Source organism: Rattus norvegicus, chromosome 9 (genome assembly GCF_021556685.1).
Source record: "Rattus norvegicus strain SHRSP/BbbUtx chromosome 9, alternate assembly SHRSP_T2T, whole genome shotgun sequence".
In the NCBI taxonomy this organism is placed as follows: Eukaryota; Metazoa; Chordata; class Mammalia; order Rodentia; family Muridae; genus Rattus; species Rattus norvegicus.
In genome coordinates this window covers 48,382,111-48,454,199 of record NC_141542.1, presented here as the reverse complement: position 1 = coordinate 48,454,199, position 72,089 = coordinate 48,382,111, and the positions used below count along the sequence as shown (strand labels likewise).

At 41.8% G+C, this 72,089-nt stretch overlaps 2 protein-coding genes across 2 annotated transcripts; one reads left to right on the top strand and one right to left on the bottom strand.

Moving 5' to 3' along the window:
• Positions 1-32,345: 32,345 nt before the first annotated feature.
• On the bottom strand, positions 32,346-57,126 carry LOC102548289 (uncharacterized). Its single transcript, XM_087568154.1, has 3 exons — positions 56,367-57,126; positions 33,871-34,022; positions 32,346-32,645 (listed from the first exon to the last, which is right to left on the bottom strand). Exon 1 carries the CDS (start codon positions 57,037-57,039, stop codon positions 56,686-56,688), a length of 354 nt encoding a protein of 117 aa, XP_087424280.1. The 5' UTR covers positions 57,040-57,126; the 3' UTR covers positions 32,346-32,645; positions 33,871-34,022; positions 56,367-56,685.
• On the top strand, positions 57,033-64,967 carry Ptp4a1 (protein tyrosine phosphatase 4A1). Its single transcript, NM_031579.3, is given in 6 exon segments — positions 57,033-57,232; positions 59,882-60,502; positions 61,584-61,676; positions 61,938-62,068; positions 62,634-62,708; positions 63,267-64,967. Coding segments are annotated over 5 exon segments (522 nt in total). The 5' UTR covers positions 57,033-57,232; positions 59,882-60,397; the 3' UTR covers positions 63,385-64,967.
• Positions 64,968-72,089: the final 7,122 nt, after the last annotated feature.

Below are 72,089 nucleotides of genomic sequence, written 5' to 3'. Positions count from 1 at the left end.
AAGGGAAGAATGCCCACATATACGTGGAAATTGAACAATGCTCTACTCAATGATAACCTAGTCAAGGAAGAAATAAAGAAAGAAATTAAAAACTTTTTAGAATTTAATGAAAATGAAGGTACAACATACCCAAACTTATGGGACACAATGAAAGCTGTGCTAAGAGGAAAACTCATAGCGCTGAGTGCCTGCAGAAAGAAACAGGAAAGAGCCTATGTCAGCAGCTTGACAGCACACCTAAAAGCTCTAGAACAAAAAGAAGCAAATACACCCAGGAGGAGTAGAAGGCAGGAAATAATCAAACTCAGAGCAGAAATCAATCAAGTAGAAACAAAAAGGACCATAGAAAGAATCAACAGAACCAAAAGTTGGTTCTTTGAGAAAATCAACAAGATAGATAAACCCTTAGCCAGACTAACGAGAGGACACAGAGAGTGTGTCCAAATTAACAAAATCAGAAATGAAAAGGGAGACATAACTACAGATTCAGAGGAAATTCAAAAAATCATCAGATCTTACTATAAAAGCCTATATTCAACAAAACTTGAAAATCTACAGGAAATGGACAATTTCCTAGACAAATATCAGGTACCGAAGTTAAATCAGGAACAGATAAACCAGTTAAACAACCCCATAACTCCTAAGGAAATAGAAGCAGTCATTAAAGGTCTCCCAACCAAAAAGAGCCCAGGTCCAGATGGGTTTAGTGCAGAATTCTATCAAACCTTCATAGAAGACCTCATAGCAATATTATCCAAACTATTCCACAAAATTGAAACAGATGGATCACTCCCGAATTCCTTCTATGAAGCCACAATTACTCTTATACCTAAACCACACAAAGACCCAACAAAGAAAGAGAACTTCAGACCAATTTCCCTTATGAATATCGACGCAAAAATACTCAATAAAGTTCTGGCAAACCGAATCCAAGAGCACATCAAAACAATCATCCACCATGATCAAGTAGGCTTTATCCCAGGCATGCAGGGATGGTTTAATATACGGAAAACCATCAACATGATCCATTATATAAACAAACTGAAAGAACAAAACCACATGATCATCTCATTAGATGCTGAGAAAGCATTTGACAAAATTCAACACCCCTCCATGATAAAAGTCCTGGAAAGAATAGGAATTCAAGGCCCATACCTAAACATAGTAAAAGCCATATACAGCAAACCAGTTGCTAACATTAAACTAAATGGAGAGAAACTTGAAGCAATCCCACTAAAATCAGGGACTAGACAAGGCTGCCCACTTTCTCCCTACTTATTCAATATAGTTCTTGAAGTTCTAGCCAGAGCAATCAGACAACAAAAGGAGGTCAAGTGGATACAGATCGGAAAAGAAGAAGTCAAAATATCACTATTTGCAGATGATATGATAGTTTATTTAAGTGATCCCAAAAGTTCCACCAGAGAACTACTAAAGCTGATAAACAACTTCAGCAAAGTGGCTGGGTATAAAATTAACTCAAATAAATCAGTAGCCTTCCTCTACACAAAAGAGAAACAAGCCGAGAAAGAAATTAGGGAAACGACACCCTTCATAATAGACCCAAATAATATAAAGTACCTCGGTGTGACTTTAACCAAGCAAGGAAAAGATCTGTACAATAAGAACTTCAAGACACTGAAGAAAGAAACTGAAGAAGACCTCAGAAGATGGAAAGATCTCCCATATTCATGGATTGGCAGGATTAATATAGTAAAAATGGCCATTTTACCAAAAGCGATCTACAGATTCAATGCAATCCCCATCAAAATACCAATCCAATTCTTCAAAGAGTTAGACAGAACAATTTGCAAATTCATCTGGAATAACAAAAAACCCAGGATAGCTAAAACTATCCTCAACAATAAAAGGACTTCAGGGGGAATCACTATCCCTGAACTCAAGCAGTATTACAGAGCAATAGTGATAAAAACTGCATGGTATTGGTACAGAGACAGACAGATAGACCAATGGAATAGAATTGAAGACCCAGAAATGAACCCACACTCCTATGGTCACTTGATTTTTGACAAAGGAGGCAAAACCATCCAATGGAAAAAAGATAGCATTTTCAGCAAATGGTGCTGGTTCAACTGGAGGGCAACATGTAGAAGAATGCAGATTGATCCATGCTTATCACCCTGTACAAAGCTTAAGTCCAAGTGGATCAAGGACCTCCACATCAAATCTGATACACTCAAACTAATAGAAGAAAAACTAGGGAAGCATCTGGAACACATGGGCACTGGAAAAAATTTCCTAAACAAAACACCAATGGCTTATGCGCTAAGATCAAGAATCGACAAATGGGATCTCATAAAACTGCAAAGCTTCTGTAAGGCAAAGGACACGGTGGTTAGGACAAAACGGCAACCAACAGATTGGGAAAAGATCTTTACCAATCCTACAACAGATAGAGGCCTTATATCCAAAATTTACAAAGAACTCAAGAAGTTAAACCTCAGGGAGACAAATAACCCTATTAAAAATGGGGTTCAGAGCTAAACAAACAATTCACAGCTGAGGAATGCCGAATGGCTGAGAAACACCTAAAGAAATGTTCAACATCTTTAGTCATAAGGGAAATGCAAATCAAAACAACCCTGAGATTTCACCTCACACCAGTGAGAATGGCTAAGATCAAAAACTCAGGTGACAGCAGATGCTGGGGAGGATGTGGAGAAAGAGGAACACTCCTCCATTGTTGGTGGGATTGCAGACTGGTACAACCATTCTGGAAATCAGTCTGGAGGTTCCTCAGAAAATTGGACATTGAACTGCCTGAGGATCCAGCTATATCTCTCTTGGGTATATACCCGAAAGATGCCCCAAGATATAAAAAAGACACGTGCTCCACTATGTTCATCGCAGCCTTATTTATAATAGCCAGAAGCTGGAAAGAACCCAGATGCCCTTCAACAGAGGAATGGATACAGAAAATGTGGTACATCTACACAATGGAATATTACTCAGCTATCAAAAACAACGGCTTTATGAAATTCGTAGGCAAATGGTTGGAATTGGAAAATATCATCCTGAGTGAGCTAACCCAAACACAGAAAGACATACATGGTATGCACTCACTGATAAGTGGCTTTTAGCCCAAATGCTTGAATTACCCTAGATGCCTAGAACAAATGAAACTCAAGACGGATGATCAAAATGTGAATGCTTCACTCCTTCTCTAAAAGGGGCACAAGAATACCCTTGGCAGGGAATAGAGAGGCAAAGATTAAAACAGAGACTGAAGGAACTCCCATTCAGAGCCTGCCCCACATGTGGCCCATACATATACAGCCACCCAATTAGACAAGATGGATGAAGCAAAGAAGTGCAGACCGACAGAAGCCAGATGTAGATCTCTCCTGAGAGACACAGCCAGAATACAGCAAATACAGAGGCGAATGCCAGCAGCAAACCACTGAACTGAGAATAGGACCCCCGTTGAAGGAATCAGAGAAAGAACTGGAAGAGCTTGAAGGGGCTCGAGACCCCATATGTACAACAATGCCAAGCAACCAGAGCTTCCAGGGACTAAGCCACTACCTAAAGACTATACATGGACTGACCCTGGACTCTGACCTCATAGGTAGCAATGAATATCCTAGTAAGAGCACCAGTGGAAGGGGAAGCCCTGGGTCCTGTTAAGACTGAACCCCCAGTGAACTAGACTGTTGGGGGGAGGGCGGCAATGGGGGGAGGGTTGGGAGGGGAACACCCATAAGGAAGGGGAGGGGGGAGGGGGATGTTTGCCCGGAAACCAAAGAATTATTATTAAGTATTAAATAAATTAAAAAAAAACAAAAAAATAATAAAATACGAGTAAATACGAAAAAAAAAAATACTGGATGACAAATCTTCAGTAATGTCTTCCTAGTGTAGCCAATAAAGTTTCATCCAATCTAGGAAACCTTTATTGAAGGGTCTAAAAAAAAAAGAAAGAAAGAAAGAAAGAAAGAAAGAAAGGAAGGAAGGAAGGAAGGAAGGAAGGAAGGAAGGAAGGAAGGAAGAAAGTGAAGATAGGGATTCCCCCATGCACACCGGCTAGGTAGACTAGCAAAACTGGTAAGTACCAGGTAAAGCAGGAAAACCAGAAAACAAAATAGAAAGTGATGGGGAAAGACATCTGACATCAAATGCTGGCTTACGGGGTTGGGGATTTAGCTTAGTGGTAGAGCGCTTGCTTAGCAAGCACAAGGCCCTGGGTTCAGTCCCCAACTCTGAAAAAAAAATTTTAAAAAATGTTTGCTTACACATTCATTCTCTCTCTCTCTCTCTCTCTCTCTCTCTCTCTCTCTCTCTCTCTCTCACACACACACACACACACACACACACACACACACACACACACACACACACTACTATATATACAACCAGACAGACTGAATCTACAACACTCATGCAAATGCACATATAAGCATATGCAAACATACATAAACATACAAAACAAGAAAATTCAAGTGTTGAATCTTGACCCAAAAAAATTGACATAACTTTTATTGATACCAAACTTTCTGAAAAGTCATTTTAAAATAAATAGTATCTTCTATTTTTTGACAAGCAAGCAACTACAGTAGATAGCAGAACTGGTATTAACTAAAGATCACTAAAATAATATTGATGTAGCACTAAACACTTTTAAGGTGCTTTATTATTTTGCTTGTATGTATATGTCTATGGGTGGGTATGTTCATGTGAGAGCATGATCCAACATAGACATCAGATCCCCTGGAGATATGGTTACAGTAATTGTGAACTGCCCAACGTGGACGCTAAGAACTATATTCAGATCATCCTCTAGACCAATATATACTCTTCTGTCTCTTTGTCTCTTTGTCTCTCTGTCTCTGTCTTTGTCTCTCTCTTCCCTCCACCTCCCCCTCCTGCTCCTCCTCTCCCTCTCCCTCTCCCTCTTTTACTCCCTCTCTCCTCTCCTCTTGTACTTTTGAGACAGAATTTCTCTGTATGGCCCTGACTGCCCTGGAAGCAAACCAGGCTGGCTTCAAATTCAGAGATCTGCCTTCCTCTGCCTCCCAAATGCTGGGATTAAAGTGTACCACCACTACCCAGTCTGTCTCCAATATGCATTCTTAACTGATCTCTCCTTCTAACTCATAAACATTGTTATTTTTAATATGTTAATTTTAAAATGTAACATTTATTGGGCCGGAAAGATGGCTCAGTGTGCAAAGTAGTTGTGTTGAAAACAAGAGAAACTAAATTTGATCCCAAGAGTCCATGTTTACAAAACCCATCCATTATAAAGTGACTCCTAATAGTATTCTCTTAAACCAAAGATCAGTACCTTGCTCATCCATCATCAGAGAGGCCTCTTACTGCAGTACATGGGAACTAACAGAGAATCAGAGATGGTGGAAGACTCTTCAGAAACAGTTTCTTCCAGACACAACTGAACTGACGCCCTTATGGACTCAGTGACTGTGGTACCACCTAGCAGGCCCGCACAGGATCAAGCCAGACAAGATCCCAATACCTATCAGGAAGTGGACATGGCTCTCACTCCTGAACAAGAAGCTGTATACGACTGGTACCTGCTTGTAATGGAAAAGTTAGTTTTCTCCAGTGGATTCTCAGTACACATATTAGCCTCACTTCAGGTTAGACCCTGTACACAGAGTTCATCAATGCAAAATGAACTCACTGGTATTTTTGTACATTTTTTGGTCTCATATTGCTTTGTTTGGGCATTTTCTGTTTTATTGGTCTTTTTTCTTGGTGTGTGTGTGTGTGTGTGTGTGTGTGTGTGTGTGTGTGTGCGTGCATTTCTTGGTTTTGTTTTTGAGGAGAGGGTGGGTGAGCAGGGAAATAGGGAGGATTTAGGAGGATGTGGGAAAGGGAAAAGGTGTGAACAAAATATATTGTATGGAGATTTTTTTCAGTAAAATAAACAAACAAGAACCATGCACTGTGACACATTCTTAGAGGAATGGAGACCGGCTAGTCTCTGCCGTACTATTGGCCAACCAGCCTAACTTACTTGATGAACTGCAGGGCAGTGAAAGACTACCTCTCAATAAAGCAGCGGGTGGTGCCTGAGGAATGATACCTAAAGTTATCTTCCAGTGTCTACCTACAAGCCCACACATATACACACATACTTCAAACTTGCACACATGCAGGCATACATATACACATGCATATACACACAAAAACCTCATTAGTATATTAGCATTATTATTTTTAGAATAGAGCTATTACAAAATCAATTCATCTTACATTTTAACTAACAAATGAGTACTCTTGGTCTACAAAATTAATTTTTCAAGTAATATATCAACAGTAAATTCTGCTAAAGATATGGATGTTATGTTTCTTCAATTTGATATTCTGCTAGAACTATATCTAAATAGCCTAGAGTAAAATATACCCTTAACTCAAAAGTGAATCATCTTAAAACATAAATACATTATAAAACAGAATCTGCTTTAAAGTTCTTTTTAATGGTAGATTGACCTTTGGGGTCTTTGGGCAAAAAAGAAAGAAAGAAAAGAAGAAACATTATTGAATGTACTGTAACATAGGGAAATAAAATGCCTGCACATATATACAAAAGATTCTATCAAAAGTAAAATATGGAGCCAGGTGTAGTGTATGCCTTTAATTCCAACACTTGGGTAGCAGAGGAATGCAGAATACTGAGTTCAAGGTCAACATGGTCCAATAGCAAATTCCAGGCCAGTCAGGAATATATAGTGAGACTGTCTCCAAAAAAAAAAAAAAATGTTCTTTTAAAACAGTAAGGTATTTGGGTCCATCAAAATGATAAAGACCTGAATTCTATCCCTGAGACCCGTGGGGTAAAAGGAAAGAACTGTCTCCTATAACTTGTCCTCTGATGTCTACATGTTCCCTCATGATAGATAGATAGATAGATAGATAGATAGATAGATAGATAGATAGATAGATAGATAGATATGATAGATAGATAGATAGATAGATAGATAGATAGATAGATAGATAGATAGATAGATAGATAGATAGATAGATATGATAGATAGATAGATAGATAGATAGATAGATAGATAGATAGATAGATAGATAGATAGATAGATAGATAGATAGATAGGTAGGTAGGTAGGTAGGTAGGTAGGTAGGTAGGTAGGTGGGTAGGTAGGTAGATAGATAGGGCCAGCTAGCATCTTGTGGTAACTGTGGACTGGTTCCAATGCTTACAAAGATTACGTCTTACGATTTTCTTTCAGCAAGATGAAGGCTCAAGGAAGCACATTGTGGTGGCATGGATGAGAATGCCAATCCCTTACACCCCAGGCTCATATGGCTGAATACTTGGTTTCCATTTAGTGGAACTGTTTTGGAAAGATTAAAAGGTGTGGTCTTGTTAGAAGAGGTGTGTCACTAGGGTTGTGCTTTAAGGTTTCAAAGACCCACACCTTTCCCAATGTGCCTCCTTGCCCCCTAATTACCTAACAAAATATGAGGCCTCTCTGTTACTGCCTCGATTCCTTTGTTCTACCATCAAGGAATCGAACCCTATGAAACCATAAGGCCAAATAAACATTTTCTTTTAGAATTTGCCTTGGTCATAGTTTGTTTGTCACAGCAAGAGAAAAATAACTAAGGCAATTGTATGGTTCCAACTTGAGTCCAAAGTGAAAGGACCAGTCCAAGGTTGAAAGCTTGCAGAAGTGTACAGGCAGAAGTTTAAGCCCAGCTTATGGAAAGAGTAAGTTTTCCATTCTTTGACTTTTTGCTTGATTTTGGCTTTCAGAGGACTGGGTGCTTGTTGCCCACGTTGGCAAGAATGTTCTTTTTATTCAATCAATTGATTCAAGCCATCATCCCTTTTAGAAACACCCTCACAGTCATGATCAGAAATAATGTTTTCCCAGATGTTAGGGCATCTCAGGCCAAACTTGCTGAGGAAATGTCACTGTCAAAAAGCTGAGATGTCACCAAGACCAAGACCTGTCAGATCCATGTCAGAGATGGGTCCTCTGAAGTCTCTCTCCAGTTCTAGTCATTATTACCTACACAATAAGATGCTGGGTCATTTTCTCATAACATTTCAAAACAGAATGCTACAGGGGAGGGGGGCAAAGAAATGTCTTTATAATCAAACCCTCCAGTGGGAAGACAAATATGTGAAATAGTCCTTTTCAATTGACTTTAAGACCATTATTACTAAATATAAATAAGAGGAGACACAGAGTTAAAAAGCATCTTCACCCATCATAAAAAAAAATCAAGAAACCACTGGGCAGGTACAGGGCTGTCTTCTTAATTGCAGTATGTGAGTGTCTGATGAATTTCTCAAGGACCATATGCTAGTGTGAGCCCAGAGTATGCTCGACATATGTCTTACTGCCATTCTGTTTCAACTACAAATTAGTGCGTTATGGCGTATCATCTCCACTGGATTCTTCCTCTTTTCTCTAACTCATTTTTTTTCTAGGGAGGCAAATTCAAACTTCCTGTGATACCTGTTTTGTAAATGTGGCCATGTACTGAACTCTCCCAAAACAGGACTCACCCACTGAGTACAGAGGCTAATAAGTTCAAAGAGCTCACAGTAAACGTGGGTGCCAGCAACCCCTCCTCTCAGCAGCTGTTAGATGAGCCTGTGTTGCCTTTAATTTATTATCCTAGGACAAGTTAATTGCATTGTTTCCACAAACTAGAACATGTTGTTCATAGTAACTACATGCTAATTCCTTTGAAAACTACAGTAATTACACAGTGACGGTGCATCTCCCAACACTTGTACGAGCAGCTGATACATGTTTAAAGCTGTGTGTGACCTAAACATCAAGGCAAACACTTCTGGCAGGGTTGATGTTCTGTTCTTACTCTGTTTCTTAAGACATTTCTTGTGTAAGGCTAGTGATTTTGCACATAATTTTGGCGCAGCCAGAGGGATCGCAGCAGCAGCCTTGACATTTAAAGCAGCTACACAGAGAGGGTAACAAACCTTCTCCAGGCACAGAACAATGTGTACTTCTGGGAAAAAAAAAAAGGTGTCAATGAATGGTTGCCAAGTAAATACACACCTGTATAAAGTTCAGCAAACACACAGATATAATGGTTTGTGTTTTCTACACAAACACAGCTTAAACCACACTTGAGGCTAAGGGCTTCTGAGAAATTATTGCACTGTTTGAATGTTTAGAGTTTCATAGGTTTCAGGAGTTAGCCTCATGAAACCAAGAAAGAAGTATCATTTTTGCCTGAAGTATTAATTTGACTTTGAGCTTCCCATATTATGGAATACTCTGTTTGGGGTTATGTTCAACCAGAATAAACAAGCTTGGTGGTCTTTCTTGACATTTCCCCAGTGTCTTGGGGGCTGCTCCACTTGCCAAGCCCCTTCATCAACCTCCCTAGTCTGATAAGGATATTGATATATTTCTTCTCTCACTTTCCCCTGAATGTCTGGTTTTAGTTAGTCACTCCAGCAGAAATGGATGCCAAGAAAGCAAGGTCACAAGGGCACCCATGGATTTAAAGTGAAATGGAAAGACACTGATCACAGAACCTCTCACGTGTCTGAAATGTAAAAGCATAGAACAAAATGAGCACAGATTTCTTACTCAATTTTCACAAAATCCATGCAGAAGTCTGGCTACATTTACAAGCCTCAGCGCACACTGTCTTCCTCTTTCTCCAAGTTCTTCGTTTGGGTGGGGGTGTGGGGGAGGGGGGCTCTCTTATTGGACCTGACTGTTGGGGGTTGGAACTTCTGCAGCAGGATCCAGCATTTCAGCCTAACAATTTTGTTTCGGTATTTAATCTAGGTGTGAAGCCAGATAGGTCACCCCCTGACATTGATTCGTGGTGTGCACAGGATCTTGTGTCTTTCCTGTTGAGGAAAGCAACTCCTGGCCCTGAGAAGGGAGCCTCCTCCTCTCTTGACCTTGCCCACACTGGCCATGGGGCTGTCACCCACTTCTTCCTGCCCTCTGTGTTTGTGAAGCAATCTGGCTTGTTGGCCTGACATGCCAGAGCCCCATGAATAATCACTGTTTCAGATTCAAGTTCAGTCCTTCGATGAGTCATTTCCAAGTGGTCCCTGGAATGATTTCTCAGGTTTTATAACATATGACTTTACAAAGTGAAAACTGCTTCTCAGAGTTAGGTTTAATCTCCAATAGAAACGAGTCTGTATACCTGAGGTACTCATGGACCAGGAAGACAGCAGGAATCTCTAAGTCCTCCATCCGGGTAGGCAGAATGCATGTGTCTGTGTCTGTGTCTGTGTCTGTGTCCGTGTCCGTGTCCGTGTATACATGTACAGATATTTACAGTGAGGAGCAACTATGTCAAAGAAGAGAAACGGTGAAGCATGTCTCTGTCACTCCGTGGTTGAAATTTCTAATTGCAATTATATAATTGAGTTTTAAAGGCTGCAAGGACTGGCATCCTGCCAACTACTGAATGGCCTATGATCCAATTTCTCAAGAGACATAGATTTAGAGAATTTAAAAATTACTCTATTCCACTTTTAGAGAGGGGAAAAAACCCTCAAACAAAGACTTGTATTTTGCTTTTTCTCTATGGCCTCTTACCGTTCTGCAGGTTTCAGGGTTTTACATTTACATTCATTCTTTGACAATTTCATACATGTACATGTCCTGCTCATCTCCCTCGCTCTAATTATCACTTACGTTTACTGAGTGCTTACAATGTTCTTGCTTTGATTTTCTGGTTTACATGGGTTATGTAATTCCATCACGCATTCGTCAAAATATATTAATTTAATCTCTATTTTGTTTTTACGTATACCTCAGAGAAGCTGAGCACGTGTCTCAACATCCCACTTAGCAAGTAGTGGAGATCCTCCCTACCTAAAGCTGGTACGCTAAACATCTCTCTATAACCTCTATCCTCAAAGAGCCTAATGGCAAGGTCAGGCTGAGAGGCAACGTACAGGAGAGGGGAGATGCCCAATCAGTAAAGTCCTCGCCTCACAAACACGAGGATCTGAGTTTAATCCCCAACACCCACAAAAAGGGGAAAAAAACTCATAAAAGCAAAACAAAACCAAGCAAAACCCACTAGCTCAGTTTTTAACGTGAGAGTTAATGAGACAGACAGAAGGATCCTTGAAGGTGGCTGGCAAGTCGAGCCCAGCTGAATTAAGGTGTTCCACAGTAAGACAAGGATATGGCAGCAGGCAGCTGGGCAGGTATCTTGGCTGTGGATTATTTAATTCCTAAATCTGAAGCCCATTGTTGTCTGGAGAGGAATATTCCTCATCCCCCTTCAGGATAACAAAACAAAGCAAAAACACCACTCTGCAAGCCCAAGAAACGACATTTTATTGCTTGAAAACCTCAACAAGTGATATATTTATTTACATTTTAAATGTTATTCCCCTTCCCAGTTTTCCCTCTGCAAACCCCCTATCCTATTCCCCTCCCCACACTGTTTCTATGAGGGGGCTCCCACTCCCACCTTACCACCTTCGCATTCCCCTACAATGGGGCATCGAGCCTTCACAGGACCAAGGACCTCCCTTCCCACTGATGCCAGATAAGGCCATCCTCTGCTACATATGTAGCTGGAGCCTTGGGACCCTCCATGTATACTCTTTGGTTAGTGGTTTAGTCCCTGGGAGCTCTGGCAGGTCTGGTTGGTTGATATTGTTGTTCTTTTTATGGGGTTACAAATCCCTTCAGCTCCTTCAGTCCTTCCCCTAACTCCTCCATTGTGCTCAGTCCACCAAACCCAGACACTACTGCTGATGCCAAGAAGTTCACGCTGACAGGAGCCCTGGGATAGCTGTCCCCTGAGAGGCTCTGCCAGAGCCTGAACAATACAGGTGCAGATGCTTGCAGCCATTTACATTCTTAAATTGTTTTTATCATATTATTATTCATTCTACATCCCACTCATGGCCCCTCCTCCCAGTCACCCCTTCCAACAATCCTTGCCCCATTTGCCTCCTCCCCCTCTCTGCCCAGAGGAGGTTGGGGCCCCCCTGGGTTTCCTCCCCACCCTGGCACATCAAGTCTCCACAAGGCTAGACGAATTCCCTCTCACTGAGGCCAGACAAGGCAACCCAGCTAGAAGAGCACATCCCACAGACAGGCAACAGCTTTTGGGCTAGCCCCGGCTCCAGTTATTCAGGACCTACATGAAGACCAAGCTGCACATCTGCTACAAGTAAGGTAGATAGGTTATTAACTGAGCTTTCTTCCTGCTGTCGGGTAGTCACAATAGACACGGCGAGGAGTTCTGGCACTAACTTTTTGCTTCGTTTCCATACTGGCAGTGGGCCCAGTCGTCAGCCATCTTCTTTTCTGCCCTTCCCATCCAAAGTACCTGACTCTGCCCACATTTTGAATCTCCCTGCTGGTAGCTGGTTTGTTTGTTTGTTTGTGTTTGTTTTTTTTCTTGCTGCATCAATAGATCTCCCCTCATCCCTTCCAAGCATGACAAAGAGGAGGCAAGGGATAGTGTCCCTGTGCTTGTCTTAGCTCTTTAAAAGGAAACCAACCATGCCTTCCTTTATTGTCAGGGACACATGCGGTGTCTCTTCACGGGAGCTGTGCCCAATGCTAACCCAAATGAGACACTTAGCATTTGTTTAACGTTTCAGGCTCATCGGGGAGCCGAGGAGAAGTGAGTGGTGCCCACAGTCTTTGCAGAAGTGCTTGACAGAACAGACCCATGAGAAATGGTCAAATACAACCTCTGGAAGGGTTCTGAGGGGGAAAAAATTAAGTTTTGATTAAGTATTGACTTTTCTCTGGCAAAGAGAATGGGCTTCTGTCTCCCTGCTTTGCTGATAAAACTTTTTTTTTAAAATCCAATTTATTCTCAGACCATTTTCTATCTTTGTTTGCTAGCCTAGTTATGTTACAGATGGCTAAACTAGTAGAGGTATTTTCAGAGAAGTGATATAATTGAAAGTCATCAGAAATAATCCGGATACGCCTTGCTTCATTTTTTCCTCAAATAAGGCAAACAGCCACATAACTAGTTGAAACTACCACTGCATATATACCGTGACTTGGGCACAGCATATATATTTGATCTAGGAACTGTGTTTGCCCAAAAATATTTCTATGAACTTCTCAGAGTGGTTGCCTCTCTTCAAAGCAGAGCCCAAGGCACCAGTTCACATGTTCTACTTTAGAAGTTTCTCTGGAATACAAAAGAAGCTAGCTCGAAGGAAGAAGAACAAGAAAAGGAAGTGAGAGAGTAGCTGCAAAAGCATACTGCAAAGACAGTCTTCCAACACTGCTCCTGCAGGACATCCAGAATGAGACAACCAAGACACCACAGAGCCTTGGTTTACCAGTGCCAGAAAACTCCATGAGGGAGTGACCATTTCTGCTATTCATAACACTGCCCAACAAGTACCTGAATTCTTCAACATTTTTAAAAATTGTATGTGCATGTGTGTATGTGGGGTACGTGTGTCTGTGTGGTGTGTGTGTGGGGGGGGGTATGTGTATGTGTGTGTGGTATATGGTATGTGTGCATGTGTGTATAGGTATATGTGTATGTGGATGTATGTGTGTGTATAATGTGTATGGTATGTGTGGTGTGTGGTATGTGTGCATGTGTATGTGTAGATATGTGTATGCATATGTATGTGTAGATGTATGTATGTGTATGTGTGTATGTGTGTGGTATGTGTGCATGTGTATGTGTAGATGTATGTATGTGTGTGTGTATGGTATGTAGTGTGTGTGTCTGTGCGTGTGTGTATGGTATGTTGTGTGTGGGTATGCGTGTGTGTGGTATGGGATGTGTGCATATGTGCCTGTGGCATGTGATATGTGTGGTATATGTGCATGTGTGTATGGTCTGTGTGTATGGTGTTTGTGTGTGTGGTATGTAGTGTGTGTCTGTGTATGGTGTTTGTGTGTGTGTATATGTGTGTGGTATGGGGTGTGTGCATATGTGCCTGTGGTATGTGATGTGTGTGGTATGTGTGCATGTGTGTATGGTCTGTGTGTATGATGTTTGTGTGTGTGGTATGTAGTGTGTGTCTGTGTATGGTGTTTGTGTGTGTGTGTGTGTGTGTGTGTGTGTGTGGTATGGGGTGTGTGCACATGTGCCTGTGTGATGTGTGTGGTACGTGTGCATGTGTATATGGTATGTGTGTGTGGTGTTTGTGTGTATGTGTGAGTTTGTGTGTGTGTGTGAGTTTGTGTGTGTGTGTGAGTTTGTGTGTGTGTGTGTTATGGAGTGTGTGCATATGTGCCTATGGTATGTGGTATGTGTACATGTATGTGTGTGGTGTGGTGTATACAGGCAAGCAAGTACCACAGTGCAATAATAGAAGCCATAGAGCAACTCTCATGAGTCGGCTCTCTCATGCTTTCTGCACTCTGAGAGTCAAGTTCAGATCCTCTGATCCACAGGGCCCTATGCAAGAGTCTCTACTCCCCAAACCCCATCCCATACCTTTTTCTCATTCTTTAAGGTTAAACAGAATACACATTGGTTTCTTGCCACCACATAATTCACATGAATGATGCATTGCTCATGCGGCCTAGAGGATTGATAATTTCTCCATTCACTAAAACTGAACTGTAAATTTTCCCATAACACATGACACTGTCAGGATATTATTTACCAATATGAGAATCAAAACATAAATTGTTTGAGCTTTTCATGATACCTAAGAGACTAGAGACAAAGCAACTCAGGTCTCTCTGCTCGGTGGTAAAGCAGAGACACACACAGAAGCATTGTTTATAGTGAACTGGATTCTAGTCTCCCTTCTGTGAGAACTTAATCAATTCACACAGTTGTTCAAAGGTACAGACAGTCACTCTATGAGCAAGTCTATATATCTTACTCTACAATTTAGAGTAGCTTAAAATAAAAAGAAAATCATCTTCTTTATTTTTTTTAAATCATATTTGAAGAGATTAGATCAGGACATTAAAGCTGTAAAAACTCCATATAATTCTTAAACTGCTTTTTTTTTTTTTGCAAAAAGAAAACTTCCTAGAAACAAGTCACAAAGAGAGGTGTGGAGGTGACTGTAGAACAGAAGTAGGAAGAAGAATTTTCAGTTAATTGCCTCTCAAACCTCTAAAATGTTATCCACAGACACTACTGAAAGGACACGTGACATGAACTGCTGAGGTAAATAATAAGGAAGGTAAATGATTCACTAATCTACAGCTGTGCATGTATGTCTTTCTATGTAAAATAATGAAATCTAACAGACGCTTTTTAGGTAATGCATAAGAATGTATCGGGATATACAGAAGAGGACAAAAGGCAAAGAAAATCCAAGAAACGGTTCAAAGTCATAAGGCCAGCCCGTTTCAGCAGCTAAAGGGACTGTTAAAGAGAACCTGGAGACACAGCTCCATGCTTAAGAGCACCCAGAGTTAGTTCCTAGCCCCCAAGCAGCTCACAGCTACTTGAAACTTAAGCTGCAGGGGATCCGATTCCCTCTCTGGTGCCCATAGGTGGCTGCATTCACACTACACACACTCAGACAGACACACAGACACACAGACACACACACACACACACACACACACACACACACACACACACACACATATTTTAAAAAGTTTTAAGTGTTTTTGGACTGGCCCAGTGCAATCCCACACCCTGGGAGAGCGATAGCTACAGCAGTTTACTTATGCCATGGTTTATGGCTTATAGTTTTAGCTTGACAGTATGAAAATTTATACAGAAGGAAAATACTCCCTTCTAAAAAATATTAAGGGGCTGGGGGGAGTTTTCACAGTGGAACAAAGATTCAAAAGTACCTAAGTTCAATACTGGAGAGAAGGAATGAACTCCTAGAACTTGCCCTCTGAACTCTGCATGCATTCTCATACATGATGATGATGATGATGATGATGATGATGATGATGATGATGATATCTATTTGAATTTAAAAACCAGACAAGCAAAGAACCTTCTATATGTAATATTATCCCAGTCCTGTTATTCAAACTTACATTTGTACGTTTATAAAAATAAATAAAAATTTTCCTTCATGTTAATATGTATCTTTTTGGTTTATTATTTTACACCACTGTATGCATACAAACACACACATATATCTTTAGTTGGTGTGGGGAGGGAGACCTAAACCCAGGGACCTACGCATGCCAGCCTGGCCTTGAATATCTTCTTAAATGTATAATCTATAGCTTTTAAATTTCATTCTAAAAAAAGATGCGATGATAAACTTAGCCTCTAGGATAAATATTAACCATAACCCTCTTCAGCTATGGTAACTACATGCATTTGATACATTACAGTCGTAAAACTTTAGAGCTAGGAGACGTCATAGAGGATCCTCTCCCAGGCCTCTATTTTTACAGGTGTAGAAATGGAGCAACAAACAGGTAAGAGGACCAGGCCAAGGTCCGGATGAATCAGCTGCAGACCACGTGGCCAGGTGAAGTCCCAGTTCCATCCTCCCTCCAGTCTTCAGCCGACCTCCTCTAGGAGAACAAAACCTCCGTTATACAGAAATCCCCTCACCCGGCCCCACCCCGCTTTGGAACTCGGGCGTGTCGGGATTGGAAGAAAGCAGTAGCACCGATGAAGGATATTCGAGGCGTAAATAACAATATAATAAGACATGAGCTAAATATTGATTTGGGGAAGATTTTTTTTTGAAGTGTTGAAAGAAACAAAACCAGCAACTATGTGGATACGCTAAAGGTTAGGGGCAGAGGCAATTGGGGAGCAGCAAAAGCCACCTCTGCTTCGTCCGATGCTGGGCAGTCTGTAGGGCAACTGCTCTCCATCACAGTGTGTTTTGACAGGCTGTGCTTGAGTTCCACCTTTTCTGCACTTTAGCCTGTTTATGTGCCATGGAGACCCAAGCAATTTGCATAAATACCTCATGATTTCATAGGGACTGTCCCCGGGAAAAGAAAAAAAAATTTACAAATGAATCCAAGTAACCTCTCAGAAAGTTCTGGTTGCCAGCTTGTCTGTTGTTTGGCTATTTTTTTCCTTTTTAAAATTATTTGTAAATACTTAAGGACGACTCAGTTTAAAATTTTGTTCTTTTCTCTCATGTTTCACTCTCTGAAAGGTCATGTCCAGCCTCCAAGTTTAATGAGGCCCCAGGATGGGCCGGGCACTAGAAATAAGTATACTTTCTTCCTCCAAGAAGTGGGTGGAGAAATGAGTTTATGATACAATGGTGTGTGCTTGGCTCTAGGAGAGATCAGAATGGTGCTCTGGTATCTGAGACCCAGCTCATTTTTGTCACAATATCTGTTTCTATATTCCGTCCCTCTCTGCAAGATCTTTAACCTACAAGATGAACCCCAGTGAAGCCTCACAATTTGCAATCCCAAATTCTGGTCAACTTTATCTAAGCAATTGTTTTTAACATACAAAGTTCAACGTCAAGAAGAACTTACTATAAAGTTTTCATATACATCCTTGCAAAGACTAGAGTATGAGAAACACTCTTGATTTGTTGTTGCTTTTCCAGGCAGAGAATTAACTTCAAAAGGCAGACTATGTAAGACCAGGTATATGTCTCCCCTTACAATGAGCCTCCATTCTGTTTGTGGACAATGGTGTATGTGCACCCTGAAGCTTTGTTACACGGTTTCGCAACCTCTCCCTGACCCAAAGATAAAAGTGTGACATTGTCCACCTAATGAGATTTTATGGAAATAAGCTAATCAGTTCTGGAAAGTTCTTAACTTATATAAATATTAAATTGCTTAAGACATTTCAACTGCACGCCCTGTTAGCTACTACTGAACCATTCCTTGCACAGCTCGAGTAGTGGTCCTGTTTAGCAATTAACCTTGCTGCTAACAGCAACGCCCTTGCACGTAATAAAGTGAGTCGGTTCCAAACCAGACATGACGCATCACACAAGAACTTGGGGGTAGGAAACATTTTTTAATTGAGCATCGGTTCTAAGTATAATTTCTCTAACAAATATTGTGAAGTTAAAGCTTTATCTCAAACTGCTTTTTTGAAAACAAACATCCAGAGCACCCCGTCCAAAGGAGGGGCAGATCTAACATTTCAGTGTGGATTGATATAAGCCAATCACGATAATCTCAACTTCTCAGTAAAATGAACAACTTACACTGGGATAGTAGAGCAACTCTGGTCAAATGGGCTAGTTCTGATGTGGCCTTAGGAAGTGTACTACCAGGAAAGGTGACGGAACTGCCCTCCTGGGCGGCAGCCATCTTGCAGCAATGGAGGGTGAACCCGGAGGGATCCCACCGCTCTGTGTCCTTAATGATAGGGCTGAGTCACTCTCAGAACAGGACCACCTCCAGCCTTGTTTACAGGTTTACCATTTTTATTTGTGTTTCCTTTTTACTATTCATTGCCAAAAATATCCTCAGTGACATTTAGGTTCCAACTAATTTTAAATGTGTGTAAACAAGTAGGAAAACCACCAGGCACGTACTTTCCTATCTGCAAACTCAGAAAAATCATTAGAAAGTAAAAGAAAGAGCATAGCTGGGCCTGGTGGCAAGCAAGCCTTGTTGCCCCAGAAATGGCAGGAATTGGTTACAGATTCAAGACCTGCCATGGGCTTCAGAAAAATAATCTGTTTAAATAAAAATACATTATAGTTTTGAGCCTCACTGATAAATTCAAAAATCATAAAATAATAATTTGTGCTTCAAAAAGAGCTCCAAAATATAGTTGGCATCTGTACTCTGACATGAGTGCAGGCAGACTCTAATGATTCTTTTTTTAGTGTCCCGGCAATGATTTAAAATTCTCAAAGCTATCCTATGAGAGTTTACTGGAGGGTAAAGGCACTTGCTGTGAAAGCTTGGGGATCTGAAGTCCATTTCCAGAGTTTATAGTAAAAGAGAGAGCCTGCTCCACGAAGCTGTCCTCTGCATTTCTAAATGTGTGCCGTGGCATGTGCACCCACACCCACATATCATGCACCCGCCCACAACAATAAGTAACATTTTACAAAAAGGTAACTGTTACTAGAAATTGTTCATTAATATCAATTGTGTGCAGGGCACTGCAATATATATCTAGTAATGTGTTTTTTACCTGGTTCTCACAAGAAGTGTGTGAGTTTATCATAATAATTATCAGTAAAGTATCAAATCACTTCTTACTAAGTAAATTATTGAGGTTTTAACACAACTTTCTCACTTTTGATTTGGAAAAACATTATAACTTACTCCTTTGAAGTGTTGCTGCAAAGAATAAATGAGATCATGCCTGTGAAGTGTTAATGTGTAAAAGTAACTTTTATTCACCTGATATAATTGTCATCTCAGAGGCTCACTGCTGAATAAGCTCACCCTTTCGAGCTTTTCTCTGAACTCTTGGCTGGCTGGTTAAACTCATCTGTTCTTGCTCAAACTCCTCGCCAAGCTGACTGATTCAGTCTGGCTTCTCTCAGCTTCTCCCTGAATTGGTCTGCTTGGCCTCAAAATGACTTTGGCAATGTGTTCTGCATCTTCTGGCTCTTTGTGCTCTGGCTACTGCCTCTGCTGTACAAACTGAAAGGAACGGAATTCAACTCCACTGCACGGCCTCCTGCTCTAACTGACTGAACAGAACTGATTGACTGAACTCAGAGACCTACCTGCCTCAGTCTCCTGAGTGCTGAGATTCAAGGCATGTACACCCAGGCCTGGACCTGGTGGTAAAAAGCGTAGGCTTTTCTTTAACTGAAACTTGCTCTATACCTGAGATCTGCTTGCCCTTCTCCTGGCTCTATATATTGTCCAGCTGAATGATACAGATCTAGAAGTTCTTCGGATGTGAACCTTTGCCAGAGCAGCCATGTTGTTGGATTAAAATCACTCTACATTAATGTATTACTAGACTTGATTCCAAAAGAAATCATAGTACCAAAAGATTAAGACAAGTAAAAAGATTAAGACAACACACACACACACACACACACACACACACACACACACACGTATATTTCCAGAGGGCACTGGATCCTATTACAGATGGTTATGAACCACCATGTGGTTGCTAGGAATTGAACTCAGGACCTCTGGAAGAGCAGTCAGTGCTCTTAACTGCTAAGCCCCATGAGAGGCGTTTTCTTAGTGACTGGTATATGGGTGCCCAGCTTGCTATAAGTGCTGCCACCCTGGGCAGGTGCTCCTGGGTTGTATAAGAAAGCACTCTGAGCAAGGCATGGGAAACAAGGTAACAAAGGGTGCACTTCCATGGTCTCTGCTTCAGTTCCTGCCTCTAGGTTCCTGTTTTGGGTTCTGTTTGGACTTACCTCAAGGGATGATAGAAGTGTGTAAGCCAAATAAACCTTTTCTCCACAAGTTGCTTTTGGGTGTGGTGGGTTAATCACAGCAGTAGAAAGATGATGAAGACAACCATTTTCACTCTTATGGACTTACCTTTTGGACCCTGGTCCTGTTCTTACTCAGTATTTACAAAGGATCAAAGACACAGAGCAAAGTTATAAAGAGCTGTATCTCTCCGTCCCTCCTTCTTACCTTATGCCTCATCACTTTAAGACACTTTTTCTACAAATGATCACAAAACTGAAAATCTCATAATAAAACACCAACTCATCGAAGTTCATGTCATTAATCCCTCCGCACTCCCAGTGTTACTTGTGGCTAAATGAAGAAAAAGTTGGAAAAAGTAAAAAAAATATCGCTTATCTTAATCATACTATGAATGGCATCGATACATTTCCAGAAGTACTTTGCTTTATTTTAAAGATTTATTTATTTATTTATTTCATGTATTTGATTACATTGTTGCTGTCTTCAGACACACCAGAAGAGGGCATCGGATCCTGCTACAGATGGCTGTGAGCCACCATGTGGTTGCTGGGAATTAAACTCGGGACCTTTGAAAGAGCAGCCAGTGCTCCTAACCACTGAGCCATCTCTCCAGCCCCCCGGAAGGCTTTTAAAATGTTAGAAATTGTGGACAAAATACCAATCTTCAGTGTGACACTTAAAAGTTCACTGTCCAGCTGTCACATTCACGCATCTTCCTTTGCTTCAAGAAAACAAAGAACTAGGCAGGCATGCAGTGACTAAAACCCTTCAGGGTCTCACAGACTCAAGGATCTGACAAAACAAAACTGAAGGAAAACAGCCTGCAGGAGCAGGCAGGCCTGTTATCCCAACAACTTGGAGCCTGAGGCAGGAGGATTCCAAATTAAAGCCTGCCTGAACTACAGAGTGAGTTTAAGGCCAATCTGGTTAACTCAGTGAGATCCTGTATTTAAAAGGTAAAAGGGCAGGGGATGGGGGGGACAAAACTTGGTGGCAGAGCATGTGTGAGGCCCCACTACAGTTCCCAAAACACCACATTAAAATAAATAAATAATAAGTAATCCTTGAGGGGTGGAGAGTAGGAAGTCTGGGAAGAAGACAAGGGAGAGAGGGAAGAAGGGAAGTTGAGGAGACCTGGCACATGATGAGTTACAGAAATCACCCTCACTCCCGTGTGATAGTAGAAAAATGTTGGTTAACTAGCAATAATAGTTTTCAAAGTACTTAGAAGCAATGCCCTAAGCTGCCTTAAAATATATCATTAGAAGAAAAAGATCACAAGGTTTCGGTGACTTCTTCTCGATGAGGTTGTGTTTTCCACTTGTTCTTACTGGTCCTAAGACAACTTTTGTCCCTTCAGTATCAGCTGTAAAATCTAAACCGTCCTGAGGATAGCAAGGCGAGTCCCAGGGAAGTTTAAACTTGTCGCAACCCTCAATAAGCAGAAAGCTGAAAATAAAGACTTTAATCTGTCTACCAGCCAGTTGTATAACCCTGTCAGTAATTCTATGAATCCGACTATGAAAAAGATCAGCAAAAGTTAAAGTCTTCGTTGCATAAGTAGATACCCACATGGCGTCCTTTGCCAGCAAGGCCAGGTGAAATAAAGAACTCCATTGTTTCCTTAGGTTGACCTAGCAACTTGGGAAGGGTTTCTTTCTGCTAATTTAGTAGATGGGAGAGCATAGAGTGAAAACAGCTGTTTTAAAGTAGAAGCACTTCAGAATAGAACTTAAGTGCCCTGAAGCTGGGGTGACCTGAGTTTGAATCCTGGCTCTGAGCTCTCAGCAAATCAAATTAACCCTGTAGGACTCAGTCTCCCCATTGTAAGACAAGGGTGGTGGTAACAATCAAACTTAGACTACTACTTGGCATTCAGCATCCACTCTCCCTCCTTCATTAGCAACAAAGTTCTTAAATTGAACTGGACATGAGAATGACTATGGGAAAACGCAGGACTAGATGGAGTCTTCTGTCTGAGTCCAGCATATGAGGGTAAAACTTGCTCTCTTCCTCTTCTCTCTAGACTATAGAACGATGGCCAGAGCTCAACAGCCTCCTTTGTCTCTAAGATAGCTCTGGGAAGGAATGCCACAGGTGCCAGGGGAACTGAGAGAGCAGGAATTGCTGCTTATCCTTTGGCATCAACCCTGAACTGACTCCTGGACTCCTTAAATGGGAAAGATAAAGAAACTGACCAAGGCTGTCAGGTGCAAGAATTGAACTCCCTCTCGGTCTACTAATCCTCACTGGTAACACAGCCATCAGAGAAAGGCTTTGAGAGGAAAACAGATCCTGTGCCAGCTACACAGCACGTATGCAATAGATGATTCTTGTCACTAGTAGTATGGCATTATTAGTTGAGATAGTTACAGGAATAAGATACTACTTCCTTTGCGGACTAGTGGCATTAAATAATTATGAAGGCAAAGACTCTGTCCCAGAAAGCAATTCCAAGTGTGCCTTAGTTAGGGTTGCTGTGATGAAACACCATGACCAAAGGAATGTGGGGAGGAGAGGGTTTCTTTGGCTTACACTTCCAGGTAATAGTGCATCACTGAGGGAACTCAGTGCTGTAACTCAAGCAGGGCAGGAACCTGGAGCCAGGAACTGATGCAGAGGCCATGGAGGGGTGCGGCTTCCTGGCTTGCTCCTGGTGCAATCACTAGGAAAATACCCTATGGCTGCATATTATGGAGGCATTTTCTCAATTGAGGTTCCCTCCTTTCAAACGACTCTAGCTTGTGTCAAGTTGACATAGAACCATCCAGCACAAGGTGTAAGAATAAATTACCCACAGTAAAAGAAAGAGGTTAGATGGACCTGGAATAGCTCCTAATCTCCATGGTAACCACATGCTTCTTGCACCAAGTGTTGCCAAGTGTTCTCAGTGTGAAAGATGTGAATGGTAATGAGAAATGTAAAATAGAAAATAAGGGGTGTGTGCGTGTGTGAAGGAGAGAGAGAGAGAGAGAGAGAGAGAGAGAGAGAGAGAGAGAGAGAGATCCTTTAAGTTCACTCTCTTAATGCTGATTTCAATTAACAAGAATAGAACTATAGATATACTAAAGAGTTCTAGAAAGAGGAATACACCAAAAGCAATGTGGGGAGCTGAAAGCTCAAACCAAAGAACCTTATTACATGTGTTCTATAAATTCAACATTTCTCACCAGCCTCCTGTCAGGAGTCATCTAAAGCGGATAACGCACCCAGATGGTGGGAGAACATGCCTTTAATCCCAGTACTCTCAATGCAGAGGTCAAAGGACTGAGTTCCAGGACAGCCAGGACTACAGAGAGAAACCCTGATAACTCTTGTTATCAAACACGCCAGCGGTTCTGTAAACACCAGGAGAGGAAAATACACAAACATTGACAACATGTACAAATCACCTGTCAGTTCAGCACAGTTTCTGCTGCCTGCTGAGTTCATGTTGAGTAAGGTCAGGTCAGATTTTGAATTTTGAAAATACTTCCCCTTCTCACAGTTGTTTGGATTTCACAATGGCAGTTAAGGCTGTGGGACTACGCTGTGTTCTTTCTCACTAGGGGAGAGCACTGCGAAGAGTGAGCTCGCTTATTGACTTACCAGAACTGTCTTTCCATTAACAGGGGGGAGTATCTGCACGTGCCAGCTCTGTCCTGCACACTTGGCACACACTTACTTCCTGCTATGGGGCATAATTACACTCCACCATAGGATTCAGCTCAACTGAAAATGTAGGCCATGGAAGTGAAATACGGGTCAGTCTGCTAAAATCCAAGTTCGCCATTAAGTAATTGCAGGTCTGAGAGTCCTTGATCAATGCTGAGACTAGAGTTAATTTCTAAATGTTATACTTAACTTGAAAACGAATGAGAAAATCAGGGGCATGCTTTAACTGGATCATCCGCTCCTGAAAAGTCAGGTGTCAGTACATCATTGAGGAATAACTAGTTCAAGCTCAAGACCTCTGTGATCGCAGTTCATTAAGACAAATGGACTGGAAGTAGATATTCAACAAAGTGGACATTTCTTCCTTTTGTTCTGTAAGCTTGTGGGATGAATTAATTCTAATCCACCAGAGATTTGTTTCAGAGTCTCCACCTTTGAGTCCAACACGTTTTGAAGCAACAGATAAACCTGCAAGTTTCTTTCATAGATATCAGAAAAAATTACCCACCATTTCTCTTCCATTCTTATGCTTTGATATTGAAGCAATTATTCCCTGCCCTCTTATGTATGTCGTCATCATCTTCTTCTTCTTCTCCTCCTCCTTCTTCTTCTTCTCCTCCGTCTTCTACTTCTGATTCTTCTTCTACAACTTCTTCTACTTCTTCCTCTTCCTCCTTATTCTTATTCTTTCTTCTTTCTTCTTCTGATTCTACTTCTCCTCCTCCCCATCTTCTTCCTCTTCTCTTCCTCCTCCTCCTTTTCTTCTTTTTCTTCTTCTTCTTCTTCTTCTTATTATTATTATTATTATTATTATTATTATTATTATTATTACATTCAGTCTTTGTTTCATAATACATCTGGAAGAGCTTTCCTATTTGATTTACGTGATTTTTATCTGTAAATGTTCAGACCGTTGGCCTCAGGCTCAGGGAGAATTATCAATTACTACTTCTAATAACTAAGGAACATAGTAAAGCATGGACACTGAAGTTGTATATCTGAAAACAATACCTGAGGGCCTGTGTCCTGGGCTCATTATTGCCAATATGTTTTGGGACAAAGTTTCTATTCCTTCTGAATGACTGCCTTGTGCTTATACAGAGGATCATCTAATTGGATCCTGTTTCATAGGAATGAATACACGCTCACACACACACTCACACACACACACATACTAACATGTGCACGAATACGCACACATACATACCATAACAAGGGGTGGATGCACACATGGAAGTCAGAGAACAACTTTTAGAACTCAGTTCTTTCCTTCCACTGTGGGTGTGGGTTCTGGGGACTGATTTTAGGCCACGTAGCAATTCCTGCTAAAGCCTTCTCAACAACTCAATAATCAGTTTTAAAATTCTAGCAAGAAAAGAGTAAAACTGCAAGGGAGCCTTAGTGCTACACAGAAACTATATCTAGATTGCTGTATTCTAACATAAAATGAGTCTGCATCGTTTTTGTTGTTTTATTGTTTTTTTAAGTTTGAAGAAAATTTGTTGGAGTTTAAAAGAGGAACCCCAGGTACACCAGAGGAGGAAAAGGAAGAAATTTTAACAGCTATGCCATTTGAGTTACGCTGGCATGTTCAGCCACTTGGCAGACAAGCAGCCACATGGCAACAAGATGAGCTTGAGAAAGAAGCCAAAACTCCAGGGAAAGCGTACTTGGACTCTGGTCAACATCCGGAACAAAGAAAAAGCAAAGGCTGGGGCCCTGTAACAACTCACAACAGCACCTTATCAGAAGCAGCAGCAGTTGCCTTTAATCCCAGAACTCTGGAGGCAGAGGCAAGCAGATCTCTGAGTTCAAGGCCACCTAGGACTACAAATTAAGTTTCAAGCCACCCAGGGCTATATAGCGAGACCCTGTCTCAAAACAAACAAATACACACACACACACACACACACACACACACAGAGAGAGAGAGAGAGAGAGACAGAGACAGAGACAGAGACATAGAGGCAGAGAGAGAGAGAGACAGAGACAGAGAGACAGAGACAGAGAGACGGACAGAGACAAACAGAGATAGAGACAGAGGGAATCCAGTTCATTCATTCATTTCATTCAACTTTATCCCTGATGTAATTATTTCACAAGCTCCCGTGTTACCAGGAAGAGGCTAAATCCTATTGGGCAGGATTCAGCAAAGTAGCTAATTATATCAAAATGAATGTAAACAAAAAGTAGATAATCCCCTTAAAGCACAAATGATGGCTGGATAGTTGCTATTAGGCAGTATACAAAAGAACGGGCTAGCATGGGGTGGAAGCAAAGAAGATACATTTAGCTGGACCTGTAAAATCAGAACGAGGTGGAGGAGGGAGGGAGTCTCTATTTCTTGACATATGCATATTAAGCAGTAAACACATTCAAGACACTTCTCTTGGCCTCAAGCGTTTATTAACAATTGCAATTGAACTTTACTTTCTCTCCTATGTTTTATTTGAGTGTGGATGTCTCTGTCTCTCCAGAAGCAGGACGGATACTTTTGTTTTAAACATTCAGTTGTCCTTTGTTTCATATCGCATGCTCTCTCATACAACCCAGGACCACCTGATCAGGGATAGCCCAATTCTACCACCTCCCAGTAGACCTCTCTATCACTGGGTTAAAGCACTGATTGGATCAGAATCTAACTGACCCTGAAACTTCCTTCCCAGGCACACACTCAGTGTGTGCTTTACATGATTATCCAAACTCAGAAAACAAAAAAAATAAACCATGCTCTCCCTCATATGAAGGCCCTAGCCTATAATGTATGTATACATGTGTCTTAGGTTTCTATTGCTGCTTGGGCAGGAAAGGGTATATTTTGTCATAAGTAACAATTCATCACTGAGTGACATTAAAACAGGAACTCAAAACAGGAATCTGGAGGCAGGAACTGAAGCAGAGACCTCAACAGTGACCAGTGACCCCTGTTAGGCTTGCTCTATCTGCTAGACCTGAGGGGGTGGGGTGGAGGGAGACAATTCTAGGACTGTCTAATTAAAGGGAGCTGTAATTAGAACTGGCCAGCCTCTCCCCATTGGAATTTCAGAGAGCAACAACTCACTGGCTTTCGTGGTCCCTTTTATGGGGAACTGTTAAGACTGACAGAGAACAGCTGTCAAGATAATTGGCTGTTAGCACCTGGCCAGAAGAGTTGGGGACTCCGGGTCTCAAGGCTGCTTATGAGGTAGATATGTGCAAGAATACATTACGTACAAAGGGGGTCATCAAAGCACCTGGAAAATATTTCCATAATGCAAAGGAGCAATCGAATATCACAGGTTCAGGAATTTAACAAGGCAAACGGGTAGGCATATATCATGGCATCACCAGTTTCAGGTTAAGTTGAAAAAAAAACAGGCTTTGCAGGATCCATTGGGCTTAGGAAACAAATTTACTCTCGTGAGGTATAGAGACTTAGTACAGTGTGGCTCCTGTTTCGGTTACACACGTGTGTCTACATGCTTTCTTACACAACTCAGGACCACCTAGCCAGGGATAGCAGTAACCACAATACACCAGACCCTTCCACCTCAATCATTCGTCAAGAAAATATACTACAGGCTTGCCTAGAGGCTGATCAGAGTGGGTGTTTTCTCAATTGAGAGTCCTTCTCCCTCACCCACTCTAGCTTGTGTCAAAACTATTTTTTTCCTTCTAGTTCCAACTCCATCAGAGTTGTTTTAATGAACATTTAAATGGACAAATGCAGTTGAAGGTCTGGGTGGATTGTGCAATGGTGAAGAGCACAGCTGCTCTCTTGCAGAGAACCACGGTCCAGTTGCCAGCACTCACACTGGCTGATTCCCAACCATCGTAGCTCTGTCTCCAGGGAACGCAGTACCCTCTTCAGTACCTCATGCATACATGCACAGACACTCAACACGTGATCATATAGAATTCAAAAAGTAAAATTAAATCGTTTTTAAAACGTAATTGATAGTGCAGGTGTCAAACCCTAAGGGAACTTCTGTTGTGCCAAGATGGCCATCCCAACGGCATAGCATTGGAACTGAGCAGGGGTAACTAGCTATGTGTTTTCATTAGTGACTTAATTAGAAAAAAAATGTCATTTTAGTTAATGAAAGGACCACATGTGCTTTACTAATCCTCTGGGTTCTTCTCATTCCAATCACATAGACAGTTGAGACCAACCACTACAATGGTCAATGCTGCTCCTATGATAAGGAGGAAGTAAAATGAACAGGAAGTAGAAAGTAGGAAGAAGCGTTTTCTCACTGAGGTAGACAGTGACTCCGGGAGCTGCATATTGCTCTAAATTACTCTTATTTGTGTCAGTTAAGAGCACAAAGGCTGTACTGGCTCATCTATCTCCTGCTGGTTGTTCTGCTGTCAAAACTATAATGTGGTCTGCAAAGTAAAAGATCCTGTGCAGTGGGCCCATCACAGTTACCATGGGATACGGTTTAAACGCAGAAGTAATTAGATGGTTTTCTTTGTTAAAGAGAATCACTTTCAAGGATCATCGGAAAACAATTATAAAGTAAATGCCCTGGGTGTTTTTTTTTTTTTGTTTTTGTTTTTGTTTTTATGTTTAAGAGCATTCTTGAGGGGGTTGGGGATTTAGCTCAGTGGTAGAGCGCTTGCCTAGCAAACGCAAGGCCCTGGGTTCAGTCCCCAGCTCCGAAAAAAAGAAAAAAGAAAAAAAAAAAAAGAGCATTCTTGAATATTGTCCACAATGTATGAGTATGAATTAAATTGCCCAAAGACAGAAAAATAATTTGTCTCTGCAGTAAACCTAATTAAAGATAGTGTATTTATTTAGAGCAATGTATTCCAGAATTTTTCTGTGATCACTCACTCTTAGAAAAATAATATCTTCCCATGAATCCCATGTTTCCTAGATACAATTTTTAAAACAGTAGAAATAAAGTGTGTGTGTGTGTGTGTGTGTATATATATATATATATATATATATATATATATATATATATATATAAAGTACAAACACAAGATATCTCAGTGAGGAACAAGGGCACTTGCCACCAAGCCTGGTGTTCAACACCAACCTGTGTTCAACCCCAAAGACTCACATCATAGAAAGAGAGAATTAGGTTGGGGATTTAGCTCAGTGGTAGAGCGCTTGCCTAGCAAGCGCAAGGCCCTGGGTTCGGTCCCCAGCTCCGAAAAAAAGAAAAGAAAAAAAAAAAGAAAGAGAGAATTAACTCTACAACTTTGTCCTCTGACCTTTACATGCACAACATGACCTCTGTACACCCAATTTGCATGTACAGAAAGCAGAAGAATGAGTCAAATTAAATGGAAACCCTCAAATGGACTTGCTGCATGGATTATAACATAGGTCAAAGCCTCTGGGCTTATTAGTGATGCCCGGCTTTGTGAAATAATTGTTCGTTTCACAGGTAAGAACACAGACTTCCTGTAGTTGTTGTAGCACATGTCTCCCCTACAGAACAGGAGCGTCAGCCTTTCTAATACTTTGAGTTAATCAGTGTTGGCAACCAGACTTGGTAATGTGTAAGAGTGGCACTGGTTTTGAAAACATGAGGAGTCAAGAAGAGCAGCTGAGGCTTTGCACTGTGAGAGGCCAGGGAAGGCCATTGGGGAAGGTGCAGCTTCAGTTGCAGTCGACAGCCCAGGACTGAAGTGGTCGTGCAAAAGAGTTGAGGCTTGGCACCATGAAAAGTTTCAGCGGTAGACCCCAGTGTACTGGAGAAGCCAGAACCATGGATGATCACCAAGAACTGCAGTAGCAGTGGAGTGGATCGACCTAAGCTTGAAGTGCTAAGAGGGCAGAGCTGGAGAAGTGATGCCAGCCCTTTGGAGACGCATATGTGGGTCCCAGACACTGAAACAAGAAGCTGCAACATTGAAGTTGCCTTGGAGATCCCAAGACGTTGTAGATGCCAGAGCCATAGGTTATCTCCTGAGGAAAGCTGTTAACAGGGAGTGGAACCAGCCCAGGAAAAAGAAGTTTGTTGCAGTCAACAAACATAAAAAAGGAATTCGAGATCTGAAAACTGCTTTGATATCAAACATGGAGATGCAGAATTTGGAGTTTGCCCAGTTGGTTTCCTGTCTTGATTCAGGGGATTACAGTTAAGTGATTGGGTGGATCTCAGAAGAGACTTTGACCTTTGGACTTTTAACACTGTAGAGACTGCTACAGACTATGGGGACTTTGGAACTTGAACTAAATGTACTTTTTTTTATTATGCTATGGCTAGATATAGCCCCCATAGATTTATTTGTTTGAACAAACCTATGCGGGCCAGACATTGGAATGTAATGGTTTGAATATGCTTGGCCCAAGGAGTGGTACTATTTCAAGGTGTGGCCTTGTTGGAGTAGGTGTGTCACTCTGGGCATGGGCTTTAAGACCCTCATCCTAGCTGCCTAGAACTTGGTCTTCCACTAGCAGCCTTCAGATGAAGATTTAGAACTCTCAGCTCCCCCTGCACCATGCCTGCCTAGATGCTACCATGTTCCCACCTTGATGATAATGGACTGAACCTTTGAACCTATATGCCAGCCCCAATTAAATGTTGTCCTTTATAAGACTTGCCTTGATCATGGTGTCTGTTCACAGCATTAAAACCCTAACTAAAACACATAGTCTGCCAACAAGAGACACGTTGTGGTTTGCCCTGAAGTTATCTGTATTTTGATGCTAATTCCACTGCCCCAAGGACTGCTGCCTACTCATGTACTCAGGACTCAGGTGACTTCACCAGAACCTTCTCCCCATTGAATTTGTAAAATGCAGGTGAGGTACAGGTAGAGGATAGAAGGAGGCCTGTCATTGGATGAGAGGAAGGATGGGCGGGAGAGAAGTTTGAAGGAAAAGGAGAAGACTGGAACAGAAAGGAGGTAGAAACAGGAGGGACTGGGAGAGAAGCCATGGCAGGACAATATGGCAGGTGATGTTAAGATTCCACACTGTACCTTTACAGGTTGTTACGAATGTTCTTAAGGGATGGATGTGTATTGGGCTTTGTATGTTTAGGTGGGCATTTATATCTTATCAATTGGGCCAAAGGTTATTGTGTTATGTGTTCTTTCATGTGTAGATTTAAGTGTAATGGAGTGTGGGGTGGCTGGTCTGGGCCGCCACAGAGTTGAGATGTGTGTTTCTGGGATGGAAACCTGCCCTGGGAACTAGATAGGTAGAGAGATTACTGCCAGGCTCAGAGAGAGGCCTTCGGCAGTGTGATATGGGATGGAGCAAAGCAGGTGAGAGGCTTTGCTGACTGAGAATTAAGATATCCAACAGATATCTTTGGTCACTGCGGTGTAGACCTAGTGGGGATAAAAGACAGTGTTTTTATTTTTTAGATTTTTGCAACAGAGACAAAGTAAGGCAAGGTGGGTAGATAAACTGGAGAGATCTGTGGACTTCAGCATCAGGGACAGAACTTGCCCCAGAACCTCAGAAATAAAATAGAGAGAAATTGAGGAAGATACCCATTGTCAACATCTGGCCTCGATGTTTACAGGTGTCTGCACAGACATGCATCTAATCACGTCTATCACACACACACATACACCAGAGAGACAGAGAGAGACAGAGAGACAGAGACAAAGAGAGACAGAGAGAAGCAGAGAGAAACAGCATTTCTGAAAGGGTGCTTTTAGACATCCTATACCAGATTATTCGATGCTACTAAAGGAAGATCTTGGGACCCTACTTTAAAACCTCTAAATGAGAACTTGAGATGTGGATTGAAACTCTGCCCTGATGGTAAGTTCTGGTGAGGTCTATAGATATGGTGCTGGCCATTTACAACCTCTGGATCCATCTACCCCTCTAGACTGGGCCTGGACACTGAAGCTAAATCTGCAGACACTGCCATTACCACAAGCACTCTGGTGAGTCTCTTCCAATAAGGAAAACTACAGAGAGACTGGAAAACACCAGGAAGGAGACAGAACAGGCCAGTTTCCTATGCTTTGCCTACTCTCCAAGGATACACCACCCAGCTGCCCATCTCTACTCCCCAAGTTCTGCTTGTTTCTAACAGCTGGTTCTGGGGGCCATGTCTTTCCATCTCTGCCAGCATGATGGTACTCAGAGCACCGTCGTCATCTAAGTCTGGATTCCTGCTGCAGTGGGCTCTGTCCTAAGGAAGCAGCCTTTTCAGGTGGCTGCCTTCCCTCCCCACCCCCACCCCTGCCCCGTGCCTTCCACTCCAGCTTCACAGCCTCACAGTGGCTAGGTCCATACACCCTCTTCTCCCCTTGCTCTGTGTACAGAACTGCTTCCTTCCATGCCTCTCTTTGTATGAGTGAGTGTCCCTGTGCCCTTTCATGTATAACCAACCCTCCCAGTGAATCCTGTGTTGGGATAATTGGTCACACACACACACACACACACACACACACACACACACGCACACCTGACAAAAACGAACATTTTGAGCGCTAGTGGCTTGTGGGATTAGGGATACATTTCCCCATGATCTCCCTTTGTTATCACTTGCTCAAATTGGTACCCAAGAGTAAAGTCATATAGTCACTGACTATGTTTTATTTCATTCAATGTTTTTCTAAAAGCTCCCAGTTCCAAATGACCTTGTAACAAAGTTTACATTTTTATCGTTGAAAATAACGGATGAAGAAAGAGGAGGTAGGAAAAAAAAAAACTGAGAAAATGAAGAATTCCATGGTCTTTTAGATAAAAAGACTAATCACATATTTTTCAGGAAGGATCCACGTATGAGTCTTTGAACAAAGAAAATAATTTCTCAAAAGAGTTTTACTCATCTTAAATAATTCCATGGGATATAGTGCATGAAGTATCTGGAAGAGAAAAGTAAGTGAGCTTTAGCATTATATATGAGAATGCCCAGGCTGTTATTCTTAGGCCCATCCCGAAAGTGACTTCTACCTCTGTTAGGATGTGGCTGCGACTTGAGGTATTTGTTTCCACCCAAGCTTCATCTTCCTGCCTCTCTTCTTTGACTCCGCCTCTTCTCTCTGCATAGCCTCGTTGAATATTCAAATGCCCAGAACAGCCTCACAGTGGGGACTCAACACATGCTGGACTGGCACACATCGCCCTTCTTCTAGTAAGCCTTCCTCGGGATGAGTCTGTTCTGAATGTCTGCACTGCTTTCTATATACATTTTACATCCAACGTGGCTTATGCACAAGCTTTCCTTTTAGAGAATAGACTCTCTGAGGGCACACTGTGTGTCTTACGTACCCTATCTTCACACTCTCCTAATCAATGAATAGTCCTCCATTTCATGAGTCATTCCTTCTTCTGTTATATTGTAGCCATATCCAATATTCCTACAAATATAGAGGCTATAAGCATCTAAAATGCCTTATATGATCTATACGGTGTTATGAAATCTTTTTGCTTTGCCTTGATCTGCATATACAGACTGTATGACAGCCTGACTGACACAAACTTAGAGAGGACCTGCTGTAGCTCAAGATTCCTGGTGCTTCTCTTCCGGTTCTTGATCTTACACACTTGGGCATGACAGTGGTGGAATATCTCACGGAAAACAGGGCCCAGAGAAAAGGAAAGGGGAGGGGAAAATTCAGCCTTCCACAACCTGCCCCCAGTGATTACTTCCCGCCACCTAAAACCCACCTCCTAAAGTTTCCACAACCCCCAAAACTTACTGCCAGAAGCCCAGCATGAAGGATGTCTACTTTGATTCCCAGCACTCGGGAGGCAGGGGCAGGTGGAGACCCCGTTTTAGTTAGTATAGTTTTAGCTTGTAACCGGTTCTGGAATAAGGCATTTAACTCATGAGGCTGCAGGCACATTGCACCTTCAAGCTAACCACTGCATAATATTGCCCACACATTAGGCATGTACCTTTTAATTACCTTGGGGATAGTTTTTACCTTTCACTAAGAAAACCGAGGCTCTATGGATCGCGCTAACCTTCTCAAGGTCACATAATGAGACAGGGGTTATTGTATCCGGGAGCCTGACAGGTGCTCTTTTCACGGACACCGGCTGGGTCTCTCGGGAAGTTGCTGATGATGACAGCGATGAGCTCACCTGACAGACTGCTCTTTCTCCCTCTTCGGAGACTCACTTCCACACCAGGAAGAACCCGGAGCAGTGACTCACAGTTCCCGGCATCAGTGCCAGAGTGTGTGCTGCCGTTCTGACCGTGAGTGTGATGATCATGCCAGGGAGTCAGATGTCTGCTGGATTTAGAAAAGGGCCGAAGGTCATAAAGGGAAACAACAAACCTAAGGGCTGCCGGGAGTTCTGTAGCTCTTGCAGCATCTCTTCCCCACCCTTCTTCCCAGCAGAGGAAGCTACCAGAGGAGGAAGGACAGCAAGGAGAGGTAGGGATGGCTTACTCCCCTCCCCTTCCTCTCACCCCAAAAACATCATGTTACTGGCACTCTCTACAGAGGCCTAAACTATGACTTATAATAAAAAAAAATTAACAACTTTATAGAGCGTTCATAAACTTCAGACAGATATCGAGTTTTTCTAGAGTTTAAATGACAGTCGTAAGCTCTGTGGTTTTTACAGGTCTGTAATCACAGCTAACAAAACCGAGATGGGATTTTAAGTTCAAGGGCAACCTGGGCAACTTAGTGAGACCCTGTCTCAAAATGCAAAATGAGAAGAAGGCTGGAGACCTGTGGGAGAGTACTTGCCTAGCATGGTGAGGTCCTGGGTTGAATTCTTAGGACTATCTCACATGTTTCTTGATACCATATGATGCAGAAGAGACATCTGATTACAAGGCAAACATTGGATTAGAGCAAAGGTTTAAATGAAGGTTTCCTCCATCAGTTAAAGATAATATTGTTGTCCAAACTTTTACGCCAAGGTACTGGCCACATTGCCGCATGCCTTTCCCTACTGTGCTGCCTCCTCCCTCACCCCTCTACCACCTTTTTGTTAACAATCCAAGTGTCCCTCTCTTTCCTAACTCTCCTCCCTCTGTAGAGAAGCATTCTGACCATTCGATAAACTGATTTGTTTGCTATAGCTATTATTAAGCTCAACTTGAACAGCTTACCCTGTTTGCATGATATTTAAAAAAATCAGAAAGTGACATTTTTAATGGGCCAAGCCAGATGTGGTCCATTCTGTTGCTTCTTGAGGGGCTCTAAGAGCAGAGTATATGTCAGTTCTTCTGAGAAATGTCGCACCAACCTGCGTCTTCCGTCAGGAAAACTTATGATTATTAGGAGTTGGCAGGAGCTATCAAAGGCCCAAAAACCAATCGACAGTTAAGTACCAAGCCAGGCATCATGGCTCTCACACCTATAAACCTAGTACTTAAGAGACTGAGACAAGAGAATTGCTGCAAGTTCCAGACCAATCTGGCCTACATCGTGAGATGAAAAGAAAATGGAAAAGTGAACATTAACCAGTAAGTCGGTATTTCACTATTAGAGAAATGGAACGTTTTTCTATCATAAACGACTATGTAATCGGCAGTTCGCCATTATTGTGGTACTTTTATAAAAGTGTGAGCAATGTTTTATTTTTTTTTTTTTGATAAAAAAGAAATAGCATCTTGAAGATTGGGTACCACAAAGATAAAAATATGGATTCCAAATAAAAAGAAAGAAAGAAAGAAAGAAAGAAAGGAAGGAAGGAAGGAAGGAAGGAAGGAAGAAAGAGAAAGAAAGATTAGTACAAACAAACTGGCAGAGAGAAGTCCAACTGGATCCATTCGAAATGATGTAACCATGAAACACAATCATTAAAGCAGCCACGAGGTTAATTACTTAACACCGTTTGTCATCTACTGGAGTCAGCACATTATCCCAAGGTGAAGAAAGGGTAGCAGTGGAGCCTTGTCAGAGGAGAGCCGTGGGACACAGCTACAGACAAAGCCGGCCTGAGAAACAGGCCCAGGAGCTCCACACTGAACTCACAGGATGATACTGGAAGGCATCCAGAAAAGGTGTGCCTTCGTTCCTTTTCCAAGCCCGTAGTTTAACTGCCGAGTCCACGATGCTCCGGGTAACCTGGACCCCTCTGGCACCTGGACACTAATGTCCCCTTGCTAAAGCCCTACACCTGCCGCCAAGCTTGACCAATTGAGCTGGATCACTAGGAGGCCCATTGTGGAAGGGGGTAACTGACTCCCACAAATCATCCTCTCGTTTCACATGCCAATGGGCACTCATTCATAGGTGTGGGAGGGCACACACACACACACACACACACACACACACACACACACAGAGGCAGGCAGGCATGCCACACATGTGCATACGTAATTAATTAAAGATATCACAGCCTAATTCCTCAAATTTGTAGATATTTAAAAAAAATCCTTGAGTGGAACTGGAACCACTCTTGGTGGCCATGTGCCTATAATCCCAGCACTTGGGGATCCAAGGGATCTTTAAATCAAGTCCAGCTTGTGCTGCATTGTAAGCCTCTCTCTCCAAAACAAATTCTCTGGGGGCAGGGGGAGGGGAATAAAATAATGTAAAATAGATTTTATTTTCTTTTAAGGATGAAATTATAGTTTCTTATTAATTAATAATTAGTGTTTGTATGCCTGATATGTGCCCCCTACATCCTGTGGATCGGGGAAGTGTCAAAGCATTAGCAGAAGGAATCACCAACACTATCCCTATAGAACCATGGACCCAGAGGAACAGATACTGTGGCTCCTGTCTGTAATAGAGTGCTCAGGAGGCAGAGAAGGAAGGATCACAATGTGAGACCGTGGAAGGAAAAAAGAGAAAGGCAAGAGAGGGAGGGTATATGGGAGAAGACAGAGGGAGAAGAAAAGAAGCATCAAAATAAGTGTCATCATTTTCTGCTTTAAAGGACATTATAGATGAAAGGAAGATGTGGAAATATATATTTCATCACTCATAGGTTCTTTTTTTTTTTTTTTTGGTTCTTTTTTTTTTTTTTTTTCGGAGCTGGGGACCGAACCCAGGGCCTTGCGCTTCCTAGGCAAGCGCTCTACCACTGAGCTAAATCCCCAACCCCCACTCATAGGTTCTTAACCTCAGTCATGCTGGGCTTTTCAAGGAATGGTGCCTAGGAAACTACGCGATGTGTTGTTTCTTCCTAGATATGAGCTCTTTACTATTTTCAGTTACTGTGGGGTTGATAGACTGGAGTGCATAGTTTACAGATTGGAAGATAGAATACCTGAGCGTTGTGTTCTAACACTGGGTTCAAACTTTAAATGACCTTGTACAGGTGGGAGACCTGTCCTCAAGAGAGTGAAGGGCAGCTGCGCTGGGAAACACGTTGGGAATCCCAGTTCGATTTTCTAACACACAAACTGTAGTGAACTGTTGAGCAAGCGTTTTAAATGAAGACATCACGTCCAGTGAGAGTTGGATGCCCATCAGTAGAACAATCTTATCGAGGTGCTACCACAGCGCAAGTGGAAATACAGAGGCACAATGCCTTTCTGTGATGCTTTGCAGTCTCTTCTAAACCAAGGAGGGCTCAGAGCTGGGAGAAAGTGGTCTTCACAGCGTGTCTGGCCCTGAGCTTCTGTATCTGAAAGAGTTCTCTACAGAATGCAAGTAAATAACCTAGGAGCCACTCTAACACACACATTCTCAAAAGTAGTTCTGGTGTAAGTAAACACACCCAGTACTTATAAAACATTTTTATATACAGTTGGGTGTGGTGGAACGTGCCCTTAATCCCAGAACTGAGCAGGCAAAGGCAGATGGATATCTATTTGTCCAAGGCTAGCCTGGTCTATATATCAGTTCTAAGCCAGCCAAGGATGAAGATAAATAGACATGGTTCCTGTGAATAAGTAGGGGCAGCTGATTTTTAGAACAATAATGTGACTTTCTTATTGTCTTAAATGGTAAGGAAATTAAGTTTACAACTAATGTTTTCAATTGTGTATATGCCATCGTTTCCTCACAGTTGAAATTGTAAGGTAAACTGAATGTGAATACAAATAAAAATAGAATTTTTTTAAAATATAAGTCCTAGAGCAACCCCAAAACATAATAGCCTCACACAAATTAGTCATGACTGTGCCCACGTGTATCAAAGTTCAGGAAGCTGACAGCCTCTCAGAACATTTGGACTAGTTAAAAGTCAATAGCCATGTTTATTTGGGGCATAGGTCACATTTCAGCTCTGTTTTACTGGTACTTGAGAGCCAGTCACAAAGGTTTAAGGATATCTTGTTAATGTCACAAGGGATGGATTATGGGAAAGGATTGGATTAAAATTATCATGTCAAAAAATACTTGATCCCACGAACCTCCTACAAAATGAATCCTGCCCGTTTCATCTATAATTTAACTCGGACTTAGAGGTGAAGGATTTAGTGTCTTCTCTTCGACATCAGTGTTAACTGAATTTTAATCCCGAGGATGATAAATGCTCAGAAGAGATTCCCACTTTATAGAAAGGGAACCACACTGCGAGAAAAACCAAACCTGATTATCATTTACAGTTTGTGATTTTTCAATACAGTCAACCTTCCATATAAAGATACCGCACCCAAAGATTCAGCCAATAGAGGATATAAAAGTGGGAGATAATGGAACTGGACTGAAATGTAAAGGCATTTTCCTATCAGTATTCCCTAACTCCTCAGCACAGCAACTATTTACAAAGCATTTGCCTTTGATTAAGCATGCTAAAACGTACCTAGCCTGCATAGGACGGTCTCTGAAGGTTTTACACAAATACACCATTTTAATGAGCCTTGAACGTCCAGACTCTGATATTTGATGGAATTCTAGATAAAGTTCCCCTCAGAAAACAAGCAATGTTTATATAACCACTTGACAGTCATAGCATCTGAAAGCTTTGTTGTAACCTGCAATTCACCCGAAACTACCCAAGACATCCAAGTGTGGCATACATGTCCATGGGTTCTAGTTATTAGGATGCACTTCCATGGCTTTCATTTTTTCCTCTGCAATGCTTTTTGAAATGTTTTTTGGATCTAACAAACTAGTATTTTGGGTTGACTAATGCCTAGTGTTTTATTTGGTGGTGACAAGGATGGCCATGGTGAAGACAATGATTCCCAGGTTCTGTACAATTAGACTGGAATCCTGGAAATGGGATTTTGACGTACTGTTTTCAGTGATCTCCAGGGGAAAGTCACTGTCATAGAGGACCTCCCACCTCCAAAGAAAAGAACCCATTGGCTGGGCTCCAAAGCTAATCCCCTTCAACATGAGGACTTGAAACCTGATGGAGTTCACTTGTTTATTCAGTGAAGGTGAAGGTTGATTCACTTTGCTGAAATGCATTAATACCTCTCTCTTTGGATGAAAGCCCCGAGGGAATAGGGATCCTCCATACTTATTGTTTAGAAAGGAGGAAGGGACAATGACTGACCACCTTGGCCTTCCTGCACTTTGAAGACACTTCAGGAGTCAAGAATCTGGACAGTGAGCAGCGAGGGAGAGGTTGGGACAGCCCTGGCACAGGGATACAGGCAGGCCCAGACAAGGATGTAATGAGGGAAAAGCAGAAATGATGTCACAGGCAAATTTCACTTCCACCAGAACTAGCCTTACTCAGCTAAGAGAGATCACCAGAACAGAGATATGAATTATCTCTGGAATAAATTTGCAAAACAGTAGGGGAACTTTTAAGTTTGCTGACAGATACACATGCAAATTTCCAAGCACTTAATCGTCACCTTTCAAGTTTCTTGGCATCCGAGCTGGGATTTTCACCAGTCAGGAACAACAGATTGTTCTGAAGAGGGTGTTTCCCAGGTTTCCGGTCAGAGGGCATAAGAGGAACACTCATCCAAGAGGCTGTTCCTGCAGATCCTCTAGTTCCAAGGTTTCAAGAAATTGATTCAAAACCCCTCAAATACTGTTAATTGGTTTCAAGTCTCCATGACAAAAAAAGGACACACACACACACACACACACACACACACACACACACACTGAGCTGAATAGTTTAGAAACTGAATTATAAAAGGTGGGTGTCAGATACTCCATTAAAATGCAATAGAAATTAAATTAAACCTTTGATTGTAGAAATTTAGTGATGAAATTTAAGGGTAGTGTTGTAAAACAGCAAACGATCAATGGGATTTTGAAAGTTGGTCCAGACAGATAAAGTACTTGCAGAAACTGAGAAACAACGTCAGGTAAGAAATGAAGAGCCGATGGGGTGGCACCCAGCTTTGAACCCAGCAGAAGGAGCAGTCATTCGAGGCTATTCTCAGTTTCCCAGTGAGAGACCAGCCTGGGTTACATGAGACTGTCTACAAAATACAATTAAAAAAATAAAAGATGGAGACCATATTTGGAACGTAGCTCAACAATATTATTTTTACAGAGCATGAAGGTATGCTAAAGAATATCTCCCTCCGACAATAATTCAAAAACGTCTGCTATCCAGAATTGCCTGAGAAGCCAAATACACCAGTTTCTTGAGCACCTCTATCAGAGCTGTGGGCTCAGACATGTGAAGATGTTATTTTTCCCCATAACAAGTTCTGTGGGAAGCTAGTGTCCCTACCATGTGACTGTCTGTGTGAGAACAGATTTAGAGGGCTGAACTTATTCCAGCAGGTAGAACCTGTTTAAAATTAAAGGACACATGAGATTCACAACAAAGCAAGGAAGGGAATCAATGAATACCATGACCCACTACCTAACTTGAGGGATCTCATGTCACAGTGCCGTTGTAACCACCTATGCATCCTCTTGGAATTAACTCCTTTTCTAACCACAGCTCTGGCAATCGCTCGTTCTCATGTTTGATCTCTGCTCTGCTCTGTGATTTGCTAGGATCAAGAACCGAGAAATCTCAAAGACAACAGTCAAAGGACATGATTAGGGCAATTTCTAAAGAAATTCAAGGGCTCGAATATGTATGTGAAGGCACGTTCAAACACATTAGCAATCACAGGGACACAGCTTTTATAGGTGCTGGTGGTAAACAGGCGAGGCATTGTATAATGTCAAGTGTTGGAGGGGGAAGATACAGAACAGTCACGCCTGTTGGATTTCTTGTTCAAATCGATGTAGCTATACACTGTTCTCCTGTTCTCCTTGGGTTCAATCCTCAGCAGTTCATCAAAAAAAAAAAAAAAATGTTTCACAGACATTGAATCTGTGTTTGCTCAATGTGACTCCCAGGGATTTTTCTTTGGGGGGGGGTGGGCTGTTTATTTGTTTTGTCTTGTCTTGTCACCTGGCTGTCCTGGAACTCCCTATGTAAAGCAGGCTACCCTCAAACTCACAGAGAACCTCCATGACAAAAAAAGGACACACATACACACACACACACACACACACACACACACACACACACACACACTGAGCTAAATAGTTTAGAAATTATAAAAGATGGGTGTCAGATACTCCATTAAAATGTAATAGAAATTAAATTAAACGTTCGATTGTAGAAATTTAGTGATGAAATTTAAGGATAGTGTTGTAAAACAGCAAACGATCAATAGGATTTTGAAAGTTGGTCCAGACAGATAAAGTACTTGCAGAAAGTGAGAAACAGCAGCGTTATCTCTGACTCCCCAGTGCTGGATTAAAGGTGTGCATCTCCAGGCACAGCTTTTTCCATTTCTTGCAGATGACAGTAAAAGCTAGAGACATCTTACATTCAGGACCAGTGAGTGGATGAGTACAGTGTGCTTGGCCTTTCTCCTTGATCTATCAGCCAGTGAGCAGCTGGAAGCAGGAAACATGGCACTTAGATAAACATGGGACATTTTTTTTTTTAAAATCCCATCATAGATCTAAAATACCCAGGTATGGTGGCACACACCTTGAATCTCAGCACTTGGAAGACAAAGGCAAACTCTCTGGGAATTTGAAGCCAGCCCGGTATACATAGCAAGTTCTAGGACAGCCAGAGACTCTGTCTCAAAAACAGACAAACAGGCCTCCTATCACAATACCGCTTACGTGACTTCAAAAACACGTATTCCAAGTCCAGTAAGAGTCAAAGTATTAAGCAAGGGAAGATTTGAAATGGGTGTATACAAAAGAACAAAACACAAACCAATCATCAGAGGATGAACAAGTGTGCCACGCCCTAAGTGCGGGAAAATTCACCCGAGTCTACAACATTTAGAAAAAATCTATAGCACAGATTTAACACAGTAATGAGATTAATGTGTTAATCTTTAACACAGTAGTGGGAGTCACAGCAACTCCCTTCTGCCTCCTGTTTCTGTCACCTTTTCTTGTCAGTATTCCCTAAATCATCAGCATGGCAACTATTTACATTTGTTTTCAATTAAGCATCCTAAGTACTTAAAAGTCAGTTTTCTTCTGACGACTTTCCAGGTTTGCAATCCTTTTGCAAATCGTTACTTTGTACGGTGTGTTCTAGTCCAGGGTGCAAAGGAACCTCCTGACAGTGACGATCTATCTAATATCAGGATGTGTTTTTCTAGCCTCCTCTTATATGGCACCTTTCCTTCTAGCCTCCTCTTATATGGCACCTTTCCCTTTAACTCCAGTCAGGTAATGTCTCAAGTCAAATACGTGGTGGTTGTTTCCTGTTGCTTGGACATGCTAGCACTCCTTACCAAATTCTCAGTGGGGTTGAGGATGACCATGATGCTCCAGAGTCTACCTCCTTGGGTTCAACCCTCAGCAGTTCATCAAACCATACGCAGCAGTACGTGCCTACCATCCTAGCACTGGGGAAATGAAGGCAGGAGAATTGGGAGTTTGATGTTACTCTTGTCTACACAGGAAGCTAGAGACCAGCTTAAGCTAGAGGTCCTGCCTTGAAATAAATTAATGAGAGAACTTGTCCTGGCTGGTTTTGTGTGTCAACTTAACACAACCTGGAGTTATCACAGAGAAAGGAGCCTCAGTTGTGGAAATGCCTCCATGAGACTCAGCTGTGAGGCATTTTCTCAACTAGTGATCAAGGTGGGAGGACCCATTGTGGGTGGTACCATCCCTGGGCTGGTGGTCTTGGGTTCTATAAGAAAGCAAGCTGAGCAAGCCAGGGGAAGCAAGCCAGTAAGTAACATCCCTCCATGGCCTCTGCATCAGCTCCTGCTTCCTGCCCTGCTTGAGTTCCAGTCCTGACTTCCTCTGGTGATGAACTGCAATGTGGAAGTAAGCTGAATAAAGCCTTTCCTCCCCAACTTGGTCATGGTGTTTGTGCAGCAATAAAAACCCTGACTAAGACAGAACCGTTCATATGCGGTGATATTTAGTCTCCATTATCCCAAGAGCATCTTTGCATATAAAGTACAAGTTTCACATCTCAGAGAATCCCTCAGTCTCTTTTCTGACCACTGGGATGTTGAAAGTACATGAGATTCTTACTGGCAGACAGCTCTGCCCCCTTTTTTCTCTACAATACTGTGTTTACCTCTTGGAATTTATTACAGGGCAGAACTGCCATGTTAAAGTAACTGGGTCCTTGTTACAGTCTAATCTTCCCACTGGAAATCAACTCTTTGTGATAAGCGGTCTTATCTCCTATAGTCACCATGTACTTCATACTGTGAGCAGGACCTGCCAGCGACAGTCATAGCTGCCCATCCAACAAAGGCACCCATTCAGAAGGCTGGTTTGGACCTCAGAGCTCGAGAAAGGCATTACACATTGTGCCTATTCACTGGATTGGCTCACCAGCAAGAGCCCAAGATTTAGGGAGGAAACAAAACAAAACAAAACAAAACTTCCCGAATAGAAGTCAGGCAAGTCGAGCAAGGGCTGCTGGAAAAGGAGGTTAATAATAACATTCTCCTGCCTGGCTCTAGCTGCTTCTCACACCGCTCAGACTTCTCAACAAAGCAGGCTTCTTCCAAATACTCGAGCAAGGTAGATCCCAATCCACTCTTGATGTTCTTAGGCTCCTGCGGTCATTTGTTCTCCAGTTTTTAGATGACTAAGTCATTTACATATATAAATAAGTATAGAGTTTAAACTTCTTTGTATTTCAAATATCTAGATCTAGTCTCTTCTTCCCTACTAAACTTCCTGTAACCCCCCTACCCCGCCCAAACACCACTAACACCATGCCTTTGCAATACCCTGTGTTTCACAAAGATGACTCTACTAGGTATTTAACACACTAACACACTTCAGTGGTAGGGTATTGACATTGTTTCTGTCTCAGGAACAATGTCAATAGCCTTATTATAAAGTTTTTTGTTTTTGTTTTTGTTTTTTTAGTTTTTTTCAAAGAATTACTGGTAGTTTAGATTTATGTTGCAAGGATAATACAAAGGATTACCATATACTTTTCACCTAGATTCCCCAGATAGCAGCTTCCTGCCACACGTTTTAGGCATCTCTATTTATGTATCATATACTATGGTGTTCACGTAGCCAGTTGCAAGTAAGTTACAGGCTGTGTTCTGAACCCGTTGGTGTCCTGAAAAGGCCATAATCTTCCAAGGAAATAAGAACATTGGTGTAGAGCTGCAGTAGAGCTTTTAGAGTCGAGCATTACTATAATTCTGCCCACTCGTCCACAGTGGTGAGTCTCCTCAATTTCCCAGGTAATGTTTTTATAGAAAAAGATAATCATGCATCAAGGTAAAAATAGCAGTTCAGTGTTCTGTTGGTCTGGCTGTTTTGAGACTGAGCTTATGTAGACTATGATGGCTTCAAACTTCCAATGTAGCCCAGGGTGACCTTGAACTCCTGATCCTGTGTCTACCTGCCAAATTCTGGGATTACCCATGCCTGGCTCAATAATTCAGTATTCACTCTCTATTATTTTGATGTTTCTTAATAGTACAAGCTAATTGCAATGTCTTTTTAAGTTTTTCTTTCTGGTGCATTTTCATGATTAGAGTTATGCTATACATATTGCTAGGAATGCCCCTGAAATGATTTTTTCCCTCCATGTTCAGAAGGCATTTTATGATTTTTTTCTCATTACTGAAATACTGGCTTTGGCTCTTTTCTTAAGATTGTAACTACCAGGGGTTGGGGATTTAGCTCAGTGGTAGAGCGCTTGCCTAGGAAGCGCAAGGCCCTGGGTTCGGTCCCCAGCTCCGGAAAAAAAAAAAAAAAAAAAAAAAGATTGTAACTACCAAATCTTGATTCTCTGACATAATTATTTTACTTTGCCATTACTAATTGTCTCTGGGATAGTACTGTAGGATTATATAAATATCCAGCTGGTCATGAATTTGAGGCCAGCCTGGTCAACACATCAAGTTCTAGGACATCCAGGGCTTCACAAAGAGACCCTGTCTTTGGAGTAAAAAAAATTGTAATAAAGAATAAGGCTGAGTATGATTGTGCCCACCTTTAATCTTAGCAGTCAAGAGGAAGAGGCTGGTAGATCTTGGTGAATTTGAGGTTAATGAGAGAAACATAGTGAAACCCTGTATCAAAAAAAAAAAAAAAGGAAAAGAAAAGAAAAAGAATGAAAGAAGGAAGGAAGGAAGGAAGCCTTCAAAACACAAAATTAAAACACTGGCTCAGCCAGATGCAGTGCTATGAGCCCACATTTCCAGCTGCTCTGATGACTGTAGGTTAGGCATGGTGACACGGATCTTTGATTTCATCATTTCAGAGGCTTAGGGATCTCTGGGAAATCCTTGACAACTTGGTTTACCTGTGAGTTCCAGGCCAGTTGGGTTACACAGTGAAGACTGTCTCCAACACAGAACAAACAAACAACATTTAAAAGGCTAAGACAGCCTAACAATGTCTTAGCCCAGAAGTTTAAGACAAGAACGAACCCTCACCCGATCTCTGGAAACAAACAGATGACTACAGGGATAAAGTGATCGTGATGGCTATTCTTGGTAGTCAACTTGATTATATCTGGAATTAATGAAAATCTAAAATGAGAGGGCACATCTGCTTGGAGTTTTTGCTTACTGTGACATGGGGAGATGCACTTCTAATCCAGATCTTGAGGCAGGCAGACACATCTTTAATCTGGATCTTGACTACCTCTAATCTGGGTCACATCTTCTTCTGGCAGCCTATCTGACGACGTGGAAGAAGGAAGCTTTTGCTCTGTGCCTTCTTGCTATCAGCTTGTTAGCAAGTCCATTCCTTCACTAGGATCCCAGCACCTCTACTGAAGACCAGTTGAAACCTCCAGCCTTGTGGATGGACTAAGGGGATTCTGGATTCATGAATTTTCCATTTATAGCAAGCCATTGGATTAGCCAGACCATATAGCCTGTAAATTATTCAAATAAATCCCCTTTCTATATGTTGAGATTCATTCTGTAAGTTCTGCTTCTCTATTCTCTGACTAACATAGTGATGATGGTTTTGATTTAGAAGATTTAGAAGATACTTCTTGCAAAATGACTTCTCTGAGCTGGACATAGTAGCCCATGGGTTTTACCTCAGTACTCAGTAGAGGGAGGCGAGCAAATCTATAATTCAGAGGCCAGCCTGGGCTATGTCTCAAGTTCTAGGCTACATAATGTAACAAGGTCTTAAAGGAAAACAAAACAAAACAAACAAACAAAAAAAAACCCGCACCACCAACAGCAACAACAAAAAAGCCAATGTTCTCTGTCTCCACCATTAAAGACATTGAGATGAATCTTAGAATGGGACTCAATGAGTTTCATTCTAAGGAACTGATGGCTGAGCCCAATTTCTTAAATACTAAGCCCCTGTATCTCAATGCCTTCCTTCCTTCATTTAATATAATAGCCACATATATTTCCTTCTTAACGTCCCTCAAAGGGGCTCCAAGTGTGTCTCAGTGGCAGAGTAGTTGCTTGGCACATGTGCAGCCTTGGGTTAGATGCCCAGCAATAAAAACCGTTAGCAGCTGTCTGTCTTTGTGACATCCCTCTACAGGACAGTCTCAGTTGCCTGTCTCAGTTTCAGATTTCTGTGAAATGTGGCCATTTTTGGGGGGCTTTGTGTTTTTTGTTTGTGTTTTTTTGTTTTTGTTTTTCCCATCTAATGGAAGAAGTTTAGAAATGGTTTGCTGAGTCATAAGATGTCAAAATCTTTCATCCAAGTACTTGGGAGGCAGAGGCAGGCAGTTCTCTGAATTGGAGGCCATTTCTGCTCTTCAGAGAGTTCCCTGACAGCCATCTCAAAAAAACAAAAACAAAAACAAAACCTGATTTAATCATGTTAAGAGGAATAAACTGTTCGGAGGCTTTCGTGGGTAGCACACTGAGTTATCCACAGTACTTTTCTTCTGACATCTATGTTACAGCTCCAAAGCATTGCTTCCTTTGATTCTTCAGTATCCTGTCTCTTTGTGGGTTGTAATTATTTGTGGTGTGAAAAAAAAATGATTACATTATCAGAGATGATAGGCTTATCTAGGGAAGGGGAGATCCTTATGAGTATAAAAAAACGTTTGTAGAGCCTTGAACAGCACACTTTAGAGAGCTGAGGCAAGCTACAAGTACAGCAAAGGGCTTGCCTGTCCAATCTGCAGTAAAAGGGAAGGCTTGACAGAGAAGCAAGTGAACCATACAAACTGGTCTCACGTAGCCCAATGTCTCCTAAGAAAGTTCCAGGTCTTCAGAGCAGTGAAACAGTTCTTTCCCAAGACTTAAACATAACATCCAACTCTAAATGCATTTGCTTTTAAATAGCGTTCACTTTTTGAAATTGTATTATTTGGGGAGCTTTGTAGTTTTCATTCTAATTACTTTTCTTTGTTAACATGTTTTTATCTTCTTCTGGTAAAATATACAGATAGAGTTATTGATTTCTGGAGTACGGATCTTGTTATATAGCCCTGGACAATCTAGAATTGTACCAGGATATCATTGAGCTAGAAAAGATCCTCCTGCCTCTGCCTCTTGAGGGCTGGGATTAAAAGCATTTGCACACTCAACCTTTTTTTTTTATTGTACTGTATTTTGTTTGTGACACTGCTGCCCTATGCAGACGTGGACAATCTGGTTATATTTCATTTTCTATTCAAGTTCTTTCTGGTGTGTATAGTAGTGTGTTTCTACTGCAGGCAGGTGGAGCTCAGAGGACTTGTATGGGCAGATTCTCTCCTCAGACTCTGGGACCGAGAGACTGGGCTCAGCTCATTGGGTTTGCCTGTTCTAATGGTTTTGCATAGGAATCATTCTGAATGAACCAGAATTGTATTTAACTGGTTCTATCATTTGCAAATCAGTTAGGAAAAGGTACAGCTACATTTATCGGTTAAATTCAAACCTTTGTCGGTATATACTGTTCAAGTTCAAAATTCTTGTTTTTCCTAATCAAGTTCCCAGGAACTCTTCCCTAATGCTTAATGATGTAACATGCTGAAACCACAGATCTACTTTCAACACGGTTAAAATTTTGTTTTCAAAACAAGTATTCTAGGCTCATAAAAGTAATAGGACATCATCGTTGATGACTGATTTTTGTGATGAGTGAATAATTTTTTCACAGTTTGGGTCTCTCTGGATCAGTGCTCAAGAGTGAAGGCCAAAGGTCATGGTATTTGCTTCTTATAAACATTTACAAGTGTAGTCTAAAAATAGAGTTGTCACCCAAGAGAGTGTAATTAAAGCTGGCCTAGAATCCTGTTACATGGTATAACTATTTTAGTGGCTCAATAGAGGTAGGTTTCTCAATCTCCCCTGGAAGTCAGCAAATATTCTACATCTTGGAGCCTCAAAGAGTGACATTTGGGGACCTGGTAGTTTACTAGCAAGGAAAGTATTGTGTCATTGCTAGTTGGGTGAGAAGGAAATTGGAATTTAGGGTTTTCATATACAAGGGCAGAGAAGTTATATCGTGTTGAAAATTTAGAGACTAAAACATTCAGGAAATGGTAGTGAGCATAAGTCTACTTAGCCATTGGCCGCCCTGTGACTGCCAATGTAATGGGAAACAGTTAACCTGACTCGGGTCATTTAAGAGGTAAATGCTGTAGCCCTTGAAAACAGAAAGTAGGGAAGGGTCCTAGCAGCGCATCCCAATTAGTGGTCTGTTCTTATTTCAGGAAGCTGAAAGGCATGCTGGGAAATTCCATTACCAAACTAGAAAATGTCACAGACTTTTCTTTCTTTTTTATTCTATTTAGTGCTTTATTTTTTAAATGAAGACTAAAAGCACAAATATTCAAATTAACAGAGGGCTGACTGCTCTCAGTCAAAGCAATAAAAGACTTTATAATTCTCACCAGGGGTGTATTTAGTTACAATTCACTTCTTTAGTCCTTTTTTTTTTTTAAAGTACAATTCATTATGGAAGAATCTTTTTCTATTCTCCTCAATGAAAATGTCAAAGCACATGAAAAGAATCTTATTCTTTTCACTCCATCATAATACTGGGGGTGTCTCAGAGATGGGAAATCTTTATACTTTTTTCTAGACTCTGATCCTTCCCTTACAACATGCCAAGTTCCCAGGAAGGAGTAAGCATTCCTGTGCAGGATTTCAAAGGCACACAAAGGAAACATTTAATTTAGTTATTATACCTTGTCAATAGATATGTACATTTGTATCATATTTGGGAACAGTCTTAGACTTGCATATCCTTATGTCATTTTGTTTATTTAGAGATGGGGGGGTCTCACAATGGAATCCTAGTTGGCCAAGAATTCACTATGTAGACAAGGCTGGGGGGTTGGGGATTTAGCTCAGCGGTAGAGCGCTTGCCTAGTGAGCGCAAGGCCCTGGGTTCGAGCGCAAGGCCCTGGGTTCAGTCCCCAGCTCCGGAAAAAAAAAAAAAAAAAAGACAAGGCTGGCCTCAAGCTCCCAGGATCTGCTTGTCTCTACCTTTGACTCAATTCCTAGTATCATGAAGTAACTTAAAAGTTTAAATTTTTAATACAATTCAAAGTAGATCTAGACCCTCCAAATGACTGGATACAGACTCTTACCCTCCTCTCTTAAAAACTGTATTTAAGCGTCCAAGCATGAATGCGTATGCATTAGCATGCGTGTGGCAGTCAGAGAGCTTGTTCTCTTCTTCCAACAGGTGCGTGGGTCCTTGGGACAGAACTCAGGCTGTCGCTCGCTGAGCCAGCTCACCTAGTTCTCCTTTTTGATAAGAGGCATGGAGCCTGAGTTACCCAGCCACATCCCCGTTGCTGTTCTTGCTATTGATGCAATCACAGTTCTTGGAACTACAGGGGGAAAACGGTTCTGCACTCAGTGCAGGAGGATAGGTTTTTATCTCCCTGTGTGGCACCTACTTTGTGTTACCAAAGGCATAAATTATGCCGTTGCTCTGCCTTCAGTGGCGAGTGCCCTTCAGACAGCAGCAGCTGGAAACCCAGGGCGTTCTCAGGCACTTGCATACAACCTAACAATCCTGGTGATTAAGGAAATCTGAGTGTTTATCCTGTACCCTGCAGATCCCAATTTTATGAAAAGGTGAGTCTAAGAAAGCAGTTTCCAGTTGTGACAGGCTCATTTTGCTGGGTTTCCTCCCGCCTGTCCTTTTATAAACTGGGGTAATTCTTTGATGAAATCCTGCTAGTGTCAGTAAAATGCAATCATTAGGCTATATAAAGGACATCACTTGAAGTTGCATGGAGAAACAAGGTGTGTTACTATTGAGGACTTCCCTTTATCTCTGAGAAAAGGGACACTTCTGTGGCCACTTGGATAAATGTTTCTTTTATTCTCCCCAAGTTCTGTTTTCCAAAGTATAAAGTTGAATGGCTTTCTACTCCTTTGTTTTTAAGACTGGCTCTCACTTTGCAGCTACTTTGTGACCTAGAACTCATAGAAATCTGCTTGTGTCTACTTTCTGATTGCTAGGATTAAAACGTTGTTGCACCACAGCTGGCCCTACTGAGGTCTTTTCAGAATCGTTTGTTCCAACAAACGATTGGTAGTGTAGAGATCCAATCTACACTTGTGTATGCTAAACAAGCTCTCTATGAAGCAACTCCCCATCCCCTGAATAAGCCAACCTAAACCCAGCTGGGCATGGTGGCATGTGCCTTCCCTTGGTTCCAATTTGTGTGTGTTCTGCTCCCTCTCTTCTCATATTTACTGTTATCATTACAATAGTTTGATTTAGTTACTTTTGATTTAATAGTACTCTGAAAATATCTGAATTTTCACTATTACTCAAAACCTTCTGATGACGCCATTAATTTCCAGATATAGTCCAGACTCTTTATTGAGCTATTTAGGAAGCACTAGGACTGTGCCCTGCTCTACCTTGCTATCCTTCAAGCCATTTGATTTCCAGCATATGAGTCATGCTTCCTGAGGCCTCCATGGCTTCAGATTCTGTGTCCTTTGCTCAGGACATTGTCTTTCTAGACTCTTTACTCCTTGAATCAACAACAGGTTTTCCTCAGCTTTTCTGACTTCTAACAGAGCACTTTGTTCTTTGTATTCTGCTGAACAGAGCACTCATCTGCCTCTACGACACCATACTGTGTTAGTCATTTTTAGATCCTATCTCTTATGTTTCATATGTTCATAGCAGAGAACATGCTATATTGATTTCCTTGTGCCTAAGATTACTTGGCACGTGGCAGATTACTTAATAAACTAGTGCATTTTGTGTTAATATTTTATTTAAGATGTTCGGTGATTGCACTGGTTTTTTTTTTTTTGTTTTTGTTTTTTTTTTTTTTGTAGCAAACAAACCCTGAGAAATCGAATCTAGCGTGAGACTATGAGATTAAGTGAAATCATAGATGCTTATAACCCCGTGTTTACATAACTGCTTAAAAGAATCATTTTGTTTCTTAAAATGAATGAGAACTGACAAGTATCAGTGGTTTGAATGAGTTCTTTTGCACAGACTCAAAGCAATGCTGGCACGCATCTTCTTGGCAAGCCTTTGTACAGGGAATTATAGAGCTCACATCCCAGTAGAGTGATCCTCTGATCTCCCTTGCCTAAGCCTCCCAAACACTGAGAGTAGAGGCAGGTATCACCACACCCATCCTGTTTACTGCTTTTAATCTGCCTTTGTCTGTATAAAAGTTCCGTTGGGACGGAAGCCATGACAGAAAGCTAGGAGAGCATCTGGCATATGGTAATAAGCAGATATCAAATACACGTTGTGGTAGAGAAAACGTTTGCTAGCCACATGGCTGAGAACTCCAGCTTGAGCAGAGGATGGAGTCAGGAGGGCCTAGGACCCAAATGGTGAAAACACTGTTAAAGAGAAAACTAGGACTGGGGTGTCCTTAAAGGGCTTTAGATGGAAAATGACTTGAAAATACCTAAATGTCATGTTGGTGAAGAGTTTAAGAGTTCAAGGAATCAATAATTGGTAGCATACTCCTTTAATCCCAGCACTTGGTAGGCAGAGATAGGTAGAGCCGGGTTTCAAGTCAGACAGTCCTGGTCTCAAAAGAAAGAAAACGGGACTAATTCACAAGAACTTCCTTTACATTTTCAGAATTTCCGAAGGCTTTTGCTCTCACTTGCCCTTAGTGTCCTCCAGTGACTTGAGTGCGCAGGTGGCAGGGTTTCCTCCACCTGCCGGAGTAAATGTCAATGCCTGTAGTGGGGTGGGGAAGTGGGACTCCTGTAGCTTTCCTAAAAGACGCAATGATCCCACGTGTGCAGGAAATTGTTCAAGAACAGCTGATGTTCTGATGTAAGGCCTCCAGAGTGATGCAGCTTAGGTCAGTGTCTGTCTGGATTATCTACAGCCTAAATGCCAAGTATGTGAATTAAATCTGTCAAGGGCAGGCTCTGCCATAGGATGCACGGCCAGCTAACCTTTAACACTTATTTATACTCCACTCCTCCACAGTAAATTCTCTTTTCCTAAGCTTTTTTTGTTTGTTTTGTTTTGTTTTGTTTTGTTTTGTTTTGTTTCCTTTCAGACTGGCATAATTCAACATGTTCTAGACAGTCCAATGGAAACGGTAGCCCTGCAGATTTCCAATTCCCAGATGATCTGTATTCAGGCTACAGAATCACAAGGAAAAAAAATTTGCCAGAATTTCTAAAAATAGTACTTCTCAAACTAGATTTCTTCAGGTACCAGAATGCTGTGAACCACAGGATATAAAACTGCTGTATTGTTTGGGGCCATAGTAAATCCTTTATTCAGCCTAAAGGAAATCATTTTATCACAAAGTTAAAAATACTATTCTCCCAACCAATCTGTCTTGTCACATCTTGATATGCACACTCCACTCCCAAAGAAGTATTCTTTATATTAATAGCAAAGTCGTTAAAATGAAAATATATTATCCGGTTTGAAAACTACATGAGCAATTTCAGGTTTACATGTAAAGCTTGAGAAGGGAAAGAAAATGCTTATGATACAAACGAATTTTCTTAACTTTTCAAAATTTTGAGTTCCTGGCTTGATTTAATTTTAGAAACTATTACTTCTTACGATTTTATTTGATAACTTTCAGGCACAATAAGGCACACCTGGAATATTACTACTTGGGAAGTAAAACAAGATAGATCAGCGATCAAGGGCAGTGTCCAAGACCAGCCTGCATCACCTAAGACCTTCCTTAAAAACAAAACAAAGTACAAACCCAAAATGGTGCTTACTACTGATCCACCTGCGTTCATTCATGAATATTTAGCTATAGTGATCTCCCATGTGACTGAAAGTTCCTATGTTGTCTGACTTTATATAAAACATAATAGTCTGCACTGGCCTGTGGATTTGGCTTGAGGTTAGATCCCTTGAAAAGTCTACTGCAAACAAAGTTAGCTCCCCACTGGAAATTGCTGTCTAAAATTCCAACAGAAATGTTGACATAGTATTGTATTTTTATTCATTGAAACATCTCTGACTATAGTAATATTTCCTTTTTTAAAAAACCTTTTTCCAGTCCTGGCACTGAACTCAGGGCTTTGCAAGGCACTCTAACCACTGAGCGTTATCGCCAGCTTTTTGTTTGTGTACTTCTGTGCGGGAGCAGGTGGTGCCTGCAGAGGCTAGAGGAGGGCATCAGAAACCTGAATCTAGAGTTATAAAAGGCTGCGAGCTGCCCAGCACAGGTGCTGGGAACCAAACCGGGTCTTCCAGGAAGGCAACACAGACCCTTAGTCACTCCAGTACAGTTTTGCTTTGTGAGACAGAATGAATGCTGGATCACATTCTGCCTTCTCTGGCCTTCAAAGTAATTTGAGATTACAGATTTGTATAACTAGACCCAGTTTAAAAATGCCTGACCCCTACCCCCCTCCCCCACAAAAAAAAAAGAGGGGTAATTCACCCAGAGTGTGTTGCTCTTCTAGGCGATACTGACAGTGACTACTGCTGTGTGCCCAGTTTTGCTAAAGCCTTTCTTGACTATGGCAATAGGCGTTCTGCCCAAGTATCTACACATCTATTCGGCTCTAGCTTTCCCAGTATTTGCCCATACCAAAAATGCTAAGTCCCCATATACATCACTTGGTATTCCTCAGTTGATACTGTCTCCTGAGCTTTCTGTGCAACAATATCATTTCGCTGTGTAAATATAATTCTTCGGTGGGGCTTTTATGGCACCACACAATCCAAGGATTCTGAGAGTGAAATATTTTTATACACTTGGCATAAATGGGATCATTGTTTACAGATACGTTGTGCTTGAAGATTCTCTAGTCTCATTTGGACTTGATCTGTTGCCTTCTGAGGTCTTTAATCTTCCATGGCCACCTTCCCTTCATCACTTATCTTCTAGGTATTGTTTTTTATACTTGGAATATACTGATAAGAGCTTGAAGGACAAGTTTTCTTAAGGAGCGTCCAGTGGCCATCTTGCTTGGAAGAAGTGATTCTCTTCCACTCAGGGTTTCTGGAGTCTAACCACTAGCTTTTCAAGGTTGTTGTAGTGGTATCCCTGATTGTCAATTTGACTATATCTAGAATGAACTACAATCCAGAATTGGAAGACTCACCTTTGATCCTGATCTTGAGGCTGGGAGATACAAGTTTCTGACCTGGATCTTGGTATGGAGATCTTGAGGCAAAGTGGCTATGAATCCCAGGAGCCTAAGGCAAGGAGACCTCTGAGTTCAAGGTCCAGGCAATTCCCAGATCCAGGCATGGTGGTACACACCTTTAATCTGGGACACACCTTCTTCTGGAGACCCATATAAGCTGCTGGAGACCTACACAACGGCATTGAAGAAGGAAGTCTTTTTTGCCTGCCTGCCTTGTGGGACTGAGCCCTAGCTGCTGCTGATCATTGTTAAAGAGTTGCCTTACAGAGAGTAAGTCGTTAACAAATTCTCTTACTACATAGAGACTACCCCTAAGTTCTGTGACTCTAGAGAACCCTGACTAAGACAGTTGTTTTCTTCTTTTAAAATCTGTTAAATGGAGGGGCTTAATGCACCAACCACAAGTGGGTTAAGTCCCACAGGGATCGCCTTGCTGAATGCTGGGATGGTTATTCCTGAGATCAGCTTCCAACTACTCAGTGACTAGAACACCCTCAGCAAACCAAAAAACCAGCCCAAGACACCAAGTTAACAGAGGCTGCCAAAGAGATGGGCCACAAATCTGTATCTGGTTTAAGGTACATTGTTTCAGCAGCAAAGGATGTCCCTTTCCAAAATAGGACTGGGTGGTAATTCCTTTTAACAGGATAATCCCCGTAGAGATGATTCCCCTTCTTGAGAGCAGAAGCCAAGCTTCCAGAGCTCAAAGAGGACAGCTAACTGAGTACCATACATCAGCAACTATCAGCAATTACAGGATCTGTGGATTATGCAGCTCGCAATTTGCATCACAAGTTCTACAAGAAAACTGAGACAACGATTTACCTTTGCTTACTATTCACCGAGTTACTTTAGCTCACCAAATTCCCCTTTGGAAAAGGTGTCATTATTTTGTTTTACTGTGTTGACCAACCTTTGGAGTAAGGGAAGCTGATTTAATACGTCTAAGTATGTTATTATACAAGTTGGCCAAGCTAGCGGGCTAATGCATTCTGCCTGTATTTTCCCCAAGCTCAAGTTAATACCCAAAGTCACTGGTCATATGAAAGGTTTTAGTTCTGTAATACTGAATCTGTCTTCTGTTGAGTTTCCTGGTCTGCTCAACTTCACTTTACTGTCCCAAGATTTCTCTTCTAATCTTCCTGAATTTTCTTAGGACTTACATAACTTAATTGTTATCCCCACTTTCCCTCTATTTCTGAAGCAACCTATGTTTCAAGTTCTTGACTTTAAATGGATCCCAGGGCAAGCAATTTTTAATGACAATGAGTTGGCTCTTGTTGTTAAAGTTGTTATTAAAGGTCTGGCCTCTTTTTTTTTTCTCTCAAATACACTTACTTTGCTTACAGAGTGCATGTTTGTAAGACAGTTGAGTAACTATGCAAGGAAAGTCTCTAAATAGAAGTGCTAATAAATCACAAAACCCCGTACACAGAGAGGGAGGGCACAGTTTGATTCTTATTTCTCCAATCGAACGCGCAGAAAAACAGGGAACAAAAGGCCTCAGTGTTATTGGAAAGATGAGTTCTTCAAAGCAGGTAAAGGTCCTGTTTACCTGTCCTAAACCAGCGAGCAGAGAGGGTTTTCAGATGAAAGCTGCCCTTGTATGATACAGAAACAACTGCGCTCAGACTTCACTTGGAAGCCTAGATTAAAAGGACACTGGAACAGGACTGAAGATCAGCAAAAAGGGAAAGCTTAGCTTTTGACGCAAAAAAAAAAAAAAAAAAAAATTACATCAGTCCTTGATAAAGTCGACGATTCTTAATTTAAAAAAACACGCTTCCCCTTAGCAAAAGCTAACCTTTCATTATCTGTGAGTGAGCAGCAGTACAAAGGATGCATGTGATTTCGAAATGCCACAATCGAGCCAACTGCAGTTGCCAGCATCAGCAGTTTGGGGGTGTAATCTAAAAAGAAGGGGGGAAGAAGAAAGGATCGGGAGCAACTAGGCTTCAATTGCCTCAAAAAAAAAAAAAAATTAGGGACATTTCCCAGTCTCGAGGGCTAATCTCTGCGGAGAGCCTTCCCACGTGGAAGTGCGGATGGTGACGAGAATCCCTAGTCCCAGCCTAGAGCCGGGCTCTGGAGCGGTGAGTCACCCGCCCAGCGGTCATGCGACATCAATATGGGGTGATGACGGAGATCCCGGGGCGCAAGTGCCAAGATAAACCGTTGGCCGGCGCGACAGAGCTATAGCCTCGGGCTACAGGGTTCCTCTCGCCTAAGCGGCGTTCCAAGTGGAGACGAACTCGTGGCTCTAGCGTCGGGCGCGTCGGGTGGCGAGGACCCGCTAGCACTCCGCGCCATTCATCAACCGGTTCGCACCGGTGGCAGCCGCCGCGAGTGACGTCGGCGCCCCGGGCCCCGCCCCGCGCCGCCGGCGTCCCGCGCCGTGATTGGCCGCCGCCGGAGCGCACGTCGCGCCGGCTATAAAGGGGCGGGCTTGTGACGCAAGGGCGCCTGGGCGCGCGCATTGGCTCTGGGCTGCGGCCGGCTCGGCGACGCTCCTCGGGCAGCTCACTGCATGGTCGTCTGGTGCCCCCGCCGCCTGCATCGCCGCCGCCGCCCCGCGACGCCCACCGCCGCCTGCCCTGCCGCCGCCGCCTGCGCCGCCTCGGGATCGGCTGTATGATTAGGCCACAATCTTCAATGAGTAGACATATTCCTGTGAGTACCGCGGGCCGGGCCTTTGTTACAGCGGGCGGCTAAAGAGCGGAGGGAGGCTCGCCGGCCCGCGGAGGCGCCGGTGGCGGGACCCGGGACCGGGAGCGGCCGACGGAACAGCCCAGCGGCTTTGTGCGCGTGCGACCCGGCGGGCGGCCTTTGTTCCGAGAAGCCGCACGGGCGTCGTGGACGTGGCCGCCGGGACGGGAGGGGTTGGCGGAGGGGGGAACCGGGACCCGGCGCCCGGGGCCTCCCAAGATGGCCTCGGTGGCCGCCCGCGCTCGCCACCGCGAACCCGTGATTGCGGACCTCGCGGCTATGCGCGCCGCTCAAGCCCGGGCTTGCTCGATCACCGCCGGGCGCCGGTAGGGGCGACCGGGGCAGCGGAGGGGGTCCCTTACCCGGCCCCGCGGCGGGCTGCGCGTGGGACCGCCCGCTCTTGGGCCGGGAGCAACAGGAGCTGCTGGCCAGAACTGCGCGACTCCTGTTGAGCGAGCAGCCCTGCACCATTCCGCCGCTACTGAGCCGTAATTCCCCCGGTGTCGGAACGGTCTGTGGACTGGAGGTCTGGGGTCGGGGATTTGGGGGTCGTGCATTCTGGCTTTTTTTTTCCTTTTTTGCTTCGTGTCTGCTTAAACGGTTGGGAAACCAGAAAAGCGCGACCCGTTCCCGGAAAGAAACAGTGCTTCACAAGGGCTAGATTGGGCGCGTTACCTAAAACCTGGGTGTATTTGGAACAGAATTGGATAAAGCAGATTATTCCACAGACTGGTTTGATTCTGCAGCCCAACAGACTGACTTAAGCTAATGCCATAGACACACACACACATACACCAAATGATCATTTTTCTCTGGTCATGTGCTATTGGTGCGTGCAATTAAAATGGAAAGATCTCTTCGCTGCCTGTCTTGTTTAGTTTGGGGCCTGTGAGGGCATATTAACTAGGATGTCGGTGGTCTCCGCTGTTTTGACGGAAGTGTTCCTCCAGCCACTGGGTGGCTCCACTCATTTCAAACCAGTTCAGGAAAAAATTTTTCTTGCTGCCTTCCAGCTTCCTAATGGAACTCTTGAAAAGCTTTATGGGTCCTGTGTATGAATGTTCGATAAAGTGCCAGACTTACCCCCGCCCCCCAAAAAAGAAATAGGACAAGAAATTGTGCCTAGATAGGATAAGAATATTTTCAGATTATTGGGTGTGTACTTCCTGAAGTACTGACATCTAACACATGTCAGGAATAAGTTGTCTTGCTTGTGGTACCTTCTAGTAATTAGTTTGGGGGATTAGTTCCTTTATTTCACCAGGAGTATTGGGAATTTTTGACTGATCTTGTTTCGAGATTTTACTTTAGTGGTTTGTTCTTTAGGATAGCGGTTGTCATTGAGTGTTCTTGTTACTGAGTGCAACTGCTTTTCTGCATTCTTCCATAAACTGCCTAGAGTGGATAGAGGCAGGTTTTGCTAATGCTCATTTCCTTCTAATGGGTTTATTTGATAAGCTTTTATGCATAGACTCTGAAAAATACCATGTGAATATTAATATACTATTTGGTGCTGACATGAATATGGTTTAACTTTTCTTAAAGAGGAACTTATGGAAATGTATTTGTCGGTAATCAGTCACATTGTGATTGAGACCATTATAAAAGTCTTATCATAGATTTTTCATATATGAGTTGGATTTTAGTTTTACAGCAGATAAGTGGAATTGGAGTTTTAGAATATCAAAGATAATGTGTATATTTTGTCTTAAGTAGGATATGGTTGAAGACCTAAGTGAATTAATTGCATTTACAGAGCGAATCTGACCAAACAGATGGCAAAAAAAAGTTCTTAGGAGTTTTTAAGCAGATTGTTTCGATTCACTTAGAAACAAGATGGCCTGTCATTCTAGGCAGCCCCTCTAGAGACAAGCCTCCTGAGTCCCATCAGGGTAGAACCCCACTCTCCTACACACTTCACCTCCACAGTTTAGTGACAGTGCCAATACTGTGAGAAGTGTTGGATGCTGCTGATACACTTGCACTAGGACCTGCTTTACCTAAAAATATAGAGTGTAAGTTATTTCTAAATGCCAAGGATCTGCTACAAAATACAAAAGGGAAATGAGCAGGCCTTCAAATTTAAACTTTAGAGACTAAAATTAAAGGGTAATTATATTTAACATGCTTTTTTTTTTAAAGACCATAGAACAAATATCGACTTACATTTTAATCACAGTAGCTTAATAACATAAACTATAAAAACAAAGACTTAGTGGGCAGCTGAAATGTCTGTGAGTTCAGTGGTTTGTGCAAAGACTGGGAGCATCAAAGCATCAGACTACATGAAGTTTATATTAGTGTTTAAACAGTAACTGAAAGTAATTGAAAAGGGTAATTAAAACTATGTATATAGATGCATAAGTGGAATTCCAAATGTAGCAGCGGCTCCCTGAACATTGTCAGCTCCACTTTAGGGCTCATGACTGCTCGCTTTAGACTTATTGATTTAATATGCAGGAACCTTGAATTTTGTAATGCAAGTAAACGTTGATGTCACATTAGTCTGTCTCTACTTTGAGCACTTAGGTACTAAGTGGAACAAGCATGACTTTCCTTTGGAATCAGAAAATAACTTTTTCCCCTTTCTTGCTTTCTTTTTCTTCTAAACAGCAGTTCTGTGGTGTTCTCGGTCACACATTTATGGAGTTTCTGAAGGGCAGTGGAGACTACTGCCAGGCACAGCACGACCTCTATGCAGACAAGTGAACTGTAGAAATTCATTACTACTCCACCAAGAAGCCCCCATAAGAGTGGATAGCCTGGACACAGTCGTGTTGAATTGAAATCTGCAGAGCATTTTCCAAGAGCTCAGACCTGGATGGGGTAAACCTCAGTGCACTTCCTTTGTATCGCCTCAGTATTCCTGGATTGAAGAGTCACTGCTTCTTGTGAGGAGGTTCATTTCATTGCCCGTTTCTCCCGACTCATACTCAAAGCACTGAGAATTTCAAGTGGAGTATATTGAATATTGAAGTAGACTTCAGGTTGTTTTTTGGTTTTGTTTTGGTTTTTTTTTTTTTTTGTTTTGTTTTGTTTTGGTTTTCAGTTTTTGTTTGGAATCATTTCTGTATTCAATTTTTTAATTCTTTCATAACCCTATTGGGTGTTTTTTTAAACTAAATTAACATGGCTCGAATGAACCGCCCTGCTCCTGTGGAAGTCACATACAAGAACATGAGATTTCTTATTACACACAATCCAACCAATGCGACCTTAAACAAATTTATAGAGGTAAGATCCTATTTTTAATGTCCTAATTGGTTGCAGTTTAATAGTGGGTCTGCTTGAAAAATGTAACTACAGTTTTCATACCCAGAGAGGAACTATTTGAGTGGTAGCGGTGTGCTACACTTTGAGAACTATGTGCCTTTAGTTTGCTTTGTTAAATTTACAAGGCAAAGACTGCCACTTACAGACTTTTTCCATTATCTTCTTAGCTTAGTGCGCTAAACTTCAATTAGTAAATGTCTTTGATTTTATTTCTGCTTTGAATCTAATTTTCACCTGCTTATTCTGCTGTTTCTGATGGCAGATATGAGGCCAACTTGTTGTACAAGGAAGTTAATGCCAAGTGAGCACACATTTATGAAGTATAAAAATCTACAGATGCTCAGTAGCAAATAGAGAAATATTTGAATGTTACATAATTTTTTAAATCTTGAATTATGTTTTAATATGGGCAGAGGTGAATTATAATTAATGCATCCTTAGGCCTGTAGGGTTTGTTGTTGTTTTTTTGTTTTTGTTTTTTTTAATGATGAGTTGCTTTTTAAAATTCAAGTGTGGTCTTGAGCCTTTGAAATTATTCTCAAACTTAGGTCTGAAGAGGTTCAGTCTGTAACACTTTACTGCTCCTGCAGACAGCCCTGTTGGTGCTGCTGCTGCTTCAGAATCCATGTTTAGAAAGTCTTGAGCGTAGTTGTACACGGGGCAGGGACACTGAACTCAGTGGCCATCAGCTTGGCCTGCTGGCAAGCTATAGGACTGAGAAACATGTCTTGAGTGAGGTGACTGGCACTTCTGGCTGGCCAGATGCTGCTCCCTCCGCGTGCACCCAAGTACTCAAGTGAGAATTCAGGTTTTGGGTTGTTTGTTTGTTCAGGGACTCCCCCCCCCTCCCCCCCAAATAACATATAGCATTTAGCAATTCTCTTCCCTCTTACAATGTGGAACAAGCATGCATAACGAAAGGATGAGTTTTGCCATTTGTTTACTGGCGTGATCAAAAGTGGTGCAGATGGCACATGACACAGCAAGACTATGGTTCCAAAGACCTCATTGGTGTTTAATACTTGTATGCATTGTTTCCTAGGAACTTAAGAAGTATGGAGTTACCACAATAGTAAGAGTATGCGAAGCAACTTACGACACTACTCTTGTGGAGAAAGAAGGCATTCATGTTCTTGTAAGTACTTGAGCTTTCATGTATTTGTTACACTACAGAAGTTTATTCAGATCAGACCTCATGTTTTTAAGTCAAGGCAAAATCATACAACAGTAACATGTAATTAGACATTTTGTCTGTTCGGTCTTGTTGCATAGCACAGTGAGCCCGGAAAGTGCTGTGAACTCCACAGACTGCCTGCCTCTCCTGGACTTGGGGATGCAGGGATGTGCCAGTGTACCTAACAAAGTTAAAGCTCTAAGAATATTTCTTTTTAATCAGGACTGGCCTTTTGATGATGGTGCACCACCATCCAACCAGATTGTTGATGACTGGTTAAGTCTTGTGAAGATTAAGTTTCGTGAAGAACCTGGTTGCTGTATTGCTGTCCATTGTGTCGCAGGCCTTGGCAGGTAAGGAGATGTCTATTTTCCTTCTAGCTCAGTGGATCTCACCCTTCCTAATGCTGCAACCCTGTGATATAGTTCCTTGTGTTCTGATGACCTCCAACCAAACATTACTTTGTTGCTACTGTTATGAATCATAATATAATGATCTGATATGGAATCCACAGGTTGAGAACTGTCGTAGATAAAGGTCTTAAGTTGAAAGTACTAATGCTTAAGATTCTCTTTTTTTCTTTGGGATTGACACACCCTCCCTCCCTCCCCCAACACACACACAAGGATGCTTAGACAAGGATTCTAACACTGCTATACCTCTACATTCCCGCTGGGCTTATTCTCAGACAGTTCACTGTCTTGCCCCCATCTGGTCTTGAACTCACTTCCAGAACGCTTTTTGAAATGGTAATTTTCATGCTTCAGCTTTCCAAGTAGCTGAGATTCTAGCATCAAAAACTAAGCCTAAGATGTAATATAAAGCTATCATTGAATTGATTAATACTTTTCGATCTAGGGTATATGAACAGTTAATTTCACAAGGTTTAATTAGTAATCAAAATTTTTACCTTACCAGAGCTCCGGTGCTTGTTGCCCTAGCATTAATTGAAGGTGGAATGAAATATGAAGATGCAGTACAATTCATAAGACAGTAAGTCATATACTGCCCTCCTTCATGCCTGCTTGTATTTTATATCTGAATTTTATAAAATGGAAACCATGCATCAGTTAACTGTTTATTTTGATCTGTGTTCTTTAAATATATGTTGTATGTGTGTGGCCCTTAGAAGTCACAAGGAAATGACTGGGAGTGAAGTTATGGGTGGCTGTGGGCCACCTTGTGGTTATTGGGAGCTTAAACCAGGTCCTCTTAAGCAACAGGTATTTTTAACTGTCCCCCCAATTGTTATTTTTAAGATAACTATACTAAGGCCTAGAGAGGGAAAATCCTTAACCCAACCTTTTTGTATTCATATAGATGATAATTCTTTTCTGCTTTTTGACTCAATGTGCTTGTTAATTTACATTTTGCTGAGATGAATATGACTGGGGGCAGAGGGTTGTTTTGCCCTAGTCACAGAATAGGATAAAGTTAAATAAAACCATTTGGCATATTTAGAAATCTCAGAGTTCTAGGTGGTCCTTTGGTCTTCATTTCCTTGCTACCAGAAATGGCAACCCTCTAACCTCTATCATATCTTCCTTCCAGAAAGCGGCGCGGAGCTTTTAACAGCAAGCAACTTCTGTACCTGGAGAAGTACCGTCCTAAAATGCGGCTCCGCTTCAAGGATTCCAACGGTCATAGAAACAACTGTTGTATTCAATAAAACTGGGGTGCCTGATGCCATTGCCTTGGAAGAGGAACTTCAGATGGGACCTGATTTGTTATTTACCCAATGTGTCCACTTACCTGTGGAAGCTCCAGGGGAATATTGAAAAAGTTTTACCAGGCCACAAGCTTGACAGAATTGCAACCTCTATAATTGGGCTATGATCAACACGTTTGGACACTTAGCAAAAGATTTTTGCTGGTCAGCATTTAAAATGTGCTTATTATTTGTACCAATTGACCTTTCCTAAAATAAGGTATTGAGTAATGTCATTAAATGTACTCCTGTGCCAGAATATTATTAGTCTATAAGGAATTTAGAAGGATTAGGTGCCAAAATACCCAGCACAATACTTGTATATTTTTAGCATCATACAGAACCAAAATTCCAAGAACTAAGAACTCTCCAGACCTTCCATGGTGTATTCCTTCAGTCATTTCAAACACCGCAGGGCTTCTCTTGTTATCTGCCTGCTCACTCTATGTTTACATCTCCCACACTTACACCAGAACACATCAGGTTTGCTTAGCTATCTTTTAAGTCTTGCAATGATTATTTAATGTCTCTGTCTTATTTTGTGCTGTTTTGGGAAACCTCCATTTGAAAATCAACTTTGTTACAGAAGCACATATCTTCAATAATGTCTCCAGACAAAAAGCCTTATAGTTAATTTAATGTTTGCACTCGGGTGCAACCTGACAGGGAGGGCCTGAACAAGAAAGGAGAGGAGGCTATTAAATATTTTTAGTAATATGTTGCCTTTGTCTTGTGCAGAACATGTAGAGTATGCTCTTTAATTTAGTAAATATTTTTAAGACGTAGAGATACATTGTTGTAGCTAACCACTTAATCAAAATTTCTGAAATTCTTGTGTTTTCCATACCTATCTGAGGTTTTCCAACTTGTTTGAATTATGGTTTTCCCCTTCTCTTCCCAATCTCTTGCAAAAAAGTAAAAGTGGGATCTGCTAGTGAACTGAGCAGAAATATTTTATACGCCTTTTGAGCTATGTAACTTAATAATTGGATACTTGATCATTTGTTTTATTATGTAATCGATAAAATGGTGATGTGTATTAATGTTAGTTCAACCATATATTTATACTGTCTGGGAATGTGTGGTTATAGTTCTGTGGGAGAAATAGTTTGTCAGTGTTCACCAGCTTGTAAAAACTTAGTGCGAGAGCTTCAACATCTAAATAAATGATGAAACGCATTCGTCACTGAGGTCACTTTGCTTAAAATTAACTTAATTTGTAGAAAACAGTGGATTCAATTATTATCATTTCAGTTTATGGACAAATTTGTTAGGGTTACCAAGTGCGTTTAAAAATTGCTCTTTAAAGGTCTAGATAATTGTGAATCAATTGAATGTTGGGTACCAAGGGAAAACGGTTTGTAATAGTTGATGACCTTGATTTTTAATTCAATTCCACCAGTCACTTGTAGCTTTATGCAGTTTCCAATCCACTTTTCTCATTTTTAAGTTTATTACTTGCCTGTATATATTTTGAAATTAATTTGAACCTGAGTATTTGGCACATGATGGCTTAATAAATTTTAACTTTCAATAATCTGAAATGTTTCATTTTCCTAGTTCATGCTCATGTTAAATGAACGGGATTCTTTGGAAAATTTGGAAAAAGTGATGTTCTTACATGTTTAAGGCTTTACGTGCCAGTGTAGCATTAAGTGCTGGACTCCAGGTCCTTGCTCTTTACTAAATAGATGATGCACTATTGGCACAACATGGCCCATAAAGAAGCATGTGCTTCTTGGGAGAGGAAAGGTGCTGTCATGATTGCTCAGATTTTAACTTTGTTGAGATTGTATATATGGTGCTAAAAATCACTTTGCATTATAAACTTACCTGTACATTATAAACTGAGATTTGCTTTATATTTTCTAAGCAATATCATCCTGCAACAACATCCAAGAAATACCTTGTGTCTAATAAGAATTTAAAGACTTAAAAGCTGAATTCTTTTTTTTTTTTTTTTTTTTTTTTTTTTGGTTTTTTTTTTTTTTTTTTTCGGAGCTGGGGACCGAACCCAGGGCCTTGCGCTTCCTAGGTAAGCGCTCTACCACTGAGCTAAATCCCCAACCCCTAAAAGCTGAATTCTTAAATGCAAGTTGGCTGTTATAAAATGTACTCAGTAGGAGGTTGGGCATGTAGCTCAGTGAATAGATGTTTGCCTAGCACACAGGAAGCCCTGAGTTAAATTCCTAGTGTGTGTATATATATATGTCATATGCTCGCTTGAGCTGGGGCACTTTCAGTGGGTAATATGACTACTTGCTCTGGCTTCTGAATTGGGATCATACCGAGGCAAGGTGGGGATGGAGTTTCCTTTTAGAGGTACCCTGAAATAGATGCCAGGCCACATTTCTCAATAGCCAGCAATCATAGTGCCCACTGAAGTCAGAACTTCCCTCAAAACTGCCTGCCAAGTGGTCACACTGCATGTGGTCAGGTCCCAGTTTGTTGTAAATGATAACCAGTCCCTTATTCTAGCTGTAATCTCAATTGTGGGATCTCTTGTGTTAGAGCCCCCAGATATACAGGAATGCTGCAAAGGATTTAGAAGGCAGAGTGCCAGATTCTGTTCAAAAATTATCCACCCCCTTCCAATAACTTTGTTTTAAGCTTCAGGAAATGGTACTCGGTGAGAATGTTTGAAATGGGAAGTGACTTGATTTCTTAATTTATAAGTGAAAGTTTAAAATAACACAAATTAGTATCTGCTGTAAACATTTATAACCCACACTCTTAGAGTCCTTGAATTAATGGTGTGAGTGTCCCCATCTCCTCACCTCATGAGTTGGAAATTAAAGACTGCTTTAAAAGTGTCTGACAGTTTCTGCATTACCTTTGAGCAGCCACATTAAGCAATACTGAAAGAAAGTAAAATTAAAATGTTTGTTTACAATAGTCAGTATGCATTGAGAATAGAACTGGCAGTGAGTGATATATTAAAACACATATTAAATAGGTAGTGCGCTTAGCTGTTGATTTGTCACTTAGTATTTTAGGATGTGAGGCTCCAGCTAGGTAACTAATATAGGTTGTAGAAATCAGAAGTCAAGCCTGTATTTGAAGCTGAGTGTAGGGGTGCACTAATCTCAGGACTCCATTAATTGGCATGGCAAGCAGATCTCTGAATTCCAGGTCAGCCAGAGCTATTACATAGTGAGATCCCATCTTGGGGGGGGGGGGGAAATCCTGTATTTGAGTCTTGAATATATCAAACTATGCAGTTTATTTGAATATATCCCTGTAATACTCCACAGGGCAACCTCTACTACATAAGAACCTATCTCAAAAACAAGACCAAAGAAAAAGGGAAGGAGTCAGGAAAGCGAGAGAAAAGGAATCCAGTCTGAAGGAAATTGTCTGCCTTCACTGACTGACCGTGATGGTCAGATCTGCACGAATGATAACCTACAGCCTGACTTAAGTTTGAACACTCTTAAATGCCTCTTTTCAAAGAATATATGCCCAGGGGTTTCCCTAGTTTGAATGCAATCATAAGGAACTTAAAGGTGCTTCAAAAACAGCCTGGTCCCTGGAAAATCTTTGTTCTGGCTTTACTTGTCAGGTTTGGTTTTTTGTTTTTTAAATATGTAAGAATTGAGAGAGAGAGAGAGTGTGTGTGTGTTTTAGGATTTATTTGACATCAAATACCAAGTTTGTTCACTTTAAATTTAGTATCATGATGGCCAGTCTTGATCTATCAACGTCACATCTTGAGGAAGAGGGACCTTCAACTGAAAAGAGTTGCCCAGATCAGACGGACTTTTGGGGGCATTTTCTTGGTTGCTAATTGGTGTAAGTGGGGCCTACTGTGGGCCCTCCTGCCCCTCGGCTTGGACTTTACTAAGGGAGCAAGATTGTCAGTAGCCCTCCCTCCTTGGTTTCTCTCAGTTCTTGCCTCCAGGTTCCTGTCTTGTGCTACTGGCCTGACCTCCCTGGGTGATATCTGTAACCTACAAGCTGAACTAAGCCCTCTCTGCCCTCAAGTTGCTGCTTTGGTCATTTATCACAGCAATGGAAAGCCAAGTAGGACAAATAGGCATGATGGGAGAAACATTTTTTTCCCCTTTTTGTATTTCCCAGTGGTGGTTGTTTTGAGACAGGGTCTGTCACTGACCTCAATCTCTCTTGTTACTGAAGGATGACTTTGAACTTCTGATCCTCCTGCCTCCACTCCCAAGTTCTGGAATTACACGCATGTGGTGCTGGAAGATCAAACCTAGGGTCCACTGCATCTAGATTAGGTGCTCCACCCACTGGGCTACATCCCTCAGTCCAGAGGAGTCAATCGCTTTCCTTTAGAAAATAGAGCATGGCTTGTTGCAGAGCTGATGTCAAAAGGGGAGAGAGAGACATGGTTCCAGTTTGGGAGAAAGATTTAATTTCTTGGCCGGAATCTGGAATCCGTGATTATTTTGCATGAACAATTACACCCTAGATGTTGGGCACTAGTGACAATGGGATTACCAGTAGAAGGTCAAGATGTAAACATAAACTCCTGGGTGTGGCACCGTGTTATCTAAACCAAAACCACCCCTCCCTAAATGTTTTGATAATGTAAAAGAAACACTGATATGCTCCTGCTGAATATTTACATATATTGAAAATATTTTCGCCCGCAGCTGTCCGCAGAATACCATTAAAACGCAGACTTAAAAGAAAATACATAAACATTAGTGAAGTGATGGGCGTAGTTATGTTTAATATGCTATACATGAAAATAAATTCAGGCAAATTTGACACTGCTCTCGCTGCTGGCTCACCCAAATGTTCAAACTCTGCACAGAAGCACAGCTCAAAGCAAATATCTCATGATTGAATATCTCAAGATTGAGCCCGGGCCTTGAGTTGCTTGGCTGATTGCACATGCAAATCAAACTCTTTCCTGGTGTTAGGGGTGGATAGGGAGGCACTGTGGAAGTAAAGTGAAGACAGGCCGCTCTAGGAGCAGAGCTCTACTTTAACCGGTGAAGACTAGTTTCTCTGTGGAAATGACACCGCACAAGGTATGGGGATCTTGGGTTTTATAGAACAGAAAAGGAGTGTAGGGGATGGGAAAAGGCTCTGGGTCAGTAACCCCTGAAGTCTAGAAATAGTAGGTACCAGATGTCACCGGATCTGAAGCTTCCACAGATGTTATCAGTCAAGTCAACTTCAAGAGATTCTCAGTCCACCTGAGGCTTTTAGATAATTAACCCAGGACCTAAGATATAGGGGCACCAGAACTTGCTAACAACGACTTCTGCATGAAATAAATGATTCTGCCCTGTGATTTCTACTTTGTTCCAAGAGATGAAAAAGCCTATTGTGGTTTAGTTCGAGCTGATGACACAATGAAAGCTGCTTCTGGGACTTGGTTCTTTGGTGCTATTGTTTTTGTTTTCAAGACAGGATTTCTCTGTTATTGAAGACCGTCTTTGTTGAAGTCCCTATCTGGACTCGTTTTTGACACAGCTGGCTTCCCCGTTCCGTTCTGCCTTAAAAAGATGAAGGTGGGATGCTTAGCTTCTGCCTTGTGACCACCTTCAAGAACTACCCCTGTACTCGGTGATATAGAATATTCAAGAACAATAAAGACCTATCAAAACAGTGTTGTTTGAGTCTGGCCTTCACAGGGGGTGTTCGTCTTCATTCTTCTATCTTAAATAGAGCAAAAAACCACTTCAAACTCAAGAAGATAATTGTTTTCTAGGCTTTCTAATGTTTTCTATTGCTGTTGGGGGGGGGGGTATTATGGACGCTTTGAAGACGTATTGAAACTGAAAGGGTAGGGTGGGAATGAAAGTTCCCTGTGCCTGTTCACTACGGTGTTGGCTGTCAAACTTCAAGCATCTCTAGACTCTCTAAAGTAATTAGAGATCATGGTGAAGCAGATTGCTGGGCTTTACAGCAGAAGCTTAAGAATTTCTATTTCTGGGTTGGGGATTTAGCTCAGTGGTAGAGCGCTTGCCTAGCGAGCGCAAGGCCCTGGGTTCGGTCCCCAGCTCCTAAAAAAAAAAAGAAGAAAAAAAAATTTCTATTTCTTCCATGTTGCCAATGCTATGAAAACCCTTTCAAAATTACTGCTTTAAAAAAAAAAGGTTGAATATTAAAGGGAATAGGAAGGTTGACATGGATCTGTCCTGTGCTATTGCGGAGCACTGATTTCCAAGTAAAATAATCATCTGTGTCAGCAAGGTGTGAGTTTGTGCAAGAATCTACCGGAGACCAGGGCTACTGGTGTTTCCTCCTAGGAAGGAGCGGGGAGGGGTTGAAAAGGGTCATTGGACCCTTACCTGAGAATTCAGCCACTTTCTCCTGAACTTCCCAGCCTCTTACATATAATTCTCTACTAACTGCTTGTTGGCAACTGTGGTCCCAGGAGGCACTGGAGTAAATAGACAGTTTGCACTCCGCTATGCAGCTACAGAGACGACATCCTTCTAGATGTTTTTGGTGGTGCAACTACTTTGTGGTCACGCTTATAAGTTATGTGTCATCTACACACTGTCAATAAGCTCAGGGCATTCGCACTTTGATCCTCTAGGAGGAAGTACATTTCCCCAGGGAAAGCAATTCTACAATGAGTGGACTCCCAACCACAGCTTCTGTATTGAGGATTTGCCATCCATCCACTGCAGCATGAAGATACGGGCTGGGAAAGATGACCAAACACTGTGATGCTCTCTATCACGACTGTCTTCTGTATAGCAGAAAAACTAGCTCAGGATACCAAAGGACTTAGAATGTTCAAATCTAGGGAGATCACGGGGTCTTTTAGTGTTAGGGATCAGTCACTACTGTAAAGCTGTCAGAGGTCACACATGAGTGAAATGGTAATTTGAACCATTTCTGTCTGAGGATTGCTAACAGATCATAGGGTAACTAGGAATGAAATGGGTGTTGCTTGACGCATGCAGGTAGTCACAGTACATAGGTGTTTATGATTATTTGGTTCAATTTCAGAATGGATGTCAGTTCAGAAGCCAAAGTCCTTTTATGAAAGGTCTCAACAAATCTATCAGTGTTTAGGTTGAATAGTCCTGCAAGCCTTCCCTAGAGTCTGCCTAATTACAACTCCTTGGCTAAGGAAGGAAAACACTTAGAAACCCTTGGAATTACGTTAGAATTTCACGATGAACCTACACAGGAAACAGACTAGAAACGTCATTTTGGGTCTACCAATCAGCACTTCACTTTATGGAGGTTAGGAAATGAATGGAGGGTCTTCTAAGTCATTAAGCCCGTGGGTCAGTGTCACAGTCTAGGACTACACACCAGTTTTTCCACCTTCTTATTGTGCCAGGGTTAGTCTGTGTGACCATAGAATATGGCAGTCTGGGTGGCATAGTACTTCTGAAATTATAGACGGCTGCATACTACAGCTTCCACAGTGGGCTCTCGTGAAGAAAGCTACTAACCTTACAGATACCCAGATCACCAATGAAAAGTCCCACAGAAAGAAAATATGACCCGTAGCTTCAGTCACTAAGGAATGGAAGCTGCAAAACTAGAATTAGATCTTTTAGCTTCCAGATGCCCTCAGACACTCTCAAGAACCATCCAACGAATTGCTTTTAGATCCTGAGAGACAGACATAGTGAGATACATATTGAATTGAGTTGATAGTTTGTAGCAATAGATACCTGATACAACACACCTTTACTGAAGTGGGAGATGAAAACAAATCTCATATATAATATCTTTCCATCTGAACGTATATCATTGTCCACTTATAAAAATATAACTTTACTTCCTCTAAACAGATCACAATATCACACTCCCAAATCAACAACTGCTTGATATTATTAAGTATCCAATCACTCTAGATTTCCTTGATTGTTTCATATTTTTAAGAAATCGCCCAGCTGAAAGGGGATAACATTTGAAATGTAATGAAGAAAATATCCAATTTTTTAAAAAAAGAAATTGACCTGCCCTCTACCACACCACAGAAGGAACATAAGTGTATCTCTGAAAAATAATGTAAAAACAATTCTTTACATTTATATATTTGTGTAGTGTGTGTGTGTGTGTGTGTGTGTGTGTGTGTGTGTGTGTGTGTCTGCCCTCGCAAGAGTGCACAGAAATGGACACCTTCCACAGCATGCACGTGCAAATGGAGGTCAGAGGACTGGCAGGAGTTGACTCCTTTACCGAGTGGTTTGGGGACCAAATGGAAGTGATGAGGATTATTGACCGAAAGCACCTTTACAGATGGAATCGACTCGTGGCATACCGGAAGTAATTTTAAAGGGAACATTAGTGCTTCTGTTAGCTACACATGGTTGTAAACACCTGTAACCATCCCGGCACTGGGAAGGTAAGGCAGGAAGATTGGAGAGTCCAGCCGCCTTGTGTGACACATGCCACCCAGCTTCAAAATAATACTAATAGTGTTCTCGCAATCATACCGGTACTTGGACTCCGAAGTTCAGGACTACATGGGCTTATTTATTCTGCTGTTAGAGGACGGCTTACTATGCGACCGAGGATAGTCTTCAACTATTAATCCTCCAAAGTCCTAGGATTACAGGCATGAACTACCATATCTAGCCAAAAAAAAAAAAAAAATTAATGGGCAAATAATAGCTTTATATACTTATGATTTTATAATACAATGTGATACTTTGGTATTTCTATATTATGGAATGGTTAAAACAAGCTAACATCATTTTCTATTCTTTTTT

Coding starts and splice junctions, on each gene's coding strand:
- LOC102548289 (XM_087568154.1), bottom strand. CDS start 57,039: ATGCGCGCGCCCAGGCGCCCTTGCGTCACAAGCCCGCCCCTTTATAGC.